The 72089-nt window shown below is 38.0% G+C and overlaps 1 protein-coding gene across 4 annotated transcripts; it reads right to left on the bottom strand.

Annotated features, from left to right (window-relative positions):
• Positions 1–36005: 36005 nt before the first annotated feature.
• MBIP (MAP3K12 binding inhibitory protein 1) lies at positions 36006–71041 on the bottom strand. 4 transcript variants are annotated; one of them, XM_082649318.1, is made up of 9 exons: positions 70858–71041; positions 67097–67216; positions 65141–65365; positions 64956–65052; positions 62429–62494; positions 62036–62188; positions 58370–58467; positions 52403–52441; positions 36006–36378 (listed from the first exon to the last, which is right to left on the bottom strand). In XM_082649318.1, exons 1-9 carry the CDS (start codon positions 70984–70986, stop codon positions 36271–36273), a joined length of 1035 nt encoding a protein of 344 aa, XP_082505444.1. In that variant the 5' UTR covers positions 70987–71041; the 3' UTR covers positions 36006–36270. The 4 variants fall into 4 exon arrangements, with proteins under 4 accessions (XP_082505444.1, XP_082505445.1, XP_082505446.1 ...); XM_082649319.1 differs by having other exon boundaries at positions 36006–36375; XM_082649320.1 differs by having other exon boundaries at positions 65141–65239.
• Positions 71042–72089: the final 1048 nt, after the last annotated feature.

Genomic DNA, 72089 nt, shown 5'->3' with positions numbered 1-72089 from the left:
TGGTGGCACAGTGGTTGGGAGTCTGCCTGCCGATGCAGGGGACGTGGGTTCGTGCCCCGGTCCGGGAGGATCCCACGTGCTGCGGAGCGGCTGGGCCCGTGAGCCATGGCCGCTGGGCCTGCCTGTCCGGAGCCCGTGCTCTGCGACGAGAGAGGCCACAGCAGTGAGAGGCCCGCGTACTGCCAAAACAAAAAACAAAAAAAAGAAACCCTGATAAAAGGTTGCAATTCTCTGTAATAGGTAGCACTTAGCTGATGATGTTGCTAGCTGAGTGGTTGTGAGTCTATTTTAGTATTCTCCTAAATGAAATGAATCCAGAAAATAAAAGTTAAATGAGTTTCACTTAGAAGTGAACTGAATTTAGTGATAGAGTTTAATTGATCTGCAGGCTTTGAATATTCAAGCAGCAAGATTTTGTGCTGTGTCAGTAACACTTTTGTCACACTATTTAATTCATTCTAGCTTCATACTCCTTGTTACTGTTTTCCCATTATTTCCTACAAATAACCATTATTGAATGAATGAATTGTACTCCATCATAGGTATTGCTTGAATTTTCAACTAAAATGCATCCTGAGCATTTATGAGCATCCTCTCTGCACAATATAAATTCGTTGTATTCTGCATTGAAAATTCCCCAGTGGTTTCATATATGTTTCCTCCCTAACTACAAGAACAGAAGTTATCACCTTCATTCTCTTTGGAAATCCTAGTGAAAATGTTATTAATATAACAAACTTAATATAACCCTTCATGTTTATGTTTATATAATACTACTTAATATCATTTTCAAGGCATTTTTCATATCTCTTGGTTCATTTGATCTTCATTGGTGTGTGTGTGTGTGTGTATTTTTTGTATTAAAAATATCTGCATTACACATATTTATATCACTTTTCCTTGCCAAATGAAAAAGAAATCCTAGAAGCAATTCATGATTTATGAAGTCTTTAGAAAAACATAAAATTAATCTTTTTGTAATAGCATTCTTATTTTTCTCCATGCTCAAAACTTCAAGATAGGAATATTAGGAGAATTCAGGCCAGAGAGGTTAAAGGATATGCCCAAAGCTATTGGGTCAACGGCATGAGATGAGAACTTTGGGAAAATCATTCTGCATTGGTAGAAATGGTCTGAGGTGGACATTTTTCTTCAGTAGCAAAGAAGCCAGGAGGAGCTAGAAAATCACTTTTTTAAGTACAAGAGATCATTCTACCAGCACCTGTTGAGCACCTCCCCAGTCAATCACTCTCTGTAAAAATAACCCAGGCCTACTCCCTACCCTTTAGCTGCCCCTCAAATCCATGGAGACTGTCCTTTGGGAAATCAGATCAAACCACATTTCACTGTGCCTGGTTCAGCCTGGAGGAAGGCAGGGGCTGGCAGAAAGCTGATGGTGGGAAGAAGTAAGGAACACTTTTCTATTAGAGTGAACCCTTATCAGTGAATGGAAATTAAAAGATACAAATAACTTTACATAAAATGGATTAGCACTCATTTCACTGTCTCACAATAATTTGTGTGTTTATCAGTGCCACTAAACTTTGAGCTCCTCATTGCCAGAGACCATTTTGTGACAGAGGCTGCTCGTTGAACACTAAAATTCATTCTCCCCTTCTTTCTTAGCATCAGAATCCTGACTGCTAAAGAACAAGATTCAACTGAGTAAATTCTAAGGGTCTTAATGGCTTTATTCAGTGATTCATGAATTGGGCAGTGTGCACTCTAGCACATGGAAAGGAGCTTGGAGGAGCTGTACAAAATGAAAGGCTTTTATAGGCAGAAGGGAACAGGAACAGGGAAGTCATAGGAGGCGGAGAGGATTGGTTATTGCAAGGTTGGCGCCTTACACGGAGCAAAGGGAAGTCTTGGAGCTGAGCCTGGTGACTTGTGCTGAGAGGTGAGCACTGATTCGTTGACCTGAGCCCTCCTTTTCTGGGAGAGCTGAGCAAAGAAACTTAGTTAAGTTTTGGTTTGCTGACGTGGGTCTTAGCACGCGTGACTTCGTCTTGGGCCTCATCTGGTTACTTGAACATGAATTTTTGGCTGAACGAGTGACACCAGAATAAAGTCTGCATCTCCCAGCCTCCATGCAGTTAGCTATGTGACTAGACTCTGGCAAAAGATGCGAGGAGGATTGTTAAGTGGGGGTTCTGGGAAGACTTCTTAAGGGGAAGGAGTCTTTGCTTCCGTTTTTCATCCTGCTGCCTGGGATACAGATGTAGTAGCTAATGTTTCAGCAACTATCTTGGACCATGAGATGACCTTGAGGGTGAAGACCAAAATAGGAGAGAAAGAAAGATTCTGGGTCCCTGATGATTTTTTGGAGTTCCCATTGTCTGGGCTGCCTAAATCCCACCTTATTTTACACAGGAGAATATATTGGAGTGCTGAGGCACATAGTCAAGTTTCTGTTATTAGCAGCTGAAATAAATCCTAACCAATACTCGTCATATTTCTGTATTCACAACAGAGAGTCTGGTGCCTAAATTGATAGGTGCTCAAGACATATGCACTTTAAATTGTATTTAATTACTTACACTTGCCTTATTCCAAAAACAAAGATGTGGTGCTAAATAAATGGCTGTAAAAGTTGGAAATTATACCAGTTTACCAAGGAATAGCATAACAGCCAAATCAGAAAGACAAATACAAGAAGGTAGAGTCAGTCCTCAAATAATAAAATCATAGAAGTTATCCAGAGAAATGTGAAGGCAGATGTCACTCCTTTGCCGGCAAGAAAAGCTGGCAACATAATTTGAAAATTATTTTAAAACACGGAGAATAGAATAAAAATTAGGAGTAAATAACTGGCTCTAAAGATGAGTTGATAATATATTAAAAGGCCAAAATCAAATTCAGAGTGATAGTGGAGATTTGATCCATATCAAAGTAGAGAAGGTTTGAATTGCATACCTGGTAAGGAGCATTTGAGACAGTAAAATGGACAAGCAAAATTATGATAAAAATAAGCTTGGTCAGAGAACCATGTGCTAAAGTGCTGGTAACTGATTTATTTAACGACCACTAATCTATCAATTCTTCTGTGCCAGGCACTGTTCTAGTCACTTTACGATTATTAGTTCATTAAATCTACACAACAATTTTATGAGATAGTTATTGACTTATACCCACGTTTCAGATGGGGAAACTGAAACCCAAAGAATTCATGTGTCTTGCCCAAGATCACACGGTAAATGGAGGAGCAAGATTTTACCCAGAGACCAACATTTTTTTGTTTGTTTTTGTTTTTACGGTATGCGGGCCTCTCACCGCTGCGGCCTCTCTCGCTGCGGAGCACAGGCTCCGGACGCGCAGGCTCAGCGGCCATGGCCCACGGGCCCAGCCGCTCCGCGGCACTCGGGATCCTCCCGGACCGGGGCACGAACCCACGTCCCCCGCATTGGCAGGCGGACCCTCAACCACTGCGCCACCAGGGAAGCCCCCAGAGACCAACATTTTAAAGATGAAAAGTGGTAGACATTATTACTAGTTCTTCTCAAGCATACTTTACTATACAGTGTACTGATGGGCAGGGCAGCTCCTCGATGCCTTTAAAGCTAGTTCACATTTTGAAATTGTGGAGAAAGGGAGTCTGGAAAGGACTCAGAGAAGGGTTAAAAGGAAAAGTCATAGGATGAAAAACTGGAGCCCTGAGGAAAAGCCAAAGGGGTTAAGTGCATTTAGAGGAGAGAAGATACCAATGAATTTCCCAACCTCCACTGCGGGAGTATGGTCAGATGAAAGAAAAAAAGAACTAATAGGTTGTGATAGCTTTAAAGGATGGTGTTGGAATCTCTGATCCTGATAGTTCTTAACATGGGGAGAGCCAATGTAAAATATAAAGATTAATTATGAAGATTTTATAAGACATTTGTATCACTTCTTCTCTATATATTCTTCCAAACTAATCCTGACAATTCACAGAAGTATCCATAATTCTGAATGCCTTCCCTGCCTTTCATTTTCCCTCGTCTGCCTGGAAATTCTCCCTCATCCTCCAAGATTCTGCTCCAGTGTCACTCCCCGCTGAAGCTCCCAAACCCTCACTCTGCCCCTTCCTGAGCTCAGTTGACAGGAGAGAGTTTCAAAATTCTTAGCTCTTGTTGACCCTTCTATTCGAGCTCTTTTTCCAATGAGTTTGCAATTATTTGTTCACAAGCACACATCCCTCAGACAGGCAATGAGCTTTGTAGGTCAAGAACCATCTCTTATTTGTCTTTGGAACCTTGACACCCTGCACAGTAGTGGGTACATGCTTGGCACTGATAAAAACTTGAATGAAAAAATAAATGACCGATTGACAAATTGTATTATTCACTGGTATTCGTGTGAGGATTTCCGTCATCTAGAGAGAGCCATATGGTTTCACCAAGTGCTTCTCAAAATTTGCCAGTGATGTGAAGACGCAGATTCTGCTGTCCAGGAACAATATCCGAAATAGAAGGCAAAGCAAGGGGGCCAAGAAAATAGTAGGTGGGGTGTTACTAATGTTTTTTCTTTAGAGAAGTCACCTGCTGACCTTGCCATCTATGGCCAGGAGGCATCATTGTTGATTCTTTGACCTTTGTCCTTCAAAAGGTAAACATCCCTAGCACAGAACTCAAAACTATAAGAAGACAAAAAGAAGGGAGAAATTTGACCCTGCCCTTCACAATTGCCTTGAGGATTTTTAGTCGTTCTGCTGTACCACCTTAGTACTTTGGCTACGACCTCTGTATACCCCAAGGTCAGGTCAGCTTTGCTCATAGCTTATGGATTAAACACTTCGAACCATCCTAGAGCCTGAGCTTTAGCTGCTCTCAAGGACATATAACCACACCTGCATATTCTTTTCTTTTGCTTCTTTTGCTTTTGCTTTACAGGGGATGGGGCTCCTTTTTAAACCTAAGGTTCAAAAGACAGTAGCTAGAATTTATGCTGAAGTGGAGTAACAGGCTTTGAAGCTGAGCGGTGTCCTAATACAGGTGAAAAGCATGTATTGATTACTTAAAGAAAGTTAAAATAAAAGCAATTTCTCTCCCCATTTCGGCACATTGCAGCTTTTGGCCTACCCACTCAGAGCTAAAAAAGCATTCTTTCCTGATAATCAGGCTTCAGCTGTCTGAATTTCAGGCCGAGCCTCTCCTCCTGAGCTCTGCTGAAGAGCTGCTTTAATTAACCATTATACCACAGATGTTATTGATTTTTTTTCAAATCTGGTTGAAACATCATTGTGCTGGATCATGGCCAAGACTAAGGCCTGAATCTGTGCGTGTGTGTGTGCGACTTTTACTCCTTCTGCATACCTTATTAGTCTCCGTGTCTGTTAAGTGCAATCCTTCGCATTAACTCAGAAAATATAGAATTGATTTTTAGCCTAGCAGCCGTGATCTAAGGGCTCCTAATTTGAAATCTGAAAACCTCAGATGCTGAGGAAGTCTTTCTGCTGTTACTCTATACTTCCTTGAAGTAAGCTTTTTATTCTTTCATTTGAATGAGAAATCTCCCCCTGCCTTTTACTCCTCTCTCTCTCTCTCTCTCTTTCACACACACAATTGGAGGTTTCAGAGGAACATGATCCATTCTTTGCATTTTGAACATGTTCATCATGAAAGGTCCCCAAAGGCTTATTCTTATCTGTCTAGAATGTGTGACCTGCAATGTGGACCACAGGAAAATTTGAAATTGATTGGTCTCCAGATTTTCCATATTTTGAGGGAAATGGGGAAGAACTTGAGCCACATTCACTTTGTGCAAATTGCAGGATATTAGAAACAATGGGGCATCTGCATTCCTTTTACAATCCGCCTTCCAGTAATGATAAAACTCAAGGACCAAACAATCACAGTGGGTTCCCAAATTCTGATAAGTTTTCTGTGAGTTTAGTGATACGTTCTTTAAACATAATTTGAAGCTTTTAAAATACTGTAATGGCATCTCTTGACCTTTAAAAAAAAATCACATGGAGCAAGAGGTGGTGAAAAATGTTTATTTACTCTGCATTAGTGGCTAAACTCCTGTTCCTTTCTAGAACCGGGAGTTCTTTTATACTTGGGAACTCACGCATGTCACCCCCATTCTTCCAACAAGAACCAGGCAGGCCCTCTTGAGCTGGAGAAACAATGGCCCGCAGTCGGTCCTATGCCTCAGTGAGAAACAACAATGCAGGCCTCTTGACAAATTCTGGCGTCAGGAGTGGAATCTTGCAGTTCAACATGTCTGCTGAACAGAAGTTGGAAAAAGAAAAGATCATCTTGTAAACAATTAATTAATGTTTGTCATGAATTATCATTTTTACTTCCTTCTCAAGAGGCTCAAAGGGAATCAAAAGGCATTTTTGCAGGTGGTGGCATTCGAAGTAAGGGCAATCAAAGGTTTGAGAGCCCAGGCACAGCACTCTGCGTCTCTAAGGGTGAATGGTGCTAGGATTAGAGCACAGCGGGGGGTTGAGGGCTTCAGGTGTGAAGCTTAATGTTTGTGATCAGCAAAAAAAGTCTTGAATTTATCTAAACTGCTCTTCTGCTAACAGTACTTCTAGCACATAAATGTTCTGAAACTGACAAGTGTTCTCACTGCTCTTCTAATGCAAACATGATCTGCATTTGAAAGATGCATCTCTTTTGCCTAATTTAGAATGTGCATCACAAAGAGCGTTAGATGATGACCCCACAAAGAGATAACACACACACACACACATTCCAGACGTGCACGCTGCACGCATATACACACATGCAAACCGCGTCTTTCTTGCCTGGATCTTCTATGGAGCTCCCAGCAAGGATCCTGCAGGACTGTTTTTCTCTAGATTACTAAACCAGAGGTCAAAAACTAGGAGACTCAATAGCCATCTGACCAGTGAGTCCCTCTGAATTCGCTACATGAGTAATTCCTTTTCATTTGGTTTGGATAACAGCCTAGAATGTATCATGCTGTATTTTAATTTGCAGTCCTTCTCCTGCCTCCCCCTACCCCTCTAGACATAGAAAGGTATCAACACATAAAAATTTAAAACATACACATATATACAACCAATGATATTAAAATTTACTGAAGAATTGTTAAGCGTTTGCAACCCCTAGAACCAAAGACCAAGGCAGGCATTGTTGATGGTGAGAAGGTTGCTAAAGTCCATACAAATGCATCTGATGGCTTAATGAATCCTCTCCATAATCTACTGCTGACCTCTAGATACTCATTTACTCACTACGTCATCGATACGCGTCACCTGCTAGAAGAGCTCTAAAAAGAAAGGCTAACTGAAAGTTTGGTAAGACAGGACAGGGTGAAAATCAGTCCTAGGCAAAATCTGGAAGGACTAAGATGAACCTAAGATTCTTGAGTTAATTTTAAATCTAACCTTCCAAAATTCTCCATTATCCCATGGAAACCACCCATTTTCTTTTATGCATTTGGAGCTTGTATTCCCTTTAGTACTCATTTAGCATCATCTAATAAACACAGGTTCTTGGGACATCAAGCCTCCTCTTTCCCGCTGGAGGCCGAGGGGCTGAGACGATAAAGGGAAATGAGGCTCACATTTGCCTTCTTTTACCTTGGCTCCCCTGGCCCTAACAAAGCTGAGCGCTGCTCTGAGCTTGGTGGTCACCAACCTTGACAGTGTCTAATGGAGTTTTCCCTTGAATACAAGTTTGGAACCCAAACCTGTGGGCTTAAACTTACGACCCCCAGAAACTAGCAAAGAGCTCGGGTAGAAAGGGTCAAATTGGAATATCACTGGATGAGGGGCATAAAAGGAGTTTCAGAAGGTTTAGAAGACAAAGGGACCCAGAAGGAAAGAAAACCAGCACAACCTCTGAGACAGAGTGGAGGTTAAGGAGCCCCTTTCCTGAACTTTCTGGGAACTCTGGTTTATGTTAACTTTGAAGAGTGGGTAAAATGGCTTACCAGGGAAAGTAAATTAATTTTTCATAATTATCAGAGTTCTTCAAACTCAGTATTTAGTTTGGTTCCCCACTCTTTGTAAAGATGTTAAAATCCCATTCAAAACCTAATGCCAACTGCTTTAGAATCACAGACGAAAACAGTGAAAAGAAAGTAGCAATGGTTGTGATTAAACTGAAAAGGAAGAGTTCCTGACACCCAGGACCCAGTACAGAAGGATATTTTAGACCAGTGTCAGGTACATTAGGGTTGCTTTTGGGTCCTAGGACCCTGGACCTTCGTCAGTCTGTGGCTCTTCCTGGTGGCTCTGCCTGGTGGCCTGCCCCATGTCCACACTGCCTTCTGAACCTACCTAATGTCCCCGCAGCACCTTGCTGAACCTTGTTCTCCACGTGGTGCTGTCTCCAGGACAGATCATTGGTCTGGGGGAAAGGAAGCCCGTGTTTGTTCCATGCCTGCCCCATACCAGGCTGGAAGCCATGTGCTGCCGTTTCTTCCCACTGCTTTGGGTGACTGAGATGTCACACGCTAGTGGGTGTGGAGGTGCGGCTGTGCTGAAAAGTCTCCAAAAGAGTAAAACATGGAAAGTCTGGGTGGCTTCTATTGGTATTGGTTCAACTGATCTCGCTCTAACTGGAAAATGTTTTACCGGAGGAGGAGTATTTGCAAAGTCAAGAGCATTTAGCTTCAAAATAAACAACATTGACTAATGCAACCGTTTAAAAAATGTACAAAAATGTATCAGCCTGATGTCTCTCCCTACCAGGAATGACATAGATTGAAAAATAGATGGCAGTGATTTTTTCATATTCTTTTTTTTCCAGTGTAAACAAATACATTCCCCCAAGTATTTAGCTGCAAGTTGCATTAACCCAAAGTGACCAAGAATAGTTTAAGGAGCGTTACTAGGAATATACCTACTTCCTCCATAGCAGAAAACAGTGTTTTTGAAATAAAGTCTTCCCTATAAATTACTAATAAACGCCCCCTCCCCCCAAAACCACCCAAGAATGAGTTGATAATGAACAAAGTAAAAATTGTCACCACCTGAACGGTTCTCCTGGGTGGACCTGTCTTTCCCAAATGGATTGATTGACCTTTCTAGGACTTCTGTCTGCGTGAGAGGTCCCACCCACCCTGTTACTATTTTAAGGAGATCTGTAAAAGTCTCCTTCTTTGGCTTCCCTCCCCCCACCCCCATTATGCCAGCACTGTGTGCTAGTGCTTGAAATTAATCAAGGGCCCCTTCTGGGAAAGGGATTCCTCTTCGAGAGAAACGGACCTGGAAACTTCTCTGCCTTCCCACGTCCCCTTCCAGGACCTGCTCCCCAAATCTCCCCAGACAAAGCCCCAGGACTCTCGGGGAAGCTGCTAGAAGCCGCAGACCTGCCTTTGCCAGACAGCTGCTGTTTGAACCCAGCTCTGACCGTAAAATCAAAAGTGGGTCCGAGGGAAGCGGTAAACACTGTGCAATGAGCCTTTTGAAGGCAGCTGATGCCTCATTTGGGGTGACATGTTGTGGCTGATGCGCGTGGATGATGTGGGGTTTTCGATAAGTGCCTCATCAGTATCCTCATCATGCTCGTGTTGCTCCGCCGCGGCGTGCGCCCTGACTTGATTGTAATTGCCCGAATCTGCTCCCGCTGCTCAGGCGCTCACAGTAATATGCAATAAAACAGCAAGAAGTGAATGTTAACCATCTGAGTTCTGACACGGCGGCTCTGCAGTTCAAGATCTCCATTAAGGACCAAGAAAAAAAAAAAAAAAGCCTGTAAGAAAAGAAGGAATGATTCCCAGTGTCTGCTTCCCTTTTCAAAGGGAAAGCCCAGAAATGAAGGCGCTGTTTAGCCTTCCTAAGGTCCTCCCAGGTAGAGACGAACAGGTAGTTTGCTGGTATTTATTTATTTATAATTTAATTTTGTTTCATCCCAGGTGTCCCGGCTTTTGCTCATTAGCTCTAACAGCAATGCTGCTGTTGCCTCTTCCCAGGTGTGGATGGTGGTCCAGTTTCGGCAGGGTAGGCGAGCCTCCAGTCTGTCCGTACCCTGGCTATGCAGCGGCTTGTTTCAGATACTGAATTTCTAAGATCCAATTTTTAGCAACTCAGAGAGGCAGCCACCTGAAGCAGGGCTTAAGCAAGTCACAGATGGCTGCCTGGCTTGGTTGTCAACTTCACTAACATGCAGAGTGACAGAAGTTGTCTCTTCTTTTTACCATCGCTACACACGTATGGAAGCCTCATTCAGTACTTTGAAATTAAACCTCATAGTATCCGGGACACCTGGAAACCGCCTTCCGGGGGCGAGATGGTTACCAGAACTGGGTACCATCTTCAGTTGTAAGGAAGCCTCTGGGTAAGGAGACCTCAGTCAAGTGTGCGTGGAGTGAGCGCTTTTCCTTTCTCAGGTGAAATATTCTGAACGGCGGGGGACGGGAGGGATTGTGGTTTATTTTTAAAGAATTTTCTTACGTTTGGACTTTGTACGAACGTATCATTTTCAGCCTGAATTTCAGTGTAGGTCTAGTGATAAATATGCACCCTTGAAAATCTAATTTCACGTTACAAACCTACTTTTCTTAGCGTTGCTCCCTTTTCTTCTACCCTGGAAGGAACCATAATTGCTTATCTTTTGGAGGTAGAAGCTACTGTCCAACCTATTGTCTTCCTGGTAGTATTTCTTAAAGCATCTCAAAGAAATACCATATTCTTTGCAGTTTCCTGTTAATTGAGTCCTTTAGGAGCCAGTGGCAATGGTAACTTCAGAATGAGGTTTTAATTACATATGGAAACCTTTACCATTGTTTTTCATTTTAAAGAAAGTAGGCTTTGCTGGAAAGCATTTATTCCTTTTTCTCCCTCCTCATTTCCAGTAGCAGTGTCTTTTCAGAACTTTACAAACGCTGTTTGTTTGGACTGTGGGTTTTCTCCTGGCTTTACAAAAAAAAAGAGAAAGCCTCACGTCTGAAACTAATGAATTCAGCCTGCACTCCCACTTGGAAGCCCCTATACAGATGGAGTTTCATTAACTGTTTGAATATCTGTATCAGTAACTGCTCAAGAGAAACAATTCCTGCCCACATGGATAATTAATAGAGCAGTTCGGGGGAGAAGACTATCTCTTACTGTAACTACCTGGCCCTTGCTTCGCAAACCTGTCAGGGTTCACTCTTCCTGCCTGTGCCAGTCCTTCCTGAAAGCAGCCAGAAGGCTTTTCTCCCTATGGGGTGACTGACCGCTTCCCCACAACTGCTGCAGCCCACGGGGTCTTGCCTATATTCCTGTAGGTTCAGCTTGGGTCTGCACAGATGAGAATGAAATTATCCTGTGCTTGGGACCCTCAGTAATGCTATAGGAGGAAGCCCTTCTCTCCAGCCCAAAGACATGCCCTAGCCTGGTGCTCGGCAGACCCTCTTTTTGATTATAATGACCTTATCCATCTTTTATTATGAGGCAAGATTTAACCCTGAGTTTGGACTCAAATTCCCATGAGGGGTCATTACACTTCAGCTTTTAAAATTCTCCCCCTCACCCCTGCAAATTCAGGTAGAAACTCTTTCCAGTTCTTGCCTGACTTAACCAGGTGTGCAATGTTAGCAAGGCTATGCTCTCTCACAGCTGTTGCTTTTTATCCAAGAAGTGGCTGAGGGCTTCCCTGGTGGCGCAGTGGTTGAGAGTCCGCCTGTCGATGCAGGCGACACGGGTTCGTGCCCCGGTCCGGGAAGATCCCACATGCCGCGGAGCGGCTAGGCCCGTGAGCCATGGCCGCTGAGCCTGCGCGTCCGGAGCCTGTGCTCCGCAACGGGAGAGGCCACAACAGTGAGAGGCCTGCGGTGCAGTGGCTGAATTTCAGAGGTGGGTGATTCCAGGATGGAGTTCTGGCTCATCCCATTAACTGGCATTCTATTGCAGTTTATAAAAGATGTTTCCTTAACAGGTGATATACACATGAAGGAGTAATAGGAGTTCTAATCTCTTAAAGGCAGACACATTAAATGAATATGATTTTAAAGCGGGATTTTTAAAAAGCTAAAAGAATAATGATAATTGTATCAGAGAAGCAAAAATGGATAAACTGAGTAAATGCCCAGTTCCCGGTGGAAGTGAGAGTACCCTAAATCAGGAGAATACTCTGTGAAAGGGAAAGTTAAACCAGGAAATGGTATCACGCGTTACCTGGACGCTAGCAAACTTCTACGTAGAAACTGATGTTTGTGTCATTTCTTTTCAAAAACCGATTTTAAAGAATTTGCAAATGAGCAAATTATAAGCAATTTTTAAAATATATTGCTGCAAAAGAGGTTTTTAGGGTTCTGTCCTTAACTAATATCAATCCGGTTAGTATGATAGCTTAGAGAACTAGTAAGTTGAAGTTACGTAGAACTTTCTAGATGTAGAATATGTATGAGCTTTTAAATGCATATTCCTTCATGTATCACATGTACACACACACACACGCTTACTATGTATGTGTGTGTTGACTTAAATTTAAAGTAAGGGTTTGCAAGAGAGTTTCCTCTCAAAAGTAGTTCTCTGCTATAGCAATTAAGAGAAAATGGTGAAAGGAGGAAAATGAATTCTGAAATGCAAAAGGCTTTTGTTAAATGGCAGGTTTTTGATAGTATGTCTTAGTGAACCTGACTGGACTCAGGCTGGTAAGTTCCGGCTGTGAATTCTGCACAAGTTGAAAGATGTGCAAAAACTGCAGCATCAACAGTTCATTTCAAAAAGGTTCCAGAAAAAAAAAACCCTGCAGTCACATTTCAGCATTAATAGATGGGGTTGCCATGGGCACCAGAGAGAAGCTGGGGATAAGGACTGCTGACTGAAGTTCCTTGTCGGGGATGGACAAAAGCGGGAGGCGAATATGTAGGGTTGGGCATCCGCAGCTGAAGGGGAGCGTCGTCATTCCATGGGGCCTCAGCAAATGTCGCGTACTGTTGGTCAGTGGAAGAGAATGGGTCTGTATAATTGTGACACGCCTGTTAAGTGAGAACTAACTGATACCCTGGAATTTATAGACAGAGAGACTGAAGTTTCTTGCCCAGGGAATGTGACTAGGGTTAGAGAAACAGTTGGTAACTTGATGCAGTTGCCCAGGTACTAGTCCTTGCTCCCGTGTGCTGTAGTTTAGGGAAGTGACTGGCCAGGTATCCTTCTGGATAACTGATTAGCTCAGGTCGGAATTAACCCCACGCTGCAAATACAGACAGAAGTTTGGTAAGCTTGTGTGGCCCTGGAACGAAACCAGCAGAAAGCGTCAGAAAAGGACTTAGTTCCTTCCAGTCAAATATAGAGTTTGTATTTATTCAGGGAGAAGTTTAGGGTAGTCCAAATAAGCCACCTCTCCTGATGGAGGTCCCAACCTCCTGCAGAAGCCTAGACAGACCCCAGAGGGCCAGAAATAAAATGTATCCTCAGCTGAGAACCACAATCCTGGAGTTGAAGAGTTCAACTTATTATATTCCATTCCATGAACATACAGAAGGAGCTTTATTGATTAATGGTAAATTCATAGTGTAGAGTCTGTTAGCATTAGCATTGTAAGGAGACCCTCTTAAAGAAAATGGAAACAGTAGCTGTTATGGTACAGGAGAGAAAATGAGCAGATACCCAAACATCGATGAATAACACATTCCCATCTTTCCTAAACTTGGGACAAAGAGGCTAGGCAGGGATCTGATTTTTATTCCCCTCTTTTAGCCAATAAGGAGAACTTTAAAAAAAAAAAAAAGAAAAGAAATCCATGGAATAAACTAGAAATGTGGCTCAAGACAGACAAAGGGAATGCAAAATTAAATTCTTGATGTGAAAAGGAAGGCACAATGAAGGCTCCTAGATGAGATACCTTTGGAGAAAATTTCAATTTCACTGTTTCTTTTCTTGCTTGCTTGCTTTATTTTTTTTTTTCACAGATATGCTCTGTGGAATGCCTGAAAGCCTTTGTATTATTTCTTATTTTCTTTCTCTTTTTACTATGTGGTATACATTCATTATTTATTTTTTATCTTCCTTCCGAAGTGGTTCCCATTTTTCTAGTTTTGTTTCTGACACCTAGCTGTGCCCAACAATACGTTCCATTGAATCCTTTCTTTCATCTGCTCCGTTTCTCTTATTTCCTCATCTCTCCTGTCCCTTCACTTTCCCTTTACTTCTTATTAACCCTTGACATTCCAGGTATATTGTGACTCTCATAATGATACACTTCTCTTTTTTTTTCCCAAGCCTAACCTATTTGTCTACATAAGCTCTAGTTTCTAGCCATGATTCTGTCTAACTAGGTCCATGAACTCAGTCTTAGCAGACAAGGAACTCATATTAATTTATTATATGTTATATAATTTTACCTACTTTTTGAGGTATTTATAAGATGCTTTTCTCCTTAGGAGAATAAAGTATATTTTAGTCTGGATGTAGAACAGCTCCACAAACAGCTTTATATTGCATTAATTTGCTAAGTCACTGACTTCCAAGGGTCTCTGACACTAGATTTTGACATGTCTTAGACATGACATGATGTCTTCTGTCAGTTTTTCATATCATTTTTCTTATGGAAGGGTGGTGAGTATTCCACTGAATGACATTCATGTCAGGAAAACGGATCTTCAGGAAGCTAAACTTATAAGAGATCAACTAAAATTTTAAATTGCCATATTATTTCAGTATCTTGAGCTCTTCCAGACACATGAACGCCCATGACATTTGGGTGCATTCATAATTTTTCACCACGAAAATCCCAAATTTATGAATGAGAGTTATCTCATTACAGTACTGTCCCTATTCATGAATATTTGCATTTTGCTATATTCTTCCACATGTTTATTTTTTGATGTTATATTCCCCAATAAAATACTCTGAAACATACGGGAAAAAATAATATTTTCGGAAAACAGGGATTATGTTTGCTTGTGAGTGTGGAAGATGTAGGCTTTTCTTTAAATACCATCATCTAATATAAAGTCAGAAAGGTATAAAATCCAAATGTGCTTATTTATTAGACATAAGTCTTCCTTTAAATATACTCAGAGAGGGATTTTTTTAAACTCACACTTTGATTAAATATTCTGAATTTACACCTCACAAGAGTCTCTGTAAGTTAAGGAACTTATTGGAAAATTGATTAATATGACAATATATTTTGCATAAATCAACAATGAAATTTTTACAAACTTAATCAACTTGGAATTTCTTTTTTCGTGGTCTTTTCTACTTTGGAAGTAAGGCTTAAGGAAAGTACTTTTACTTTTCTTCCTTTAGAAGGAAAAGTTCTTTTTTAATACAACATAGAAATAAATTTTCACTTTTTAAAACATTTTATAGAAGTCAAGCCTTGAGCAAATAGAAACTTTGAAAAACTTAGGGAAAGACTTTTTGGCTGTATCTCAATGATAAAGACGTGTTATTTTTGTGACAATACACTCGTACATTCCATGGAACTTACTCTAGGTCATTAAATAGAGCAAATTTAAAACAAATGAAACAAATCATCTCAAGGAAAAGACTATAATCAGAAATAACCTGAAATGTGAAATATTTAGGAAATCTTAGAAACTTTTTAAAGTAGTATTTTAAAAAAATTTTGTAAATACTATGCTTTCCAAATTCAGAAAATCCATGAACTCTAACAGGCTCCTGTACCATTAAAACTCATGGAACACAGAATTGCTCCTCACCACCCTATTCTAAAGTAGCCACAAAACTGAAAATAGAGTCATGCGTCCAAAATATTTGTTCACGTGACACAGATGTCTTTCAGTACAAGCAGTCATGTTCAATGGCAAAATGTGTATTTCAAAAAGGTTATTAGAAAGTTTGACAGGAAATGGTCTTTCTGTCTTAGGAAGAGGTTCTCTTTTCACTTTCGTATTCTCTTTCTGTATTTTCTTAGTTGTCACTTGCATCATAAACTTTCATTTTCATCAGTTGGACTTAGTAATATTTTTATTTCCACTGTGTTCTAGAAGGGATTTTTAGTAGAAGTGAATTGCAAAGCCAGTGAGCTTGGGGCATGGCTTTTCTTTTGTCTTTTATTTATCTATTATTAATTTTTATTGGGGTATAGTTGCTTTACAATGTTGTGTTAGTATCTGCTGTACGGCAAAGTGAATCAGCTATACGTATACATACATGGTTTTTCTTTTATTCATGAATTCGGAGGTATTGTTCTAGTAAAATATGCTTTCAGTATTGCTCGGGATATCATATTCTTTTAATAGGCAACAGTAATTTTCTCCAACTACATTATGCCTCTCTGTGTCAGTCTAACAATTATATGCTATCAGTTTTGTGTCATTTCCTTGGGGATTCCCTGTCTGTCATCCACCACTTTTGAGTGTTTCACTTCATTCAACATACTCTCTAATTGCCATATCAAAGGTTTCCTTGTACTCATTTTTAAGGATAATGCATTTGACCATAAAATCAAGCATTTAAGGATAATGCATTTGACCATAAAATCAAGCATTTATGTCAAACTTATAGCTTTAAATTTCACTTAGGGGAAAAGCCTCATATTTTAATGCAGGTTTTGAATGCAGATTTACTATAAAATAAGTGAATAATAATGCCGGGTTATTTTGGAAAGTGTTCTTTTATGCAATCGCTGCATTTAGTACAGTCACAAAATGGCAGCCCAACAGGTGGTCTTTTCAGAGTGTTAAGCCACAACAATCAGAACAAAAAGGACACCAGAATCTAATGTTCTTCAGAATTTAAAAAGCTGTTCACTTTCTTTTGTTAATTTTCAGATTTAGCCATGTTCATTATTGTTGAGTCCCAAATGCAGGACATTCTTTTTTGACATTTTGCCCTAAATAGACACTGACCGAGGCTGACTCTCCAACTAGCTGTTTTGTCACATGCAAGCGGAAACTAGTCGTGAACAATGAGTGGGCATTCTTGGTACTTAAATGGCTAAGGAAAGGACCAGTTTTGACATGCTGCAAATCTGGCAAAGTCTGGGTTAACAAAAGTGTGTTTGACAAAAGATGAAGTTTCTTTTCCTCTATTTTCCCCAAAAGTATTTAATTATGTTCTAACACATTTTCTTCTTCTTCGCCTGGAGGATTATATGCCCTAGTGACAGGCTTATTCACTCTCTGAGGTTATCGGGTAGAATTATGGACCGACCATGCCATTCAAAAGCTTTCTGTAGGAAGAAACTATTCTTTAACTATTAATTATTCACTTAAGGGAGAAGGGTTACAAAAATATATAATTTCATTGTAGCATTATTGTTACACTGTGATAGTAGCATTTTATAAGGTAAAGTTGTTTGAGAAACTTCTCAGAAAATTGACAAATGTGGCAATATATCTTTCTAAGCAAAAGAACGGGCTACGTTAAATACAAGAAGGAAAACATTTCAAAGGATTTGAGTTTATAAATGTTCAAGTAAAGAAGATAACTTCTATACTTAAATGCAAGACGTAAAGTACACTTTAGAGTAAGCTGTTGAATATCTTACCCTTCATTGTAAAATCTGTAGCCTTTTAAATTGAGGCTTTAAATATTAATATATATAAAACATGGCATTATTTACATTTCCATAAAGCTAAATAATCCTCTACTTAGAGAAAGAGGCTAGTGATAGGTGCTTGTGAGAAGAACGTATAGATCTTATGATACGAATAAGTTAATGTATATGTAATAAATTACCATTCATTTGCAATGAATAAAAGGGAGGTTAAAATAATTGAAACTGTTTTGTCTGGATAGTGTCATAGAAAGAAGCAATAAAAACATCTTACATTTTAGGGTTTTATTTAAAAAATACAACCTAGGGAATACTGTGGGCTGTTCCAGGTTCAGCCAGGTCACCCTTACCTTCTGCGTCAACCATACTATTCAAAGAACACTGATGTTCAGAAGGGTGAAACTGAAGCATTTGGACTTCTGCCTTGTCTGCACCATCATCTTTCATTACATCTGGTAGAGTTTTTTAAAACCTCTTTGCATTATTGTATCTTAATTCTTGGCACTCAGTACTGTGTGTATTATAAGTGGGACTTTCAGTTTTAGAGACACAGAGTCTTTTAAAAATGGAGTTTATTGTGATGCCCATAGCTTTTGTGAGACTGGCCTAAACAGCTCTCATTCTTCAAGGATTCCAAGGCTTTCTGGTTTAGAGAATTTCAGCCTAAAATTCTATCTGATTTTTAAGGTAGACCTAAGTTTTTCCATGTAAATGTGGACTGACCTCAGAGAAGATCTGGCAAGAAGAGAGCAGGTGGGTTAGGGCCAGGCCAGAAAATGGCTTACATCATGTCTTTGGCTTATATCACTCCCACCCACGTTCTGTTGGCCAGAATCGGTTGCATGATCCCTATCTAACTGCAAAGGAGTCTGAGAAGTGTAGTGTTCCTTTACGTCCAGAGAAAGAAAATGGTATCGGTGAATCTCTAGTAGATCTCAGCCACATTGATCTTTACCCCGGGTTACAGATCATTTGCTTTTTCTCCCAGTCACTCAGGTATCCAGATTTCCCAAGCTTGGCCTTCTTGTGCACACATCTGAAGTGTCTTGACCTCTCTGGTCTGCACTGTAGACTGAGTTGATCATTAGCACTTAGGAGAAAAACTAAAACGCCCTTCCAGTCCTTCCAAAGCATTTTTAACTGATCTGGATTTTAGGGAAACAGCTTTAATTAGCTTCTGGTGGCATAAAGAAAAAAAGTGTTTTGGTATTTACCTACTAAACTCTGGCCCTTAAACTTGTTTAGGTTTATCCAAATGTCAAATCTAAATACAGAAAAAACTATATATATATATACACATTTGCATAGTAAAGTTCTAGAAAAGAAAACTGAAAGGTTCTGAATAGACATTGTGGTATTTCAGTGGTACTAATTATAATTCAAAGCAAGACAATAAAGGTGTGAGGTTCAACATAGTATATTACTAAAGTGGAAAAAAATCTATTCATTGAAAAAAATTAGAATCAGTGCTGTCCATGAACTATTTGAGTGGACTATGGCACTCTGGGTTATCAAACGTATATCTATTTACTTATTTTTAACAGATGATTATAATTTTTTATCCTCTGACTCAAAGTGTGAGAAGTCTTCAGTGTGAAATTTATCATCAAGTAGCATTGAAGATGACTGTCCTTTTATTGTGCTCTTGGAGAGTGTGCAGTATATTGTGAAACTAGAACACTGTGCCGTTATTAATTTGGGTAGCTAGTCCAGCCACATGGACAGAAGCAATTCACTTGCACTTATGAAACTGATTGGTAGGGAGACTCTATTTTACTGCTGAGACCAAGTAGATTTTTCATGATATTGTTATGCTTAGTTGAACATCACACCTTTTATGTTCTCTGCATTTGGCCTTGAATAAACATCAGTACAATAATAATCTCAATGGTTCCCAAGTGGTCATGAGCAGTTGCCTATGTGCTTTGGACAGAATTATATAAATCAATTACATGGACATAAAAGCCAAACAAATGTGGGTGAATCAACAACAGAAATGAAATGGACGAACTCTTCAGTTTTGTTCATCATATATAACCCCTTTAGTAACCAAAGATGGGCAAATTACACTCATTGACCTTGAAAAATTAGATGATTTGTACATAATAGGTTTGAAACAATACTTTTCTACTCCCAGTTGTGATGAGTATTTTGTCCCGCACAGGCATAGTTTAATTGGAGGTCTACAAAGGGGATTGTTTGGATATGGTTTGCTCCTTTCTAGAGAGATTATTCCATAAAATTAGCATGTATTTGTTTTTCACTCTCGAACTCAAACTAAAAAATCCAATTGCTCAGTTATGCTTAGGTAAAAGTGAACGTTGACTATCCTAGGAGCAAAGTAAGTATGTGTTTAGTTTAAAGGAATCAGTACTGAACCTGGGGTCAGGGACTTACCTTGAGAGAAGCCAAAGGAAACAGTGTTTAAGCTTTCTAATGGGTGTTTGTCAAGAGAGTCTTAAACTAGGCATCACTGCCATGAAAAACCTATCAATGAAGAAAACATGCATGTTGGGATAAAGTTAAGGTAATATCTGAAACATCTAGTTTTTCTGAGACTGTCCTTCTCCCGTAAAAGGAAGACTCATTGAGATTACTTTTCCAGCCATGAGGCTGTCGGGGAGATCATTACTGGTAATCCCTGAGAGATGGGTTTTGGGTTCTGGTTCTGTTTCCTATAAGACACTTCAACATCACTGCATGTGGGTTGTCCCCTCCCCTGTCAGGGAAGCCTCCAATTTACAGGATCAGGGTTGAAAATCCCAGTGGCACCCTCTCAGAATGGCTTTGGAGAAAGCCATTGGCCATCAATTCTCCAAAATGAGAAAAGCCTATGCATGAATAAACAGGCTTATGTTACAGAAAGGGAGCATTATCTTGCCGTAGGAATGATTTGACGGCTTAATTAAAATGAAATGGGCTGTGTAAGTGGAGAGTTATAATATGATGGTTAATTTTATGTGTCAACTTGACGGGGCTAAAGGTATCTGGGAAAACGTTATTTCTGGGTGTGTCTGTAAGGATGTTTCTGGAGGAGATTACCATTTGAATCAGTGGACTGAGTAAAGAAGTTTGCCTTCACCAGTGCACGTGGGCATCATTTGATCTGATGAGGACCTGAATAGAACAAAAAGCTGTAGGAAGGGCAAATTTGTGCTCTGTTGAACGGGAACATTCATCTTCTCCTGCCCTTGGACATGAGACTCCTGGTTTTCAGTCCTTTGGGTTTGAACTGAAGCTATACCACCACATGTCCTAGGCCTCTAACTTGCAGATGGCAGATCACTGGACTTTGGTCTACATAATCATGTGAGCCAATCTCTCATATCTATCTGCCTGCCTCTTTGCTTGCCTATCTCTCTGTCTGTCCTATTGGCTCTGTTTCTCTGGAGAACGCTGACTAATACGTATACCTAAGAACCTCATCAGATGTTACCAGCCTGGACAAAAGATACCTTGAATCTCCTTTCTGTGCTGCAAAACTACTTAAAATGACTGCAGGAAAAATATTTTCTTTCCATCCCTATCTTTTGTCAATGTTTTTTATTTATTTCAGGCAACTTTTCTTTTTTTGAGGACGTAGTCTGTGCTAGGCCCTCTGCTAAAAGCTCTGCATCTCTCATGTCCTTCATACCTCCCTCCTTCCCACAGCGTCTTCTGAAGCGTGATGTGATATAAATCTAACATATTGAAGCCATAAATTTTTAGCTTGTTCTGACAGTATGTCTGGGCTATCTTTCTAATTTCCATTTGCTATCTTTTGGCGTATTTTTTTTTTTTTTTACCAGCACCTACACACATCTTGATTTCTTAATCACTCTGGGTTGTTGCTTACCATTGCTGTTTTCAAAGCTCTTCCTGCATCAGGATTAATCCAGAGGACTTAAGCTTGGCACTGGAGGAGTTAAAACACTTGAGGAGTAGTGTACATTCTTAATTAATACAGAAAGAAGAATCACTTATACTTTACTTAAAAAAAAAAAAAAATCCAATGCTGATCCAAATAACATTTTGGAGTAAATGGGTATGTAGTGAACAGTCTTCTATGGTTCCTCATTCACTGATTCTTCCTGCTGGTGTGAGGGCTGTTCAGAATAGCACTTCACTTTTTGGTTTATTTATTAAGATCCTGCACTCAACTATAAGAAATTAGCCTCCTAGAGGTGAATCACTTTCTACAGTGCAAAGAAGAAATCTGTTCCTATAGCAAAGAAGAAAACCCTGCACACATTCCTGAGGCAGACAATAAAGAAAAGATCAGGTAGGTTTATTGCATAGCCTATTCCCTGCGTAAAATAGGGCAGGTGGATGTTTAAGTAATGTGGACTGTAGTGTCTGAAAGAGTGATTTCCTTACTACCCATTAGACAAGGGGGACGCCTGAGATGGGAACATGATGGGTTTGGGGGTGAACTTTTAAACTCAAAGCTCTTTAATAATTGAAAACTGGAATAGCTCGAAGAAAAGTGTTTCTCCCCACGTAGGATATTCTGAAAGCTAATAGCATAACTGCACAGGAAAAGACATTGAGAGAGCTCTAGTCAAGCCCCGTGCCAGGTACGTTCAAATCCCCCTGCTGCGAGTCACGGTCCTCGCTTTAATTATCCGCAAAACACTCTGACAGTTGGAATGTTTCTCTTCCCTCCTGTCCTCATCCAGTGTACTTGTGGCTGCTTTACTGCATCGGAATTTTCAAAGACTCCCCCACTTCCATTTCCAGGGAGAGAACGCCAGTTAGACTTTGTCTCAACAAAAACAAACTCCTCGATAAAGGCCACCTCCAGGACACAGGTGTACTGATTTATGGTTGGCCTGCCTGCCTAAGTGATGCTGTCTGCAAGAGGCCAGATAGGGGTGAAGAGAATTACTAAATTTGGCCTTGCCTCTCTCCCCGCCCACTCCTTTTTTCATCTTTTTTCTTTGCTGCTTTACTAATAAGTAGAAAGGCACAAAAACATCCACCCATATTTAGAAAAGCTCACACATGGCTCACACTATGCCCCGTGGAAAGGGTGTACATATGTGTGTGTGTGTGTATATATATACTATATCAATATATACAAAGGATATATAAATATATAAATAATCACTTTGTTCAACTGAGCAGTTTTTAGCCTGTTCAGATATAGCCAGTGGAAAACTTGTTCAATAAGCATTAGTTTGGGGCCTGACTCCTAATCCCTACTTTTCATAACACCTCAACAATTCTTCAAGAAACACTGAGCAGTGACTGTGGTCACAAGAGTCCGTGGTCTGTTGGATATGCAGCCCTGTCCTCTTTACCTAAATGGACTCACTGCTCCCTGGAGAGCTGGCCTTCTCTTTGAGGCAGGTTACCCTGGGCCAGCATTTTCTCCTTGCACCCACCCCGTCGAAGTTCACCAAATCTGTGTTCCACTCCTTGGAGTTTTGGTAGCTGACTGGCCAGTTCATAAGGTGAGTGGGTCGTGATGCAACCATGCAGATTAACCAAGACCTCCACAAGGTAGTAGGGAGGCTGGTTTCACGAAGGAGACATTTCCTGTGCTCTTGGAATCTCAATATGTCTGTAACCATTGGTGGCCCCCTGGCCCTGGATTAGCCTGTGTCTTTGAAAAGGCATGAAGTGATTTTTTCAGAGTGACGGGATCTCCCTCCAAAGAGAGTCTGTATTCTAGAATTTTTGTCACAAGCCTGGATGAATGCTCCTTTTGGAGACGGGAGACCCACCATTCCTTGTAGCAAGGCATGTTACCTTGCCAGGTAGCCAAATACACTAAAGCAGCTGGCTTTCAGAGGATGTGGTGCTGATCAAACCTCTTTGGCCAATGACAAACAGTCTATATGAGAGGGGTTGTGTTAAATGATTTAATAAGTGGATTTCTTCTCTGTAGCATTTTATCTTTAATATTAGTACCTCAGCAAGAAGACCGTCTCTTGAATTCTGTAATTCAATAGAAACTATACTTATGATTGTACTTGTCATATTCCCCAAAATTCAAAGTTGATACTCTCCATTATTCCATATCTCTTCATTTGAGAAGAAAATTTGCCTTTCTTTCTCTTATGAAAAGGATAATTCCTCATATTTTATTTTTCCAATTAAATGTTTGCCTTTGCTTTAGCTGACCATTTTCCCCCTTTTATTCTGTTGTTATTCAAGGTTACCTCAGCCTTTCCCCAATCCATCTGCTGCCTAACTTAGCTGCATCATAAATGTATTTGCAGCTTTTTATAGAGAAAAAACATGGGCTTAGAGAGGGTGAGGGCCAGTTAGCCAACCCTGCCCCTTGCAGAGGGCCGTACTCACCTTTCTGAATCTCAGATCCATTATCTGCAAAGGAGGATAATGATAACAAGAACCTTTCAGCCGACTGTAAGGGTTAAACGAGATAATGCATGAGGTCTTCATCCTCTGTCTGGCTTGAGTAAATCCAATTGTTAGTTCATGTCAGGTCTTTCTTCCTTTTTCTCCATTTTAAACTCTTCTCCATTAGTCAGAATTCACAGACTCGAATACAATTGCAGATGTTTCCTATTTATATAATAACTTTAAAAACTACGTTTAGACAGACCGTAGTAAGATATTTAAAATAGACCTACTGTGGTTTCTTCAAAGGGGCCCTTTTCTGAAATTTTTACTTGAAGGCCCAGAGGTTTAAGGTTAAGACCCTGTTTATAATAATAACTTCTTAAGTGTAATGTAGGGAACAATAGTAATCTATTCCCCATGCTCTAGCCAGAAGCCAGAGTAATTTTTCTAAGGAGCAAGTCTGACAGGGCCATTCCCCTGCTCCTTCCATCGGCTCCTTAAGCTGATTTACTGGGCCCTTTGGACTTGGGTCCTTCTTCCCTCTCAAGGGTCTTTCTCCCACCCCCCCCATCCCCCCACCTGACACAGTGCTCTGCATACAGCAGCCGAACAACAGCTGTAAGTTGAATGAATAAGTATATGAAGGAATCAACAAAGAACAAGGTGGTCACATATTTTATAGCTTTTATTAAGCTATAGAATTCAACAGATGGCCGCCTAGCTGCAGAAAAAAAGTTCATTTATTAATTTAAAATATATATCTGTAATTGGTGGCTATCAAAGAAAGGCATAATTGGGAAATTCAATCACAGTGTTTGGATTTCTTTTTTAAGGTAATTTTCCCCCATGGGAATTTTCTATTTTGTCAGCTGTGTGTCTGGTGTATTTTTTGGAAGACAAACCTCTTTTCTCCAGTTTACAGCAGCCGGTTAGCTTTAAGTGGAAATCAATTATATTAACATACGTGCATATGTATTAAATTGTGCAAATAGCAAGGAGGGAGAGATAGCAGTGCCCGTGTTTTTCCAAGTGTTTTCATAAAAAAAAGCTTTCAACCCTTCAACACGGTGGAAAACAAATATGGTGAAAAATGAAATTCTTCGATCACAAATTAAATTTGCTTTTACGCTGGAACAGCTCACATGGAGATGACTTTCCAGAAGAGGGAGCAGACAATAAATGTGATATTTAAGTAATTATGTAGCTTGTTAGAAGAAACTGTTGGGAGGAAAGGAACAAAAATAGGGCAGCTGAGAGGAATCTGGAATGTGAGGGTAGAGGGAAGGCAGGATGTACTTGGGTGGGGACAGAATCCACTGTAGGGTTGCCAGATTTAGAAGACAACAAAAACAAAAGGGCACCCAGTTAAATGTGAATTTCAGATAAACACTGGGTAATTTTTTTTTAGTGTCCATGTGTTCCATGCAGTTTTTGTGGGATGTAGGTGGCCGTTTATTGCTTATCTGAAATGAAAATTTAAATGGTGCCCGGTGTTTTTTTCTGGCGCGTCGATGTCATCGAGAGTGATGTTTGAGCAAAGGAGGTGCAGGGCATGTGGGACAATCTGAAGAAGGCATTCCCGGCCGAGAGGTGGGCATATGGTGAGCACACTGGGGCATCAAGGCAGCCAGTGTGTCTGAGGCCGAGGAGTGGAGAGGACACCGTCACAGAAGGACGGGGGCAGGCGGGTTCTGCAGGGCCCTGTAGACTTCTGGAAGCATTTTGTTTTCTCTCTTGGGTGAACTAAGGATCCATTGTAGCGCTCTCAGCAAAGAAGTGATGTGAACTGACTCCCGACTTTAAGGGATCACTCTGGCTGCTGGGTTGAAAACAGAGACGAAGGAGCCAGGGCAGAGGGAGGGAGACGCACAGGGGATTTCGCAGTTACCCAGGGGACTGGCGTGATGGTGGCTCAGACTGGGGTGGTAGCGGAGAAGTGAACAGAAATGGTTGTATCTTGAATATATTTTGAAGAGACAACAGAATTTTCTGACAGATTAAATGCGGGGGATAAAAGAAAGGTAAGGGTTAAAGGTGGGTTTTGATCTGAGGGCCTAGAAAGAAGGGAGTGGCCATCTCTGAGATGGGAAAGATGTGACGGGAAGGGGTCAGAGGAAAAGATCAGGAGTCCAGTTTCGGAAGTGCTGAGTTTGCTGGGACTCAGGACGGCTCAGGGGTGATCCGAGTGCGCCATGGGGAGAGGAGTCTGTTCTGAGCAGGAGATGTCAGTTTTGTGCTTTTTGTAATCTCCACGTAAATCAGCATTCCCAAGGAGAAACGATTTCTCACCATCCTCTTAAGGAAATTGTTGCTCCTTCCTTCTAGTTTTACTTAGAAAATATCTGTCTTTGAACCCGTTGCTGTGTTTAGTTTCCTGTCACCTATCCTTCACTTTTGAAAAAAAGAAGTGTGACAGATTTAAAACATCTTCACTTTTAACCCTCCTGAAGTCCAGGAAAGTGGGAAGAGTCATTCTTCCTATACAATGATCCTTTTAGTGAGATGCTTCTCAAATTTGTCCTTGAGGATCCCATTCTAGGTAATCTGGTTCTTTTTTTAAATTTGACTTTTGGCTGTTTCTGAATCAAGATGTAAATAGGATTTAAATTCATACAAGTGTCTAGGCCAAGGCTTGCCACGTTCTGGGTTCATGTGGAATATGTCGCAGTTTCTAATAAGGGGAAGGTGATAGCAACATTTGAAACAGAAATATTTTGAATCTAATATATCTGAAGTTCCTAGATTTCAGGGACCTAAAAGCTGGGGCTACACTGGAAAGGATAAGGTCTAAAAGAAGACATTATATTTGAATTTATTCAGAAGAGAGATTCTGAATTATTTTTTTACTCTTTTAAAAGGTTTTAGAGGGTCAAATAATTTTAAGTTACATGAAACTTTGCTAAACTGATCCAAAAGCTTTGGGTTAGGAGAAGTAATTAGGTTTTAATCCTGATTCTGTAACTACTTAGCCATGAAGCCCTTGGGCAAAGCTTTTACCTTTCAACACATCCCAGTTCTCACATCTAAAAAAATGAGGAATCAATGCAGCAGGTTACCCCTTCCTAGAGTAAGAACGTGGTACAATTCAGATTACTGTATGAGAAGGTAACTTGAAAACATAAACCAAAGGGATTACTTCCCTATTGTCAGCAGTATTATTTAATACAAGAAGAATTCCTTCTACTCCGTCACTGACATAAAACATAAAATTTGACTTGTTGGCACAATATAAAACAGAGCCAGAGACATATTTTTATTTCTTGAGGGACGAAAATGTTCGTTCAGTAATGGTGTTTCATTGATGAAATGAACAAGAGTTTAAATATTGAGCGATGCCTAATTTCTATTATTTCCCACTTGAAGTTTCAGGTTTGTAATTATTTTTCTGAGACCAAGAAATTATGAGAAAGACTTAATGGGGAAATAGGCATCTCCCAACATTGACCTTCTTCCCCTGTTGCAAAACATAGTCACATGGAAACATTAAAAGCAAATTAGTTGATCAATTTATTTAACACAGGGATTTTAATTTCCCATTTACATCACTGTCTGTATATCCCTGAGCTTTACACAATACCTGTCCTCTATTTGGTTTGTTCATTTACTTATTTTTTCAGTTAAAAGTAGAGGACATTTGGCATGTAGGTGTTCAATAATTTAAACTGAACTATATTAGTCTAAGCCAGTCATGGAAATGTAATTCCTCTGGACAGTCATTGGTTTGGGAAGGCACATGGGATGCAGTTCTGGCCAATGAGATGTAAAAAGAGGAAGTCTCATAAAAAAAGAGACACTTGAGAAGAAGTATCACAAGACAGCTTCTTCTGCTGTCCTACTTACATTGTTTTATCTGGATGTGATGCCTGGAAGTGTGGCAGCCATCTTGCCACCGTGAAGGCTTATAGGTGACAGAGCAGAAAGATGGGAAGAACCTGGGTCTTTAATGAAACTAGTGGATTAACCTATCTTGGACTTCTCTTTATGTGTAATAACAAACTTCTCATTGTTTAAGCCAGTTGAGTAAGAGTTTTCTGTAATTTGCATACAAAAGCAGCATAATATTACAGATAAACAAATCCTAATGGTGAGCTTTTCTGGTTATTTTCATTCATACATTCTCTTGGTCATGTTAGTTATGCTTCCTGGCATTTCCAGATCCCCCTAGTTTTCTTGAAAAGAAGTAACTAGGGCTGTTGTCAATGCTGTGGATAAGGACATATACTGCTTCAGGCTTCTGAGGGCAGCAATTGCATCTGTTTTGCCTATCATTGTATACCCAGCCCCTTTATTGTGCTTGTTATTTAATATAAGTTGAGTGAATAAATGAATTTTCCATAATGCCTTTTTTACCATAGTGTTACATTAGGATGATAGCCTTAGGCAGCAGACTAAGGTTAACAGAATGCCTTTTCAATTCCATTCTTTTTTTTCCCCAATTTTGTTTATAAAGGCAAATAAAGGTCAGAGGCCATGACTTTTCAAGCATCAGTCACATTTTTTCCTCCACATTTGTTAACTGGCATGAGAGGTCATCTATGCTTGTCTATCTATTGAGACAGAAAAATGAGATCACAGTTCCAAGAACAAGGGGGAATAAAGGGTGGTGAATAGCAGCTATTTAATAGGCTGCCACGTGAAGGCTGAAGTTCTTTAGCAACAGTGAATTTTAAAGCATACTTCCCATGCTATTAAGCCTTAAATGTTTAAATCAACTGAGATGATACAGGAAAGAAACAGAATTTTCACAGTTAAAAATTGAGCATACATTTTATGCTTGGTTAAGCTTTCCTATCTAACGTTTGAAATATCTGGTTCTATCTGTATTAAATGACTGGTTAATTTGCATCCCTGTTTTAAAATTACATTCCAGAAAATCTCTAGGGTAGCTTGTTTTCCAAGGTTGGAAGCTATGTGTTTTGGAAATCTACCCACTCCAGAGGCTACCACCTGTACTTCAGGGTACCAGCCAAGAAGTAAAAAGAGTGGAAATAACTTAGATGTCCCTCGTTGGGAAATGAACATAGAAACTCTAGTTTATTCATATATTTGAAATACTAAGTAACAGTTAAAATAGGTAAAGTAGATATACATAAGTCAATATGGTTAAAACTCAAAAACAATGTTCAGTGAAAAGTAGCAAGCTTTAAGTAGGATACAATTAAAATAACATGTTAAAAACAAAACAGTACTAAAAAAAGTGCATGAAAATGATGCATACCAACTTCAGGATTGTGGTTCCCTCTGAGAGAGGGAGATTGATTGATTTTCACTGTATCTCCACTTGGCCTATTTCTTTAAAAGTAAAAACTTGAAGTAAGAATGGCAAATGTTAACACCTGTTAATGCGGGATGATGGGAAATGATTGTTTGATATATTATTGTCTGTACTTTTCTGTATGTTTGAAATAGTTCATACTTTTTTAAAAAGGGGCTAATTTCACAGTTCTGGAATGGCAAAGATCTATTATTAACTCCTGTATGATAGTCTAAACTTATATTAATATTCAAACTTTTAATTTTAATAACTTGGAAAATTTTTCTATTTCCTAGTGATTTATAGCAGTGTAGATTAAGGTCATCCCAGGAAGGCCATTTAGACAAGAAAATAGTACTTATAATAAAATAAATTTCTCAGACAGTTCTGTGCTTACCAAGACTACAAGTTATAAAAAATGAGTAAAGAATATTTGAAGCATTTTGTCCTACAACGATGGGTTGTTTTTGAAAGTGTACCAACTTTTTACGTAGAGAAAGCAACTTAAATGTTTACTTTTTTAAAAAGCATAAGCATGTGAATATTTTGCAACCCAAGGATTTTCTCACAATTTTATTCATTCCTCTTGACTAAAGTTTCCTAGAGAAACTGCATGGGTAAGTGACTTCATGTCTTTAAATTTCTTGAAACCATTAAAAAAAAAATCTTGGAAAGTGATTTTATCTTGCCTAAATACATGATAATTTTTTTACTTTGTTACTATTATAAAAATTAATATTGGCATATGAATTTTATAAAGCTCTTCATATTTTAAAAATATATCTTAATTCTCAATATACCAGGAAAAATACCATTACCATCTGTGTCCATTAATCTTAAAATTTAAAACTATATATTTTAAGTCATATTATGAATAATTTACAGAAGTATAAAGGGATAGCCTAATTTAAAACTTTAAAAGGAATTTTAACACAGTAAACACAATTTTTATTTCATTTTTTTTTTTGGCTTTGAAGTTATATATACTTGAAATGAGTAATGTCAGTTGAAGGTAACTAACGGCTCATTACCTGCCATGCATGAACCTGGAATATATCCATCTTGTTAATTATGACTCCAGATTTCAAATACGTTTCTATTAGGTTCTGGCTTATCATTACTCTGGTTCTTCTTGCATGTGCATTACCAAAATGCAATACTTTAAAAAACTTTGACATAATTTTTTGAAGAAGGATGGCAATGATTGGAAAACATTTTAATTTTTTGATTTAAAAGTACAAATTAGAATAAGTCCAGTAATTTTTTCATTTCTACATCATTTATTTACTTTCAGTCACATTTGTGTACATACCTGTCTTCAGCATATTTCACTTAGGAACTATGTCAAGTAAATTTTGGTGGCTAAACATCATAAAAGGTGAAAGAATACTGCCAAACTATCTACTTAGCAAAATTAGATGGTCCAGGTCCTTGTCGTAAAATATTGCAGCATGAAGCGCTTTCTGTTGAGTAAGTGGATGAGAATACCATATTTGCTTGTTGTCCTTAGAAATGTATGGTTCACTCATCCATTCGTGAGTTTGAGAAAACTCATTTAGAATATGCACCTGAAGACTCATGGTCTGAGGTTTTCCCTACATGGTCAGTTTCATCACATCATTAGGATCTAGACTGTCCTCTCTTTGCATTCACCTTCTGATTCTCTTAATAATTGTGAAAATTCCTCCGTTAATGTTCTCCTACTTGCCATTATGGTCAAAATGAAAAATTCTAAACTCTCAACTGTACTACTCATTGAAAGCCTTTTAAAAAAAAAGAAAGACTCAAAAGCTGGTGTCTTTCCAGAATTTTATACCTTCTCAAAAGATGATGTTAATACTGGGGGCAATGCGATATGAAAACTAAGGATGAAGTAATAGTGATCATTTATTGTAAAATAATTACATGGGTATAATTAGTAATGATTAAATAATTCCTGAGCTAATGAAATATCTCAAAAGATGTAGGAAAAATTGAATAAAATTAAGTCACTGAGATTCCATAATGTATCTTAGAGTTATAAAAGGGTCCAATGGACATGCATAGGGATTGAAAGATATAATGAATTTTATTATATTTTTAAAAAGTAGGTTTTCTCGGGCTTCCCTGGTGGCGCAGTGGTTAAGAGTGTGCCTGCCGATGCAGGGGACATGGGTTCATGCCCCGGTCCGGGAAGATCCCACATGCTGCGGAGCGGCTGGGCCCGTGAGCCATGGCCACTGAGCCTGTGCATCCGGAGCCTGTGCTCCGCAACGGGAGAGGCCCCAACAGTGAGAGGCCCGCGTACCGCAAAAAAAAAAAAAAAAAAAAAAGTAGACTTTCTCTTTATCCCTGGGAGAATATTAAGAAAAAGCAAAAGTCATGAAATCAATCCTTATAAATAGTTAGTTGCTCAAAACAAAACAAAAACTAAAATTTTGTCCAGTGGACCCAGATGGTGTCTCTAGGGTTAACAATCATAAAACGTTTTCAGTTAAAGTAACAGGTAAAAAGGTACTTCTTAAAGAACTAAAAACTTTATAAGGCGGCAGAGATCACAGGGGCAGAGTTCCCAGCCCATGATTTCTTTCCCCATAGGGCTGGGCAAGTGTGGCTATTTTTGTTCTTCTAGATCCTAACACTCAAGCCAAAGATAACTGGCCCAAGTGTGGACAGCTGACCCAAGTTGAGAATATGAGTTCCTCTTTTTCCAGATTTTGAATCATATGAAACAAACACGGGACACCGGAACCAAAGGGCTACGTCTAAGCTAACAGCACCATGGAGCCCAAAGTCTCGAGCAAAATCAAACTGCAAAGAGGCAGGAAAGAAGACATCTTTCAGAGAAGCCAAGCTACAGAGTGAAGCAGGTATGCAGAATCCAGACAACATGCCCCAGTGCGGGCAAGAGGGTAACCAATCCTGGCTGAACTTCCTGCAATTTGAATTATTCACGTTCTTTATTACAACACCCCTTTACTTAAGTCAGAATTGGTTTTCTGTTTCTTGGAAACAAGAAATCCCTAAAACGGAAATCAGTGCCAGGAATAGGATTGTAATAGGCTCTGTGTAGAACTAGCTGTGGAGTCAAGGCAGAGGGATGGGGTGAAGGCAGGGGTGAGAGAGAGAATTCCCAATTCCATAGAAAACGGGTGGCATAGAGGTAAGAGGTGGCAAAATACCTAAACAACTGCCCCAAATCTCTTGGGCCCAAGCCACATGTCACTAAAGCCACAGCTTCAGATTTAAGTAATCAAATGTTGAAATGGAGGAATGTGTTAATTCCCTTTGGACATAATTTAAAAAGTCAGTGGCAACGAGTTTTCTGTACCAGGTTGTCGGGCTAAAAGTAAATAGGAAAAAGCAGGAAATTACATATCTATGTTTCATAAAGGGAATTCTTTTCTGCTGAGATTGTTGAAGGTAAGATCCGGATATTATTCATGAATTTAGAAAAGCTCAGGGCTCAGGAGCCTAGCAGTTGAAAGGAGGATAGCTACACTAGTTGGGGAAGCTCAGCCCTTTTCCACAGGATGAACCCCCAGCCCCCAATTTCCAAACCCTAGTAAAACACGTCCCTAGATTGGAATGTAACCTGTGGAGGGGAGGGATTTTTAAGGGCAGACTAGGGAAGAAGTGCTTCCTGTCCTACAATCCAATCCTCTTTCAAGTCACTTTTCCTCCTTTATTCTCTTGAGAACAGAGCCATTAAGAATAATGGGGTCTAAGAAGAGCTGAATAACAAAAAGTCCTGAAGGAATGGTCATTAGGTGGCCTGGTGATTAAGAGAGCAAGCTTACTCGCGCCCCGGTCCACCCCAGAAATTCTTGGCATCACCTTTTAGTCAGTGATGCACTCAAGAAAGACAACGATTGAAAGCCCACTGAAATACTGGGTAGTTATCACCAGAAGAACGGGTCTTAAACAAGCAACTACACCAACTCACGCCAACGGCCTCTTCTGGAGGCTCCGACTCAAGCAGAAAAGGATGCTGGCACCAGACATTACTTACTGTAGACAGGAGGACTCTCTAATGTCCTTCAGAAGAGTAAGTCTGAAGGATAACAGAAAAAGGAAATCCTTCTAATGGCCAGATCCTAGGACTGTCAGACATGACTTAGGAACATATTCTACTGCTAACAGCCAAGAAACAGATTTGTGGTATTTATTTAGGGGCAGACTAGTGACCAGTATATGATCCTGTTTTCTAGGTTTCTTCCCCACCTCTAAGTCATCCTCCTTTTCTAATCGATAATTTTTGTTGAGGTTTTTCCTACTGTATTGCTGATGTGATCGTAGTACCATGTGCCAATAAACCCAGAGGTCATTCTGTCAGGATGGTGGTTACAAGCACTGGATAGAGACTGAAGGGCAGACATTTGTTGCTGTACCTATAATACTGGATGACATTAGGCAAGATTATCTTGAAGGATAAGTTTGTTCTGCCGAGAAGAAATATAGTGGTAAGACATTAGTGGAAACAACTTGTCCACATGCAGTTCTTGGGAATGATTTTAAAGTCCCATTTTTTTTTTTTTTACCAGGTGACCCCATTTTCAAGGATTCCACAAACATGGTACAAGACTGTGTGTACAGTGCATATTCCTATGAAGAGGTCCTGCCCCATCATCCTGGCCACAACTGACTGAGACCCCTGATGACATTGAGATTCAGTTTCTGAAGGACCTGAACTAAGATACAAAGACAGGTAAGCAGGCAAGGGTCAATGGAGTTGCGAGGCTCTATAGAGCTGGGCTCAGAGTGTGCACCATGGAAGTTCAAAGGCATGAACAAGCCAAGGTGATGGAGACAGGGCTAACATGTCACCCATGTGAGGAAGCAGAAATGAAGAGGCCTTCAGAGAAACCAGTTCACAGAGAGAGAATAAAGCAGATGCATAGATGCTTATGTGTAAGAGAAAAAGAATGAGGAAGACAGAGGGAAAGAGACACAGAGGGAGAGGGAGAGCAGAAAAAAAGGAGGGTAGGGGACAGAGACAGAAGCAGAGCCAGAGGCAGCTAGAGACACAGAGAAAGAGATGAACCAAACCACTGGTAACCTTCTGGATGCCACACTGTCAAGCTATACTTCCTGCAATTAAATTCCAGATTTCTGATGCTTTTTAACAATTCTGCTTTACAAGCTATTTTAGGTAGATTTCTGATTCTTGCAACCAATTATTGAGCTAAACATCTGCTCCTTGATTATACCTGCTTTAAAAAAAACTTTTTTTACTGCAGTATAGTGGATTTATAATATTGTGTTCCAGGTGTACAGAAGTGATTATTTTTGCAGATTATATTCCAATATAGATTATTACAAGATAATGGGTATAATTCCCTGTGCTATACAGTAAATCCTTGTTGCTTATCTATTTTACACATAGTTTCTGTTAATGCCATACCCCTAATTTGTCCCTCCTCACTTCCCCCTCACCTTTGATGACGGCAGGTTTGTTTTCTAGGTCTGTCTGTTTGTGTTTTGCATATTACATTCATTTGTAATTTTTTAGATTCCACATGTAAGTGATGTCATAAGTATTTGTCTTTCTCTGTTGGACTTCACTAAGCATGATATTCTCTAGGTCCACCCGTGTTGTTCCAAATGGCAGTTATTTCATTTTTATGGCCAGGTAATATTCCACTGTGTGTATCTACCACATCTTCTTAAGCCAATCATCTGTTGATGGGCACTTAGGTTGGTTCCATTTCTTGGCTATTGTAAATAGTGCTGCTATAAACATTAGGATGCATGAATCTTTTTAAATTAGTGTTTTTGTTTCCTCTGGATATATACCCAGGAGAGGAATTACTGGATCATATGGCAGTTCTATTTTTAGTTTTTTAAGGAACCTCCCCAGTGCTGCACCAATTTACATCCCAACCAACAGTGTATGAGGGTTCCCTTTTCTCCACACCCTCTCCATCATTTATTGTTTGTAGATTTTTTGATGCTGGCCATTCTGACTGGTGTAAAGTGATACCTCATTGTAGTTTTGATTTGCATTTCTCTGGTAGTTAGTTGAGAAATGATGTTGACTATCTTTTCATGTGCCTGTTACCCATCTCTGCCTTCAGAAAAATGTCTATTCAAGTCTTCTGCCCATTTTTTGATTGGATTGGGTTTTTTTGATAGAGTTCTATGAGCTGTTTAAATAGTCTGAATATTAACCCCTTGTCAGTCGCATCGTTTGCAAGTATCTTCTCCCATTCTGTATGTTGTCTTTTTGTTGATGGCTTTCTTTGCTACGCAAAACTTACAAGTTTAATTAGGTCCCATGTGTTTATTTTCGCTTTTATTTCTTCTGTATTGGGAGACTGATCCAAGAAAATATTGCTACAATTTATGTCAAAGACTGTTTCACCTATGTTCTCAGAGTTTTATGGTTTCATGTCTTATATTTAGGCCTTTTAACCATTTTGAGTTTACTTTTGTATATTGTGTGAGGGAATGTTCTAATTTCATTCTTTTCCATGTAGCTGTCCAGTTTTCCCAGCACCACTTGTTGAAGAGACTGTGTTTTCTCTGTTGTATATTCTTGCCTCCTATGTCATAGATTAATTGATCATAAGTGTGTGAGTAGTAGCTGCATCTTTTAAATGTTTAGTTTGCAACTATGGAAATATATGTGCTGCCTAATATAAAACTGGGGCACTCCAAAAAGGTGAGGCTCTCAAGGGAGAGGAACTATATAAGTTGTAACATCTTAACTACTTTCCAAAGACACACTTGGTTTTAGTCAATAGTAATAATAGCTAACATTTACTAAGCACTTCTTTTAGGCCAGTTTCAAAAGCTGTACATGTATGATTTCAACTACTGTTCATAACAAATGTAGGATATATTATCCTACATTTTACAGCTAAGGAAATAGATTAAGGTCACACAGTCTAAAGGGATAAAAGGTATGGTCTACTATTTAGATTAAATTGACACTTGGAAAAGAATATATGCATTCATTTAAAACTCACTTCAAATTTTTATTGAATGCCTATTATGTACAAAGTACTGGTTTAAACTAAAACTGGTTAGTATCAATGTTACAAATATAAAGTCTTCTTAAATATCACTATTCAAAATAAATCTTCCTTTCTGTGGTAAACACACACATACACATGAAGATGTACTTTCAAATTAAGTTTTTCAATTTCCAAAATACCTCCTTTAAAACAGAAGGGAATAAATTCCAACATTGCTATTTTCAATGCATTAACTATTTTAAAGTACACTGGAATATTTGAAGATTGCTTGCTGCAAAGTGGACTCACATGAAAATAAACCTTGCTTTCAGAGGGACGTCTACATTAATACACTGCAATTAATTAAATGGCTATGTAAGTAAGTTATACACACATATCTAAAAAAGTAAAATGACAACAGAGGAGTTTTTCATGGAAGGTGATGCGTCACCATAGATTCTGCTTCTCTTGATTTTCTGAGCAGAGCTTGCTTGAGGGCACTAATTTTCTCATCAAGTTCAGCCAGTGAATAGTTCTGCTGTAAACAATAACAAATTGCTGAAGTATCTTAATGCAGATAAAGTTCTAAATGTACTATAAATATATAAAAATCCAAAAGCATGGTAAATACCTTTTTCTCATGAGAATTTAAAAACTGAACTATATATTAATGTTGACTATACTATAAATTTAAAGGCATAAAATAACAAGGCTTAAATATTTCTTACTTTTGCTTTTCTAATGACTAAGCTCTCCTGGAACTTTTATACTTTTTGAAAGGATTGTAAAAGCATTTTTTCAACTGACTGACTATTCTCATAATCAATAGTAAAAAAAAAAGTATTTAGGACTAGTTTAACTGCTTAAAATAACTAGAAATTCTCTTTTGATAGATTAACTGCAATCAACTACCTCTCCTGGAAAAAATGGATACTCTCAAATAAATATACTCAAAATTTTACAATCAAAAAAATAAGGAGAGGGGGATCAAGATGGCAGATGAGGAGGATGTGGAGCTCACCTCCCCACACAAACACATCAAAAATACATCTACATGTGGAACAGTTCTCATGGAAAACTAACTGGAACCTGGCAGAAGAACTGTACAACCACAGCTGCAAGGAAGATCTCTACAAAACCAGGTACGACAGAAAATAAAACACATCAGGTCAGGACGGGTACCCCTGGGAGGAATATGTAAGGAAGAGAAGGTTTGCATGGGTGAACCCTGGCATTGGGGAGCAAGCAGGTTAGGCCACAATCCTGAATTCCAGTCCTGGGGTCCTGCACAGGGGTGAGAAGTGCCCTTGCCTGCTGGGAAGTCCACTGGGACAGAGAGAAGGGCTGGAGAAACCTAGACTCTACCCAGGAGGAGTACATGTGCTGGCTTCCCAATAATCAGGGTGGAGAGAGCCTTGCACTGGTGGATGCTGCCTCATTACACCTCCCAATCCGAAGGGGTGTACACCCCCGGCCCTGTTCACCCCACACCACAGACTGAGAGGTCTGGGCCAACTGAACACTGGGAAAAAGATGGTCTAGTGATGCAGGGACAGAACAGGGTGCCTAGAGTATGATCCGGGTGGGGCAGCAGCAGCCATTGTCAGAGCACTCAGGAACACAGTGGTTCATCTCCTAGCGAGAGTGCCCTGGAATGTCCAGTCCACACTGCAGCTTAGTGCTAGATTCTAAGAGAAGACTGCCACGGAGGCAGCCCAGATCTCAGGCAGCAGTGCAGCCACCTCAATTCCTGCAGTCACAACACTCCTCCATGCCATACCTTTGCACTAGATCCGGGACGAATACAGTAGAGGAAAACACGTAGCCTTGGGCTGCTTCTAAGCAGAACCACAAACACCTACACAGGCAGTGCATAGGTTCTCTCTGACTGCACTGGGCCTCACTTGCTTCAGCAATCACCTTCTTGGGGCAGGGCACACACTCAAGGTTAAAGAAGCCTGATCTAACCCAACCCTCTGGGCTTCTACAACAACTGTGAAATAGACTCCACCCTTGACAGGGCGGTGACAGCAACAGCAGAGAGAAAGCCCTGCCTCACACCCTGCACAGGCTTTAGATACTCCAACACCAACCACATCCCCTATTAAGGGGATAATGGCCAGCACACCCAGAGGAAAGACATGGCTGTCATCCATACTAAAACCATCCCTTGCACCAAAGACACTGGATACAGTTTACACAGAAATGTCCCCACATAGAAACAATCCTTCAAGAAGACCACAGTAGATAACTTTCTGCCTCTATGAATTTAGAAGAAAGTTAAGTAAAATATATAAAACAAATACTAACAGACATAAAAGGAGAAGTTGACTATAATGCTAGGAGACTTTAACAGCCCACTGACATCAAAGGACAGCTCATCCAGACCGGAAATCAGTAAGGCAACAGAGGTACTAAATGACACAATATACCAGTTGGACTTAATTGATTTGTACAGGATGCTACATCCAAAAAACCCAGAATACACATTCTTTTCAAGCACGCATGGAATGTTCTCTAGGATAGACCGACCATAAGGTCACAAAACAAGCCACAACAAATTTAAGAGGACAGAAATTATTTCAAGTATCTTTTTTACTGAAAATGGTATGAAACTAGAAATCAACCACAGAGACAAAAACAGGAAAAGGAGAATAAAAAACATGCACTAAAAAACCAGTGTATGAATGATGAAATCAAAGAAGAAATCAAAAAATACCATGACAAACAGAAATGAAAAACACAACTTTACAAGATCTATGGGATGCAACAAAAGCAGTTCTAAGAGGGAAGTTCATAGGGATATAGGCCTTCCTCAAGAAAGAAAAATCCTAAACAACCTAACCTACCAGCTAAAATAATTAGGAAAAGAACAAACAAAAATACAAAATATCAATAAAACCAAGAGGTGGTTTTTTTAAAAGACGAACAAAATCAACAAACCTCAAGCCAGGTTCCCCAAGAAAAAGAGGACCCAAACAAAATACGAAATGAAGAGCTATAACAACTGATACCAAATACTACGAACAGTTATATGCCAACAAATTGGACAAACTAGAAGAAATGGACAAGGTTCTAGAAACACAGCTGCCAAAACTGAGTCAAGAGGAAACAGATAATTTGAACAGACCAATCACTAAAAGTGAAACAGAATCTCTAATTAAAAAAAAAAACCCCACAAAACTCCCTGCAAACAGAAGTCCAGGACCAAACGGATTCACCGGGGAATTCTACCAAACATAGAAAGAAGAACTCATATCTATCCCTCTCAAAGAGGAGGGAAGTCTCCCAAATTCATTCTATGAGGCCACCATCACCCTGATACCAAAACCAGAAAAAGACACTATAAAATAAGAAAATTACTGGCCAATATTTCTAACAAATATAGATGCAAAAGCCTCAACAAAATATTAGCAAACCGAATCCAACAATACCTTCAAAGGATCATGCACCATGATCAAGTGGGATTCATACCACAGTCACAAGGATGGTTCAACATATGCAAATCAATGTGATACACCATATTAACAAAAGGAAAGACAACACATGATCATCTCAATAGATGCAGAAAAAGCATTTGAAAAAATTCAACATCTATTCATGATAAAACCTCACAAAGTGAAAATATCTCACCATAATAAAGGGCATTTATGACAAACCCACAGCCAACAGAATATTCAAGGGTGAAAAGCTCAAAGCCTTCCAGCTAAATTCAGGAACGAGCCACTGATGCCTACTCTTACCACTTCCATTTAACATACTATTAGAAGTCCTACCACAGCAATCAGACAAGAAAAAGAAATAAAAGGTATCCAGATTGGAAGTGAAGAATTAGAACTGTCACTATTTGCAGATGACATGGTACTCTACGTAGAGAACCCTGAAGTCTCCACACAAAAACTATTAGAACTGATAATGAATTCAGTAAGGCAGCAGGATATGAGATTAATATAAAGAAATCTATTGCATGTCTTTATACTAATAATGAAATATCAGAAAAAAATTTTGAAAGGCCCATATAAAACCATGTCGAAAACAAAAAACCAAAACAAAAAAAACCTAGGAATAACTTAACCAAGGAGGTGAAAGACCTATATGCTGATAAAATGGCCATACTTCCCAAGCAATCTACAGATTTAATGCAATCTCCATCAAAATACCTATGACACTTTTCACAGACCTAACACATAAACCTAAAAGTTACATGGAAACACAAAAGATCCAGAATTGCCAAAGCTCTCCTGAAGGAAAAGAACAAAGCTGGAGGTATAATACTTCCAGACTTCAAACTATACTAAAAAGCTACAATAACCAACACAGCTCTGTATTGGCAAAAAAACAGACAAATAGATCAATGGAACAGAACAGAGAACTCAGAAATAAACCAATGCACCTATGGTCAATTGATCTACAGACCAGGGAGGTAAGAATACACAATGGAAAAAAGACAGGTTTTTTTTGGTGGGGAAAATGACAGACTCCAGGAAGGCTAAAGCCAAGGACTACTTCCCAGTACTTCTGCTGCCAGTGTCCGTGTCCCTGTGGTGAGCAACAACTGCCCCCCACCCATGCAGGAGACCCTCCAAAACTAGCAGCCATGAGGCTGACACAGTCTTGGTGCTCTGAGCAGGTGTCAGGCCTGTGCCTCTAAGGTGGGAGAGCTGAGTTCAAGACATTGGTCCGTCAGAGACACCCTGGTCCCACATAATATAAATCAGCGAGAGCTCTCCCAGAGATCTCCATCTCAACACTAAGACCCAGCTCCACTCAACAACCAGCAAGCTCCAGTGCTGGACAACCCATGCCAAACAACTAGCAAGACAGGAAAACGACACCACCCATTAGCAGAGAGGCTGCCTAAAATCATAATAAGCTCACAGACACCCCAAAACACATCACCAGATGTACTTCTGCCCACCAGAAAGACAAGATCCAGCCTCATCCAACAGAACACAGGCACCAGTCCCCTCCACCAGGAAGCTTACACAACCCACTGAACCAAACTTACCGAAGGGGGATAGAGACCAAAAACAACGGAAACTACAAAAAGGAGACCCCCAAACACAGTAAATTGAGCAAAATGAGAAGACAGAGAAACACAGAGCAGATGAAGGAGCAAGGTAAAAACCCACCAAACCAAACAAACGAAGAGGAAATCTACCTGAAAAAGAATTCAGCATAATGATAGCAAAGATGATTCAAAATCTTGGAAACAGAATGGAGAAAATACAAGAAACATTTAACAAGGAACTAGAAGAACTAAAGAGCAAACAATGATGAACAGCAGAATAAATGAAATTTAAAATTCTCTAGAAGGAATCAATAGCAGGTTAACTGAGGCAAAACAGGTAAGTGACCTGGAAGATAAAAGAGTGGAAATAACTAGTGCAGAGCAGAATAAAGAAAAAAGAATGAAAAGAATTGAGGACAGTCTCAGAGACCTCTGGGACAACATTAAACACACCAACACTCGAATTATAGGGGTCCCAGAAGAAAAAGAGAAAAAGAAAGACACTGAGAAAATATTTGAAGAGATTATAGTTGTAAACTTCCCTAATATGGGAAAGGAAATAGCCAGTCAAGTCCAGGAAGCGCAGAGAGTCTCATACAGGATAAATCCAAGGAGAAAGATGCCAAGACACATATTAATCAAACTATCAAAAATTAACTACAAAGGAAAAATATTAAAAGCAGCAATGAAAAAATCAAGTAACATACAAGGGGATCCCCATAAGGTTAACAACTGATCTTTCAGGAGAAACTCTGCAAGCCAAAAGGGTGTGGCAGGACATATTTAAAGTGATGAAAGGGAAAAACCTACAACCAAGATTACTCTACCCAGCAAGCATCTCATTCAGATTTGAAGGGGAAATCGAAGGCTTTACAGACAAGCAAAAGTTAAGAGAATTCAGCACCACCAACCCATCTCTACAACAAATGCTAAAGGAACTTCTCTAGGCGGGAAAGACAAGAGAAGGAAAAGACCTACAATAATAAACTCAAAGCAATTAAGAAAATGGTCACAGGAACATACATATTGATAATAACCTTAAATGTAAATGAATTAAATACTCCAGCCAAAAGACATACACTGAGTAAATGGATACAAAAACAAGACCCGTACATATGCTGTCTACAGGAGACCCACTTCAGACCTAGGGACACATACAGACTGAAAGTGAGGGGATGGAAAAAGATATTCCATGCAAATGGAAAACAAACAGAGCTGGAGTAGCAATTCTCATATCAGACAAAATAGACTTTAAAATAAAGACTATTACAAGAGACAAAGAAGGGCACTACATAATGATCAAGGGATCGATCCAAGAAGAAGATATAACAATTGTACATATTTATGCACCCAACATAGGAGCACCTCAATACATAAGACAAATGCTAACAGCCAAAATGGGGAAATCGATGGTAACAAAATAATAGTAGGGGACTTTAACACCCAATTTTTACCAATGGACATCATCCAAAATAAAAATAAATAAGGAAACACAAGCTTTAAATGATACATTAAACAAGATGGACTTAATTGATATTTCTAGGACATTCCACCCAAAAACAACAGAATACACTTTCTTCTCAAGTGCTCATAGAACATTCTCCAGGATAGATCATATCTTGGGTCACAAATCAAGCCCTGGTAAATTTAAGAAAATTGAAATCATATCAACTATTGTTTCTGACCACCACGGTATAAAACTAGATATCAATTACAGGAAAAAATCTGTAAAAAATACAAACACATGGAGGCTAAACAATACACTACTAAATAACCAAGAAATCACTGAAGAAATCAAAGACAAAATCAAAAAATACCCAGAAACAAATGACAATGAAAACACGACACCCCAAAACCTATGGGATGCAGCAAAAGCAGTTCTAAGAGGGAAGTTTATAGCAATACAATCCTACCTCAAGAAACAAGAAACAACTCAAATAAACAACCTAACCTTACACCTAAAGCAACTAGAGAAAGAAGAACCAAAAAACCCCAAATTAGCAGAAGGAAAGAAATCATTGAGATCAGATCACAAATAAATGAAAAAGAAATGAAGGAAATGATAGCAAAGATCAATAAAACTAAAAGCTGGTTCTTTGAGAAGATAAACAAAATAGATAAACCATTAGCCAGGCTCATCAAGAAAAAAAGGGAGAAGACTCAAATCAATAGAATTAGAAATGAATAAGGAGAAGTAACAAATGACACTGCAGAAATACAAAAGATCATCAGAGATTACTACAAGCAACTATATGCCAATAAAATGGACAACCTGGAAGAAATGGACAAATTCTTAGAAGTTCACAACCTGCCAAGACTGAATCAGGAAGAAATAGAATATATGAACAGACCAATCACAACCACTGAAATTGAAACTGTGATTAAAAATCTTCCAACAAACAAAAGCCCAGGACCAGATGGCTTCACAGGTGAATTCTATCAAACATTTAGAGAAGAGCTAACACCTATCCTTCTCAAACTCTTCCAAAATATAGCAGAGGGAGGAACACTCCCAAATTCATTCTACGAGGCCACCATCACCTTGATACCAAAACCAGATAAGAATGTCACAAAGAAAGAAAACTACAGGCCAATATCACTGATGAACATAGATGCAAAAATCCTCAACAAAATACTAGCAAACAGAATCCAACAGCACATTAAAAGGATCATACACCATGATCAAGTGGGGTTTATTCCAGGAATGCAAGGATTCTTCAATGTACGCAAATCAATGTGATAAACCATATTAACAAATTGAAGGATAAAAACCATATGATCATCTCAATAGATGTAGAGAAAGCTTTTGACAAAATTCAACACCCATTTATGAGAAAAACCCTGCAGAAAGTAGGCATAGAGGGAACTTTTCTCAACATAATAAAGGCCATATATGACAAGCCCACAGCCAACATCATCCTCAATGGTGAAAAACTGAAAACATTTCCACTAAGATCACGAACAAGACAAGGTTGCCCACTCTCACCACTATTATTCAATATAGTTTTGGAAGTTTTAGCCACAGCAATCAGAGAAGAAAAGAAATAAAAGGAATCCAAATCGGAAAAGAAGTAAAGCTGTCACTGTTTGCAGATGACAAGTAAAGCTGTCACTGTTTGCAGATGACATGATACTATACATAGAGAGTCCTAAAGATGCTACCAGAAAACTACTAGAGCTAATCAAGGAATCTGGTAAAGTTGCAGGATACAATATTAATGCACAGAAATCTCTTGCATTCCTATACACTAATGATGAAAAATCTGAAAGTGAAATCAAGAAAACACTCCCATTTACCATTGCAACAAAAAGAATAAAATATCTAGGAATAAACCTACCTAAGGAGACAAAAGACCTGTATGCAGAAAATTATAAGACACTGATGAAAGAAATTAAAGATGATACAAATAGATGGAGAGATATACCATGTTCTTGGATTGGAAGAATCAACATTGTGAAAATGACTCTACTACCCAAAGCAATCTACAGATTCAATGCAATCCCTACCAAACTACCACTGGAATTTTTCACAGAACTAGAACAAAAAATTTCACAATTTGTATGGAAACACAAAAGACCCTGAATAGCCATAGCAATCTTGAGAACGAAAAATGGAGCTGGAGGAATCAGGCTCCCTGACTTCAGACTATACTACAAATCTACAGTAATCAAGAGAGTATGGTACTGGCACAAAAACAGAAAGATAGATCAATGGAACAGGATAGAAAGCCCAGAGATAAACCTCCCGCACATATGGTCACCTTATCTTTGATAAAGGAGGCAGGAATGTACAGTGGAGAAAGGACAGCCTCTTCAATAAGTGGTGCTGGGAAAACTGGACAGGTACATGTAAAAGTATGAGATTAGATCACTCCCTAACACCATACACAAAAATAAGCTCAAAATGGATTAAAGACCTAAATCTAAGGTCAGACACTATCAAACTCTTAGAGGAAAACATAGGCAGAACACTCTATGACATAAATCACAGCAAGATCCTTTTTGACCCACCTCCTCGAGAAATGGAAATAAAAACAAAAATAAACAAATGGCACCTAATGAAACTTAAAGCTTTTGCACAGCAAAGGAAACCATAAACAAGAGGAAAAGACAACTCTCAGAATGGGAGAAAATATTTGCAAATGAAGCAACTGACAAAGGATTAATCTCCAAAATTTACAAGCAGCTCATGCAGCTCAATATCAAAAGAACAAACAACCCAATCCAAAAATGGGCAGAAGACCTAAACAGACATTTCTCCAAAGAAGATATACAGATAGCCAACAAACACATGAAAGAATGCTCAACATCATTAATCATTAGGGAAATGCAAATGAAAACAACAATGAGGTATCACCTCACACCAGTCAGAATGGCCATCATCAAAAAATCTACAAACAATAAATGCTGGAGAGGGTGTGGAGAAAAGGGAACACTCTTGCACTGTTGGTGGGAAGTTTAACTGATACAGCTACTATGGAGAACAGTATGGAGGTTCCTTAGAAAACTAAAAATAGAACTACCCAGCAATCCCCCTACTGGGCATATACCCTGAGAAAACCATAATTCAAAAGGGGTCATGTACCACAATGTTTATGGGAGCTCTATTTACAATAGCCAGGACATGGAAGCAACCTAAGTGTTCATCGACAGATGAATGGATAAAGAAGATGTGGCACATATATACAATGGAATATTACTCAGCCATAAAAAGAAATGAAATTGAGTTATTTGTAGTGAGGTGGATGGACCTAGTCTGTCATACAAAGTGAAGTAAGTCAGACAAAAACAAATACCGTATGCTAACACATATATAAGGAATCTAAAGGAAAAAAAAATCATGATGAAGATCCTAGGGGCAGGACAGGAATAAAGATGCAGATGTAGAGAATGAACTAGAGGACACAGGGTGGGGAAGGTTAAGCTGATACGGAGTTAGAGAGTGGCATGGACTTATATACACTGCCAAATGTAAAATAGATAGCTAGTGGGAAGCAGTCACATAGCATAGGGAGATCAGCTCAGTGCTTTGTGACCAGAGAGGTGGGATAGGGAGGGGGGAAGGGAGACGCAAGAGGGAGGAGATATGGGGATATATGTATGTGTATAGCTGATTCACTTTGTTATAAAGCAGAAACTAACACACCATAGTAAAGCACTTATACTCCAATAAAGATGTTAAAATAAAAGAAAAAGAAAAAAGACAGTCTCTTCAGCATGTGGTGCGGGAAAGCTGCACAGCTATATGTATATCAAGTCACTCCCCCACACCATATAGAAAAGTAAACCGAAAATAGTTTAAAGACGTAAATATAGGACATGACACCAATAAAACTCCTGGAAGAAAAACACAGGCAAAACATTTTTCAGCCATAAATCACAGCAATTTCTTAGATCAGTCTCTCAAAGCAAAAGAAGTAATAGTAAAAATAAACAAGACCTAATCAAACTTAAAAGCTTTTGCACAGCAAAGGAAATCATCAACAAATTATAAGACAACCAACATATACTGCAGAGAGAAGACCAGCCCAGAGCATTTGGCTTTGAAGCCCAGCAGGGATGGCTTTTGGGAATCCCACAGGGTTGGGGAAATAAAGACTTCACTCTTAAAGGGCACAAAATTTCACACACTCTAGGATCCAGAGCAGAATCAGAAATTTGACAGGAGCCTGGGTCAGACCAACTTTCTGATCTTGCAGAGTCACCCAGAGAGACAGAAATTAGTTGTAGCTCACCCTGGTTACACAGCCACTGGCTGGTGGGCCAGCCATTTTTAGAAGCCTGTTCTAACATGTGGACAACACTGGTGCTAGCAAGTGGCATTGTGGAATCCTCCCTCTAGATTATTAGCCGCAGGACCCAGCCCCGTTCTAGCTCAGCAGCCTGTAGGCACCAGTGCTGGGATGCCTCAGGCCAAAGCAACTAAATGGGCCGGGACACAGCCCCACTCACCAGCAGACAGGCTGCCTTAAGACCTCCTCAGCTAATGGCTACCTCTGGACACAGCCCTGGCAACCAGAGGATCCAGGACCCAGCTCCACCCACAAGTGGGCAGGCACCAGTCCCAGAAACCCCTGGGCCCCGGCCCTGCCCTGGAAGCCTGCTTTAACCTCTGAACCAGTCTCACCCACCAAGGGACAGACACCAACCACAAGAAAACCACAGCTCCACAGCCTGCATACCCAGACTGCCTACCAGTAGGCCACACTTTAAACTGGGACCAGCTTGGCCCTGCCCAGTAGCAGGCCAACACAAGCTTCAGGATGTCCTGGATGCCACACTCAACTGTGTCAGGAACCGGCCCCACCCACCAGTGATGCAACACTAGCTCTGGGTCACCTTGGCCATAGAATTAAGACTCCAGGACCTGGCTCTGCCTGCCAGTAGGTCAGCACTAGCTGCAGGACCTGGATTCACCCACCATGTGCAGGCAACAGCCCTGGAGTGTCCTGGAACTTGACTCCAGCCACTAGTGGGGCAAAATTAGCTCCAGGGCTACCTGGGGTTCTGCAGTCAGCCACCGTGTGACCCAGTCCCACCAACCTGTGGTTGGCAGCCTCCACACAAGGCAGGGCCTGGCAGCCAACCAGACTAGGGGCCAACCAAGCCTACTAGACCACCCACATAGCCAGCCGCAACAGAAGGACCCATGCAGCTCTCATAGAGGGAACCCCTAGAGCACACGGCTCAGGTAACAAAAGGCCAATTCTCCATTGTTGGGAAACATAACCAACCACCAGATACATAAAAGTAAAAACAGCAACTCAGGCAAAATGAGACAACAAAGGAACATGTTCCAGACAAAAGAACAAGATAAAATACGAGAAGAAGAACTAAGTGAAGTGGAGACAGGAAATCTACCTGAGAAAGTGTTCAGGTAGTGATTGTAAATATGACCAAAGAGCTCAGGAGATGAATGGATGCACAGAGAGAGAAGTTAGAAGTTATTAACAAAGAGTTAGAAAACATAAAAAACAACCAGAGATGAAGAATACAGTATCTGAAATGAAAAATACACTAGAAGGAATCAACAGTAGACTAAATGAAAGAGAGGAATGGATCAGTGAGCTGGAATACAGAGTAGTGGAAATCACTGATGCTGAACAAACAAAAGAAAAATGAATGAAAAGAAATGAGGACAGCTCAGGAGACCTCTGGGACAACACTGAGCACACTAATGTTTGCATTATAGGGGTCCTAGAAGAAAAGAGAGAAAAGGGCCGAGAACATATCTGAAGACATAATAGCTGAAAACTTCCCTAATCTGGGAAAGGAAACATCCAAGTCTAGGAAGCACAGAGAATGCCACTCAGGATTAACCCAAAGAGGAACACACCAAAACACACTGTAATTAAAATGGCAAAAATTAAAGTTAAATGTAGCAAGGAAAAAGCAACAAGTTACATAAAAGGGAATTCCCTTACGGCTTTCAAGTGATTTTTCAGCAGAAAGTCTGTAGATCAGAAAGGAGTTGCATGATATATTTAAAGAGATAAAAGCGAAAAACCTACAACCAAGAATACTCTATGCAGCAACGCTCTTGTTCAGATTTGATAGAGAGATCAAAAGCTTTACAGACAAGCAAAAGCTAAGAGTTCAGCAGCACCAAATAAGCTTTATAAGATATGTTAAAGGAGTGTCTAGAAGCAAAAACAAAAGGCCACAAATAGAAATGTGAAAATTACAAAAGGAAAAGGCTCATCAATAAAGGGAAATATACAGTAAAGGTAGTAAATCATCCATGCACAAAGATAGTAAGAAGGTTAAAAGACAAAAGTAGTAAAATCATCTAACATCCACAATAAACAATTAAGGGATACACAAAAAAATCAGATGTAACAATATGACATCAAAAACAGTAATCATGAGGCAAAGAGAGGACAAAGGCAGGGTTGTTAAAATGCATTTGAAATAAGAGATCAACAACTTAAAACAATCATGTATATATATATGTGTGTGTGTGTGTATATATATATATAGTCTGCTATATAAAAACCTCATGGTAACCACAAACCAAAAATCTGTAATAGATATATACACAGAGAAGAAAGACAAATCCAAATATAACACTAAAGACAGTCATCAAGTCACAAGAAAAAAAAAGCAAACAAAAATTACCTACAAAAAACAACCCCAAAACAATTAACAAAATGTCAACAAGTACATATCAATAATTACTTTAAATATAAATGGACTAAATGCCACAATCAAATGACAATGGCTAAATGGATAAAAAGCAAGACCTCTATATATGCTGCCTACAAGAGACTCACTTCATATCTAAAGACTCACACAGACTGAAATTGAAAGGATGGGAAAAGGTAGTCCATGCACATGGAAATCAAAAGAAAGCTGGAGTAGCAATATTTATATCATACAAAATAGACTTTAAAATAAAGACTGTTCCAAGAGACAAAGAAGGACATTACATAATGATCAAGGGATCGATCCAAGAAAAAGATGTAACAATTGTAAATACATATGCACCCCAGCATAGGAGCACCTAAATACATAAAGCAAATATTAACAGACATAAAAGGAGAAATTGACAGTAACACGATAATAGTAGGGGACTTTAACACCCCACTTATATCAACAGACAAATCACCCAGATAGAAAATCAATAAGGAATCACTGGCCTTAAATGACACATTGGACCAGAAGAACCTATTCATATACAGAGAACATTCCTTCTGAAAGCAGCAGAACACACATTCTTTTTAAGTGCACATGAACAGTCTCCAGGATAGATCACAGCTAAGCTACAAAACAAGCCTTGGTAAATTTAAGAAAATTGAAATCATATCAAGTATCTTTTCCAACCACAACACTATGAGACTAGAAATCAACAACCAAACAAACAAAAAAATCACCTGCAAAAGACACAAACACATGGAGGCTACTAAAAAAACAATATGCTACTAAATAACCAATGGATCACTGAAGAAATCAAAGAGGAAATAAAAAAAAATACCTGCCGACAAATGATAACGAAAATACAACATTCCAAAATCTGTGGAATGCAGCAAAATCAGTTCTAAGAGGGAAATCTACAGCAATACAAGGTTATCTCAGGAAACAACAAAAACCTCAAATAAACAACCTAAACCTTACATCTATAACAACTAGAAAAAGAACAAACAAAACTCAAAGTTAGTAGAAGGAAATAAATCATAAAGATCAGAGTAGAAATAAAAAAAAATAGAAACAAACCAAAAAAATCAACAAAATAGGTAAACCTTTAGCTAGACTCATCAAGAGAAAAGAGGGCCCAATCAATAAAATCAGAAATGGAAAAGGAGAAGTTACAGCCAACACCACAGAAATACAAAGAATCATAAGAGACTACTATGAAAAACTATATGCCAAAATGGACAAATTCCTAGAAATGTACAATTTCCCAATACTGAACCCAGAAGAAATAGAAAATACCAATATCAACAGACCAATTACCAGTAATGAAATTGAATCAGTAATTTTAAAAATCCCCAACAACAAAAATCCAGGACAAGATGGCCTCAGAGGTGAATTTTACTAAACATTTAGAGAATTAACACCTATCCTTCTTAAACTACTCCAAATAACTGCAGAGCTTCCGAAGTCATTCTACAAGGCCATCATCACCCTGATACCAAAACCAGACAAAGATTCTACAAAAAAAGAAAATTACAGGCTAATATCACTGATGAACACAGATACAAAAATCCTGAACAAAATACTGGCAAACCAAATTCAACAATATATTAAAAGGATCATATACCATGATCAAGTGGGATTTATCCTAGAGATGCAAGGATTTGTCAATATCTGCAAATCAATCAATGTGATACACATTAACAAACTGAATAAAAACCATATGAACATCTTAATAGATGCAGAAAAACCTTTTGACAAAATTCAACATCTATTTATGATAAAAACTCTCCAGAAAGTGGGCATAAAGGGAACATACCTCAACATAATGAAGGTCATATATGACAAGACTGCAACTAACATCATACTCAATGGTGAAAAGCTGAAAGCATTTCCTCTAAGATAAAAGGATGTCCACTCTCACCACTTTTATTCAACATAGTATTGTAACTCCTAGTCACAGCAAAAAAAAAAAAGAAAAAAGAAAGAAAGAAAGAAAAGGAATCCAAAGTGGAAAGGAAGAAGTAAAATTGTCACTGTTTGCAGATGACATGACACTATACACAGAAAATCCTATGGGTGCCACCAAAAAACTACTAGAGCTAATCAATGAATTTGGTAAAGTTGCAGGATACAAAACTAATATATATAAATCTGCTGAATTCTACATATTAACAATGAATTATTAGAAAGAAATTAAGGAAACAATTCCATCAAAAAGAAGAAAATACCTAGGAATAAACCTACCTAAGGAGGTAAAAGACTTGTACTTAAGAAAACTATAAGACACTGATGAAAGGAACTGAAAACAACATAGATGGAAAGATATACCATGTTCATGGATTGAAAGAATTAATATTGTTAAAAAGACCATATTACAAGGCAATCTACAGATTCAGTGCAATCCCTATCAAAATACCAATGGCATTTTTCACAGAACTAAAACGAATAATCTTAAAATTTGTATGAAACCACAAAAGACTGAACAGCCAAACAACAGAGCTGGAGAAATCAGGCTCTATGACTTCAGACTGTACTACAAAGCTACAGTAATCAAAACAGTATAGTACTGGCGCAAAAAACAGACACGTAGATCAGTGGAACAGAATAGAAAGCCCAGAAATAAACCCACACACCTATGGTCAATTAATCTACAACAAAGGAGGCAAGATTATACAATGGAGAAAAGACAGCCTCTTTGATAAGTAGTGCTGGGAAAATTGGACAGATACATGTAAAAGAATGAAATTAGGACATTCTCTAACAGCATATACAAAAATAAACTCCAAATGTATTAAAGACCTAAATGTAAGACTGGAAACCATACAACTTTTAGAGGAAAACATAGGTGGAACATTCTGATATAATCATAGCAATAATTTTTTGGATCTGTCTCGTAAAACAAAGGAAATAAAAGCAAAAATAAACAAATAAGGCTCTATTAAACTTAAAAGCTTTTGCACAGGAAAGGAAACCATCAACTAAATAAAAAGACCTACTGAATGGGAGAAAATATTTGCAAATGATATGACTGATAAGGGATTAATATTCAAAATATATAAACGGCTCTCACAACTCAACAGCAAAAAACAAACATCCCAATCAAAAAATGGGGCAGAAGGGAAGGGATGAGATTTAAATTACTTGAGCATTTATTATTTTTCAGCATTTTGTAACTGATATTTTCTTCTACAATTAACATCTGGATAGATTTTAATACTTATTTGGCCCATCTGAGTCATTCCACACGCTTAAAATTACTTCTCTAATTCAACACATTAATTTATGTTGCTCTTTTTTTTTTTCAGTCCTTAAATCCACAAACAAGTCCACAACCACAGTAGAAACTTTTATTAATAAGAAAGGTATAAAACCAATCAAACTATTTCAGAAACAAAATAAAAATGTAGTAACTTACTTGAGGTGGTTGAACTTTTCTTCTTTTTCCAGAAAAGTTCTAGATTAAAAGTAAAAAAATAATAAGTAATCAATGCTTAGAAAATCTAAACAATTTTCCATTATAGAATAGTGAACAAAATAAGGAGAACCCTGGCAGAAATAAAGCCCACAAGCTCACCTAGCACTATCTGTAACTAATATCTGCCTTTTTCTACTTTGGAAGTTACCCTCCAGAGATGGTATTAAAAGTATATAATAGTAACATCACAGCAACATGCTTGTCCCCAACTACACACACTTTCCCATTAATTCCCAGCTTCTAATGAGGCTGAGTGATTGTGGAAAGAGGTGCTCTGTGGATTTCCTACTTAGTTTCCTTTCTTTAACATTTCTATCCCAGGATATTGAACAAGTGAAGCAGCAATAGACAGAGGGAAACAGAATTTAGAATACCAGGCAAAGGGGTGAAAACACACACATACACACACACCCTTGATTGACTATAAGGGACACTGTGGTTGTCTAAGTGAGCAGCTGTCTACTGTTCCTCTATGTGACTCAGAGGAATACTGATTCCACCCCACTGGTCTTGTCAGTGACCAAAATGGGCATGGGCCCAATTCTGGCCAATAATTAAGGAGAGTCAGCTGGGGATTAGGGGGAGAAATTCTGGAAGAAACTTCCTCACTTCTAAGAGAAAGCCCTCAAAGGAGGCAGTTCTTCTGGACACTGCTGTTATCTGGTTAGGACACCAGAAAGCACCGTAGCTATCTTGCCATCTGCCTGGGGAAAGAGCCAACACCAAGCAGAGCTGAGAGGGGAAAGAGCTCAGTTCTTTGACAATCATGATTTAGCCCAGTAAATCAATTTACCCTGAAGACTGCATTCTGCTGAACTTCACATTTTATAAGATTATTTCCATACTGTTAGAACCAGTTTGAGTATAAACTTCTATTACTTGAAGCTGATAACATTCTCACCAACACACTGCTGTGTGTTTTTTAAACCCTGACCTAATGAATTATATCTAGACTTTGTTCTTAGTTTCACAGAACCACAAGCTCTTGAATGGCAAATTAGTATATTAGTACATCTGACAAAGAAACTGTCAACATAGGTGGCAAAATTTTCTCTTGAACATTTGTGACCACTGTGATTTACAAGAGAAAGTAAAAATCCTGATTTTCCTTTGTGTCAAAAGCTATTTTCAAAGAATACTGAGGTATGCCTCTTATCAGTAGTTTATAATAAGTGGGAAATCAGTTAAGTGTTGGAATTATTAAATATGGGGAAGAAAGTGCCTATATAAACATGCTCCTTCCTGTGCCAAACTGAGCTGGATACCTGTGGTGGGGCCTATGGGCAGGTAAGGGCTTAATGTTTAATTTGGTCACTACTCAGTCGCCTACCTTCCCACAAGGTGGTTTTTTACACCCTGATGAAAATATACTTCCCCTTGTTTTCCTAACAGCTTAATCTGTAAAATATGGACAGTTTCCATGTCATTGAGCAATCAGATTATTAATATATCATGAAACCAAAGTGAAAAGTATCAGAACAAGGACATCAGTGGTTCAATGACTTAAAAACAGTACAATGCGGCCTTTGGGGGCTTATTTTAGGTCTGAGCAGAATATTTCAACACGCTGAACACTTAGAAACATATCTGTTGTGGATACACTGGACCAGCTTTAACATTTATTCTGTTTGGGTACAAGGAAATCTCAATGTAAAAGGCAGAAATTTTAACAAGTCTTGGTACCTGAGAGAAAATATTTGAGAGCACAACACACTAAACAGCTGGACAGAGATAATTAAAAATTGTCTCTACTCTCCCACTATTTTAAGTTAGCAGGTAATTTATAGCTACATTTATAATGGCTGTGTCCCAAAGAGAAGGTGATTAAACACATACATGAGGTTCAGAAAACCCATGCTCTAAGAAAACTCAGTGGTAAGGAGGCCTTTTTCATGACCAACCCCCTTCCTTACTTCTAATCAGTTTGAAAGGGTAACCAATTGCTAAGGGTTACAGATGGAGTGCCTTAAATGTTTCTTCCCTTCTAGTCCCACTGCCCTGATTCAGACCTTCATTTCTCCCTGGTATGGACAATGACATGTTTCCTAAACTACTTTCTTTGACTCCGAACTCTCTCCAACTCACAACTTCACAATGTCACCAGACAGAAACCCATTCTAGGTTTCTTTCGCAAAGACTTAACTGTGCCCCAATGACACTGGAATTACAAACAGGTTAATGTGACCTTCAAGGCCCTCCAAAATGTGTCTGCAATTTAATTTTCCAGCCAGACCCACTTGTTCACCTCACGCTACAGGCCCACCATGACCTTCACGTGTAAACGGCCTGCATGCATGAAGTTGACGTGGCCTTCAGGGCTCCTTCTTCCCACGCTTCCCTTTAGAACCGGGACTTAACCATTACAGACTAGAGTTAAGATTCCACCTAGTCAGTGCTTTCAAACAAAGTTAACATACTTTAAAAGTCCAATAATTAACTATCAGCCAGGTCCTATCCATTCATTCGCACATTTATTCCATGCCTACTACACTGTGTTCAAAGATGAACAAGACACAGTTCCTGCCCTTCAGAGGCTGAAAACATAGTGTGAAAAATAGACGTGTAAACATATAAGTCAGAAGTGCTATAAAATGAACAAAGTGCTGTGGAAATATACCTGTGAAGAACATTACACTTACTGTTTTCAAGGATCATAATTTAAAATCAGTAAGTAATTCTCTGGAAATACTCATAAAATTGTTATCTTTTAAATGGTATGTTAAGCAATGCCCTTAAAATTTTTAAAACATTACCACATTCAAATTTTCCCATGTTGAATGTGATGGGTAAAGATCTTAAAACGTGCAACAAATACTAACTTTGTTGTAATTCATGCTTTACATACATTAACTTTTTTTTGAATTTTATGTCTTTCATAAATGAAAAGAACTTTACATAATCTAGGTTTTTTTTAAGAACAAAATACAATTTATATCTTTTCTCTGTTAATGTTTCTCTTTTCATATGCTGTGCTTCAAGGTTACCCAAGATAATCTCTATCCAACTGTGTTTAGAATTCATCTACATGTGAACCTGGATTAGACATATTTCAGTTAAAAACTTTTCATAAATTCAATTTCTAACAAAAGTTCAATCCTTAGGAAATTTAATAGGCTCAATCTTCCCTTACTTTCTAACTTTAGAAGCTACATATCTAGTCTTTTCCGTAGACTTCTGAGGAATAGATACGTAAAACTATGCAATTGCCATTCGTGTACTCCCAGCAAGAGGAAGGTAAGAGCGGTGAATAATGTGCTATGTCGTCTGCAGGGTGTGTGTTCATCTCCTCTCACGCGCAAGGACAATCCTAGAGCTGGCTCCATTCTGAGCGAGAAGCACAGCTCCTAGAGATGGCACATTCATCTGTTATGGAAGGGTGGGTATGAAATCTTTGCCTTTGGGTCTGAATATGTACCATACATATTCATAGGCCTTAAGGACAGAGTCAATCTGAATGTTTAAACCATTGTCAGTGTTTTGTGCTTGTTGCTCAGTATTAATTTGTGTATGTCATTTCCGATACTAATCCAGAAGTGATCCTTCTAATCAAATATAGATTGTTTAATATATTTGGAACTATTCTTTTAAAGCACTAGTTTTGTTACAGATATGCCAACCCAACACATCCATGCCAATCCTGTTTACATTTATCACACTTCCTGCCCCTGAAGTTAGTTTCAGACCTTAGGCCTCTGAAAGTCTCAGTGTTCTTACCAATTCTATGTTCTCACCTCTACACTGTCTCTCCCAACTATCTCAAGTTTAAGTCCTACATTTTGAAAAGCTTACCCGATATTTCTATCTGCATAGCCTGCTATGACTCTAAGTTCACATTTCACCCAAAAATCTCTCTCTCCAGATTTTATTTCTACCAATGATGGTATCATTTTTCCAACCAGAAACTGGACTCATTCTTGCTCCCTGTCTCTTTCCATATTCAATCAATTATCAATATTTGCCAACCTTTCTTTCCTACTGTCTATGGCACTAATCCTTTCTATTCTCACTCTCATGTCCTTGTTTCAGGATCTCAGTTCACATCTAAACTAGTATAATACTGTCTCCTTATTTTCAGTCTCTCCCTTTTCATATATTTCCCAGAACAGTAATAGATAAATCTTCTAGATATCACTTGCACAAGTCCCTTCCCTGCTCAAATGATTTCAATAGCATTTAAACTTTAAACTTCTGGGGACAGCATTTAAGGTCCTCTACAATCTACTTCTACCTCCTTAATCAAACATTCTAAACATTCTATCCTGTGTAAAAAGGATCCCCCAAAATAAGATTATGATTTAAAGGGCTTGTTCTTTTGTTAACTAAATTTAGTAATAGGTGTATGTTAAGCTTTTAAAATCAGAATCAGAGAGAAAAGATAAATGATGGGGCAAGATCTCACTTGAGGCATCTAATACTACGATACTCTCTTGTAAGATCAGTTCTACTGTTAACAAGAATTATATTAACAAGGTATGAAATTGAACGAGAAAAAATAACCTGCCTAGGGATTTCTTAATGAAGGCAGCTTGAATGGGAAAAACTTATGGTATATTGTTGTAGGAAAAGGCATACAATCTCTATGAAGTTTTCTAGGAAGATACTATGAATAATTCTAAAAGTGGAAAGACCTTTGTAATTATGTAAAACAACCAACAAGTCTTCTAAAATTAAAGATATATTGTAATTGTATGACTTATCCATGTTTATACAGCTACTTCATAGATGGTTTCTAAAATTAAATATATGCCAATATTTACTGAGGTTTTATCATGTGCTAGACAGCAGCCTAGGTGCTTGACTGGTATTATCTCATTTAATCCTTGCTTCAGCCCTCAGTACTTTAATAGACATCATTTTATATTTGAGGGAAGTAAATCACTAAACGTCTCTAAATTATTGAGCTTTAAGATTCACTACTTACTTTGGTTATTCAACTTGCCTTCTTCATCTGGAAATATTCCTACCTTTGTACCTTACTCTAATACCAATTTGAAACTGGAAAGATTGCTGTTATTCCTAAAATAATTCTAAGCGCACTTTCACCAGTGACTTATAATGATCCATGCTAACTGAGCTATCTTACATAATATTTCAGAAACAGGAGTTTCAGTAAATTTTATTAAAAATTTAGTAAATTTAAAAATTTTGTTCACTTTTACTTTAGTTCTTTCTAATATGGCCTTGCTTTAAAACAAACAAACAAACACTAAGCCCCAGAAAAGGCAGTTGTTATGTACAATCACCCCAGAAGACTGAGGAAATTAACACAAGGAGCTCAGAATGGCTGGTCTGAAACATGCTGATATGACAAAGAAGATGCTTATCAGCACAAATTGTTTTCTACTGTCCTTGGTAAAAGGGATAAGAATGAATAAATAAATGCTAGAATTGAGAAATTAAACAAATATAGACTAGTCTTTCAGAAAGTCTAGTGGTTAGGGTAAAGAAAAAGGTAGGGTGGCAGATTGAGGTGTGTGTTTTTTTCGTATGGGGGAGAAATGTAAACGTGTATGAGCTGAGGGAAGGAGTCTGTAGAGAGTGAGAGATTAGAGAGACAGAAGGGACAACAGAGAACAAGGTTTCAGAGGGAGTCTTTGTTTTACAAGATAGAAAGTTCAGAGTGACAGGACTCACCACTATTCAGGCTGATTTATTATGCCACAAAAATGGCTTAAGTTTGAGGATTTGGGTAATGTACCATAAAAGTAACCCTTTAAAAAAAATTGAGTCTATAATACAATATTCAAAATCACAATCTTTAAAGAACGAGGTAACTCTTTACTCAGAACTACGTTCATTCATCACTGAACTATTAAAACAGTGTTTTGCACACAGCAGATCGATGAGTGAATTATGTGATAATGAATCCTAAAATAACATTTATTTCTTACAGACACTTATACTTACTACAGATTGAAAATATTCAGGAGAAATGCCTTCCAATTCAAGGATTCTGTCCTCAAGTTTTTTAATTCTCTGATAAATGTCTCTTGGCACCGGACCACCTAAATACATTTAAAAAAATTCTGAGATACTATGGATAATTCTTTCTTCTTACAATTTTTATTCTTAAAATACCATTCAAAGACACTTATGCAAAAGAATGGGAATTATTTAAACTTAAGAAAATAAGTTAACAAGAGTAAGACAGAATGAAATCTTTAGCAAACATTTTCATAATATACTCTATGGGATATATTATTATACTACACTTCTCCCCAAGCCCCATTTATGCTTCCTATGTTGCTAGGCATTTTGTTTTATGTTAAATTCATTTTACAAGACATTGAATAGTTCCTGTATAGAACAACTTGTATCTCTGACAGACTCTGACAGTTGTTTAGGAGGAGGAAAATGCATAGTGACAACTGACAATTCAATTCAGTGGCTGTAATATGTCGTATCATTTTCTTCAATTTATACTTCTCCTTACATGCCATATTTTCTCCTTTAACCCAGAAGACCATTTAAAAGGAGCTTTACCATAATTTTTTTTAACATCTTTATTGGAGTATAACTGCTTTAAAATGTTGTGTTAGTTTCTGCTGTATAACAAAATGAATCACCTATACGTATACATATATCCCCATATCTCCTCCCTCTTGCGTCTCCCTCCCACCCTCCCTATCCCACCCCTCCAGGTGGACACAAAGCACCGAGCTCATCTCCCTGCGCTCTGTGGCTGCTTCCCACTAGCTATCCATTTCACATTTGGTAGTGTATATAAGTCCATGCCACTCTCTCACTTCGTCCCAGCTTACCCTTCCCCCTCTCCGTGTCCTCAAGTCCATTCTCTATGTCTGCGTCTTTATTCCTGTCCTGCCCCTAGGTTCATCAGAACCATTTTTTTTTTTTAGATTCCGTATATATGTGTTAGCATACAGTATTTGTATTTCTCTTTCTGACTTACTTCACTCTGTATGACAGACTCTAGGTCCATCTACCTCACTACAAATAACTCAATTTCATTTCTTTTTATGGCTAATATTCCATTGTATATATGTGCCACATTTTCTTTATCCATTCATCTGTCGATGAACACTTAGGTTGCTTCCATGTCCTGGCTATTGTAAATAGTGCTGCCATGAACATTGTGGTACATGTCTCTTTTTGAATTATGGTTTTCTCAGGGTTTATGCCCAGTAGTGGGATTGCTGGGTCATATGGTAGAAAGGATGCTCAACATCACTAATCTTTAGAGAAATGCAAATCAAAACTGCAATGAGGTATCACCTCACACCAGTCAGAATGGCCATCATCAAAAAATCTACAAACAATAAATGCTGGAGAGGGTGTGGAGAAAAGGGAACCCTCTTGCACTGTTGGTGGGAATGTAAATTGATACAGCCACTATGGAGAACAGTACGGAGGTTCCTTTAAAATACCATAATTCTTAACTAACAAACTTTCTAGGCAGGGGTATGGTAAAATTAAGGTTACTCAAATTTCAAGATTATGATTATATCCCAAATCCTTCCATTTCTTAGCACCTCCAATGTAAACATTCTGGTCTAGACCACCATCACCTCTCCCTGGATTATCACAACCTCCAAACTGGTCTTCTTGTTTCTGCCTTGCACACATAAAGTCTGTTCGCAACACAGCTGCCAGCAACCCTTCTAAAATGCAATTCATATAGTGTTAGTTCTCTGCTCAAAACCTTCCAACACCTTCACATTTCACTCAGATTAAAAACCAAAGCCTTTACAATAGTCTACAAGATCCTATACAATTTGGACATTCTCCCCACATTCATACCATTTCAGCCCTTTTTCTGTTATTCAACTAGGCCAAGTACTCTTACAACTTTAGCACTTGTGATTCTCTCTACCTCTGTATTCACAAGGCTTGCACTTGCCAACTTCAGGTCTTGGCTCAAAAGTTACCATATCGGTAAGGCCTTCTCTGACCACACTTTAAAAAATACCAGTACTACCACTTCCCCCTACCTAGCACTCCCTCCCTATCTTTTTTCCCTTATTTTTCTCCAAACCATTACTACCCCAACATTCTGTGTATTTTGCTTATTTATGGCCTGTTTCTCCACTCTAATGTAAGCTCTTAGAGGGCAGAACTTTATGTTTTGTTCATTGGGTATGGCTGTGCAGGTTGTACACTACACAAACCTAGGAAGCATCAGTGCATAGACTGAACAGGTGCTCAATATTTACTGAATGAACAAATACATGATTAAACAATCGTTACGCAATTAAAGAATATGGATAAATTTTCATATCAAAAGTATCAACTTGTTAAATATAAAAACTCTAGAAATATGGGGGGATTTTTTTGAGAATTTTTAAAGTTTAGGATCTTGGTTGTTCTTGCTTTCGAATAAAGTAAAATGAATAACTTACTCACCTGACTTTGCTCTTGCTGCTCCCTTTACCTAGAACATCCTCTGCCTCACCTCCCTACCTTTCAAGAACCATTTCAAGCTTCCCTGGGTCAACAAAGCACTGCCTGAATCTCTTCACATGGAGGCTCCTTGTGCCCCACCATACCCTTCCCTCACAGCCCCTTTAACATCCCCCTTTGCTATTAATCTTTCTCCCAAACAGATTATAAAGTCCTTGACGCCAGAAACTGTGACTACATCTCAGTGTCCCTCCTGTCTAAAACAGTGCTTGGTGTATAGTAGGCATTCAACAGATACTTTTCAAAATTAACTACTTGACACTATTAGATTTAATAAACCAGTCAATCCTGTTATACAGTTTGTACTGTAAATGCATCTAGTTCTGAGAAAGGGAGTTAATTTTAATGCTAATCTCTTACTATCCTCAAAGATTTACTCATTCTCTTATCATCTTCTCCCTTCATCCACAAATACACCAGATGGACTGGACTCAGAAATTCCCTGAACCATATTTTATGCCTCTGTGCTTTTTGCAGATATTTAGAAGATAAAATCAACAGGATCTGGTGACTAAATCGGGAGGGAGACTGAGGCTTTGCAGCCAGTTAAGATCTAAGTTTGATTTCTAGTTGCCACTTACCACCTTGGGCATGCTGCTCTGAAAACTTCAGTTCCTTTATCTGACAATGATTACAGCACCAACATCTCACAAGGGTGCTGTTAAATAGTGAGTTGATATATGTATAATACTTTCAGAGTGACTGGCACTTAGGATTTAGTCAGTCACTTAATAAATGTTAGTCCCCAATGGCACTTATTTATTTATATGCTTATCCTCACTGGAAGATCTTAAAGAGCTAGGGTTACACTTATTAATACTTTTTACCAGCACAGTGGGGGATACGAGTGAGAGATGGTCATGGTTATGAAGTTAATGGCAGGAAAAAAACTACATTAGTTTTCAGCTATGACTTTAATAAACTGAGAGAGTCAGGATATTGTTGAGAAGTGTAAGAGGAGGAAGAAGGGCGTAAACACATGAACTGTAAATTCCTTGAAAGCAGGGACTAGGCTTTCTTCATTTTTGTACCAATCAGAACAATGTTTTTCGTACATGACAGCTGCTCAATGAAAACCTGGCGACTAAGTGAATCGGAATTTCTTTAACCACTTGCAAAGATACATTACAGGACACTGCCCAGCACTCTGCTTACCTGTCTGCAATCGCAAGTGAGCCTCAATGTTTTGTAGTCGTTCTTCTACAGCCTGATTACCACAATCGCGGAGCAGGCTGTTAGGTTTATGACCTGACCCTTGAATTCCTTCAGGTCTAGTCTGTGGTCCATATGTATTCACAACTCTAGAAACTAAATTAAGAAACTTTTGAGCCTATTAAATTTACATTTCAAAAATCAGAAAGTCTCTCTCCTTAACAGTATTTGATGTTCTTTTCATAACCACAAACCCAAGTACAAAGAAAGGCAAGAGTTTTTGATTTGTTTTAAAATAAATAAAATTTAGATAGGAAAGTGATTTCTATTCCATTTTGCTTATAATCTAGAATAAGTTTCTGACAGTGATGAAGATATTATATAATGGATACTTACCTTTTACATGACTTTTAAACCCAGGGTAAGGAGTAAAAACGGCATCGGTTCTCGCACAACTATTTTCTAAGGAGAATTCAGACGAGTATAAGTTTAAATATATTCTTAACTTCAAATGTATGATATTTTGATAACCCTTCAGTAATACATATTAACATATTACTCATAATCAGAGAATATCATTTTAAATAACAGTAATTAAATTACTATCATGCACAGGATAAAATTTAGTTATCTTTACTCTCTAAAACTTATATCTAATGTTACCTATTTCCAGATTTATATATAGAAAAGTCCTCAACATTTGGTGGCATAATTTAATTTTTAATGAATACCAATATCCCTAAAAACCATCTGGGCCTTTGGAGAAAATAATTTATATATTATAGAGAGTTAAAATTTCTAAGCTAAAGAGACATAGAAATAAACAAAACTCAGTATTTTTACTAAAATATCTTTTTAAAAAATACAGCATTTTTGATATTACTGATCATATTAGTGAACATGTAATATAAAGTATTATGCCTTTAACACATTTTTATTTCAGAACGCCACACAAAAAAGACCTTGAAACCTACAACACATACTTTTATACTTTTCCTAGATTTCCAGTGCTCATCTAAAAAAAATCCCTAATCACAAAAGCTATCTCTTTCCAGACTGCCCCTTTCAAAAAACGCAATTTTAAAAATAATACCATGTGAAATTTTGTTCCAAATTTTTTCTAAGCTGAAAAGTATAGTTTCTTTCAAGTTATATATCAACAAATAAATCATAAACCAAGGGAGAAAGTTGGAATGATATTAACATAATATATAAACAATTCAAATATTATAAAATAATCTTTAAAATGACATTAAGTAAAACCATGCATTGCAGTAAATTTCCTAAAAGACTCCCCTTAATTATTTTGTAATAAAAATGGATGGTAAAAGATAATGAAGGAAAATTCTTTTTTTCCCTAGGGAATTTGATTTTTTAAAAAACCCATTGTTTATATTTTGGTCAATTGAGAGGTATTAAAAGGAACTCACTAACACGTTACAATACATCTGATTTTTTTCAGTCTGTTTCCTTAAGATAGTTCTGCTGACACATCAAACTGTGAATAAAATTCCAAACCCACCTATCTTTTATATATAGATACTAGAGTCATTTTCTTTTTCTTTTCTTTTTGAAACACCTGAAAATGTTTAAATGGCCATCACCTCTCCATTCTCTTTCTACCATTTCATGGGGCTAAGGGTTAAAAAAAGAAGCTATCATCCATTCCAGAACTATATTCCAAATATATAGATTAACTGACCCATTAGAGAAAAATTCAGCATGGTGTGAAGATAGTGAATGTATAAGTGCTAGTCACTCTCCACAGCAATTCTTCCCAACACTGTTTGGAGCCAGCAAGGGATTGAATGGGCTAAGGAATCCTGCTGAGCATTTCAATTCTTGTCAATTTCTATCCCCTGGTGGTTTATAATAATAGAGTTAGCAGGGAGAACAGAGGAATAACATTAGTGATACATGTGCTTGCTCCTTCAACAAACGCTTTCTCATGGGTAGCTTGCAGTTGGATTGTAGTACCTGAGATTTTGCCACTGCTGAACCTGTTCTGAAAAGCTAACAGTAAAATATACCAAATCTAGAGATACGTATGTATAATGTTAATAGTAGAAAAGGCTGCATTTAGGACCCACCTTGAGCCTGTATTATTTCATTATTAAGAGAATCAGTGTACCAATGTGATACGAGTCAATTCTAGGTTCATCTGAAAATTGTGTTCATAATAATTAGCCACAAGATATTAGAGGCAACAAGAAAAATGTTCATTCCAATTAGGAACTCTTCTCCATAATTTTTTCTGAGAACTACTTGTTCTGATTATTACTATGATGCCTGACTATGATCTATGCTAGTGCTTTGCAATTTTGTATTCTGCAGCATACCTGCAGATCTGTAAATATACTATAAAATCATGTGGAGAGGAAAGGAGAATCTGATGAAAAACAGCAAATGTATGCACTATGAGAGAAAGGAAAAAAGCATAAGACACCATAGTCTTGTTGACAAATTGGTTTTATCATGACATAAAACATTTCAAACAGCTAAGGAGTAGTGAGAAAACTGCTCCCTCTTGAGGAGTATTAACTTTACTAAGTTCACTTCATGTATTAGTATCATAATTTCATAAATACCTTTAGAGACTTGAAATTTATATAGCTTAGACCTTCTTACTAATGAGACTGAGACACCCTACCACCCACACTTTATCTTCATTTCCTGAAGGAACTTTAAAACAATCTTTACACCTGTGGTAAACATTTGCCTTTTTACGTTAGCATTTATTTGATTTTTGGATAACCAAGATGAAAACCATTTTGTATTATTAAACAGAAGGAAATACTGCTGTCTTAGTTTCCAAATAAACCTGTGAAATAATTAAAAACTGTGTTCTTAATGTTATTCATTTTAAAAAACAAATGAAAGATCATTAAAATCCTACAAAAATTAACTTCTTCTAGGTAGTTACCTTGATTACAATCAATAACATTGCAAAATTCCCTGACGTTGTTTTCATTGATTTCAGCTTGCTTTCTTTCAATAAATGCAGATATTCGTCTGTCAATCTACAAACAATAAGCATGTGTGTCTTAATTCAAACACAGTAAGATTAAAAAAAATACTCCACCCACCCCCCAAAACCCAACTTCTTACTTCTGCTTTTCCAGCCTTTATTTGAACTACTTCTGGATCAAAATGGATCTGTGTCTTTTTCACATCTCCCAAATCACAATCTTTGTGCTTTTCTTCCTCCTGTAGGTCGCCAATGGGAAATTTGGCATTTACTTCATTCTTGTTCCCTGTTTCTGTTTTTCCTATTTCTTCAACAACAGTTGTATTCTCCTCTTTAATCAGAGGCTGAAGTTTTGCTAAAAAAGGCTGAGAACACAATTCCATCTGCTGAGGTTCAAACTGATCAAAATTAATCACATATTTACCATATTTATATAAATTTCTGCTAAGTAGAGGCAATATTCAATATCAATTAACTAAATTTAAAAGGTTGGCACATCATACATAGATCTGAGCACATGTAAGTGTTTGTGCTGTCCTCTGCTATTGTGACCAATATCATTTGCTATAAATCTGTTTAAAAAAAAAAAGGAAAGGAAAGAAGAAAAAGAAAACCTGAGGAAATTTAAAATTTTCTTTGAGGGAATCATTCTGTCACTCATCTTTTATTTTGTGCCAAATCAAAGCCTCAGCCTCTGGCACCAATGCCACTTAATTAACATGTCATTCAAATGCCTCCTCAGAATACTAAGGCTTAGTATTTTTCCTCCTTAACACGAGAGCCAGTGCTCTCACTCAGCAAAGCCCTGTATTATCACTATATCACTGGAGATTCTCCACTTGAAACTGCAGTTGGCCGAAGTAAATGAGAGAGCATAGACATGAAATATATAGGTGTTATGCTGAGTGAACACTCAAGCTTCTCCTGACATGGCAAGATATCTTCTTGGGTCATGAAATTAAATTTTTAAAAAGAAAACGAACAAGAGCCATAGCTGAAAAGAGGTAGATGCCTATCACCATACTAGAGGGGGAAAAAACCCTGTTGTATAATGTAAATTATACTACCCATTCCCCCCGCCCAGACCCATCCACAATTAGGCCTCAATTGAGTCCTATAGCTCATTGCTTCCGCCCTTTAAAACTAGGGTTAACTATTACTTTTAACATGAAACAGAGTTAAAATTTCCCATAAAGTCACTGAATAGAGGACTGAAAATTAAATGTCTACTCCATTAATCAAAACACACCAACACTTGTCAGTGTTCCAATTATTTCATACCTACAATTTTGCTTCCATTATTTGCTATACCAAATACTCTTCTGAATCCTTGTAACATCTTAATAGAAGTAAACTTTTCGACACTTCATATTTTATACTTTGATTAGAGATAAACTGCAAACTTGCATCAATTGTAACTGCAAAGATGTTCAATTGGAAACTAGCAAGGTCATAATACTGTTCAGTTATTGAACTGAAATACTAAAAAATATAACAATACTATTATAAATTAACAATTCAGTGTTGACTTAATATAAAGGATGAATGATTTCAAACTCAAGAAAAAGACGATAAAATAGTGACTGGCTACTTACTAATATGAGACATTAATGTCACAGAAATTACTTTCTTTTTAAAAACTATGCTGAAACTGTTTAATTGCAATAGACACTCCAGGATGTGTCATGCTGGGATAATGCCACTTCTTGAACCACTGAAAGCACTCCATGAGCCTCCAAACTCACCCAAGGCATGGAATCATTATCATAGCATGACACACACCTGCCGTGTCTTATTGCTTAATTATAACCTACCATAGATGCAACTGTATTGAATTTTCAGTGCAAGTCTAGAATTGAATAGAACTGCATTTTCAATCTTCACATCCACATCAGCCTATTGGGCTATATTCCTGTAATTGTCCTGATCACTATGTAAATTAACAGATTTGGATCCAATCTGGCCAAAGTAACCTTTTATTAATACCACTATTAATACAGTGTTAAGATAGAGCTAACAAATACTACAGCTTACAATTTAACTACAATTAATTTCTAGTCTCAATATCGAGTTAACATTTTTAACACGAAATTTACCTGTAAATATAAAACGTGTTGTTCAAGTGCACTAAAGAGCAAAGCAGGCTGGAATGCCGAGAGGCTCTGGAGCTTGTTCCAATCGATTGTAATTTTCACCACATCATCTCTGATGTTAAGCTTCAAAGGGGCAAACCAGCAACATCACAAAAAATTACAAGATTAAGCTGTACACATGGGATTGTCCAAAAATAAGATTTCTATAGAATAACACACCATTTAGCTCAAAGTTCTCAAGTTTTCAATCATACATAAAAATGCTCTACACCTAGTTACCACTTTAAAAAGCCAAAAAACGTGAAATTTTCATAAAAAAATAGAATGACATCTCACTCTAATTCTATTCTTGGGTCTGTGTAACGGGACCATCTTTTTCGATAATTCATTATCTAAAAAACTTTGGATAGGGGTGAAAATAGTCTTGTCCTACTCAGAATCCTACTGCTTCTAGCTCAGAGCATTAAACAGAGGGGGCAGGTACCTTTATGAAAGTTCTGATATATACATTTCTTTTTGTTAAATATGCACATAAATACATAACAAACATATCATTCCTCTGATGTCTTCTGAATCACATTTTTATTGTTTTCAATTTTAACGAATTTTAAAAATAATTTAAAAATCAATTCATACATTTATATTCATACATATTATAAAGTCTAGTGATACATGGCAATGTGTTTATCTACTTCAAATAAAAATTAAACTATTATTTAGCTGCGGAAATCTGAAATTGAAAAACAAATAGTTTTCCACAGTAGTGAAATAAATGGCCAGAGACTGGATGGAAAGGCCAGACTTACTGCTAAACAGTATTTTCTAGTAAAGTATGAGGGCTCATTGTATGAAAATTTCTTATAAATTGGCTATCCGTGACCTATTACAATAATAGTATATATAGAAAACTACCAAGAACCTGAATATAAAATTAATATCAAAATGAGTGAAGATTTTAGAGGGAAAGCCTCCATCTCTAGTCTTTTGAGTGAATAAAAGTGAATCACCGTAAACTTTTCTAGGGACATGTGTTTATAAGGATATACTACATCGCAGAATCAAGTTAACTATTATTTTTTCAAAAATCATTTATTTAAAATTAGTCATGTTTTCTACAAAATAAAGACAACTGTTACATTAGTTCAAATACAGATCTTATAAATTGTGATTGTAATAAAACAAAAATATAAACCAATGTACATAGAACCGAAAAGATCCAAAGTTCCCAAAAAAGGCACTATATGAATGAACGCTACATGACAGAAGTTTACCACCCTTTGACCAGAAATATTTAAAGTCCATATTAGACAAGTGTAAAGAAATAAGTTTTGTGTAGGCTGCACTGGCAAAAATTAGTTTACATTATTTTAACTAAGGCTTTATATTAAGATAACCACATTAATCTTAATTTACATTATTTAATGCCTATAAAGATTTCCTTAGACAACAACTTATGCATGGAAGTAAACTATTACTATACTTTTACAGTTCTCAAGGGATCTATAGTTTACTATAACAAATTTATGAATACAGTTTGGGGATAATGCAGGCAAATCCTCAACCAAAGCAAAGCATCAAATTTTCTAGAGAAAATAATAACTTATAGAAATTAAATTTAATGTTTGGATCATATTCTCATTTCAATTCAGCAAAATTATGTAAGCTTTCAAGTGCAGTTAAAGATATTTGGTCTTTTAAGAAAATCACATAATAATGTCACAAATTAACTTTAAAACTATCCCAATACATCCAACTATTATTCAACAAATTCCCTGTTAGTAATATGAATTCTATGCATTTTTACACTGTAGAACTTGTAAACCATTCAGTCAAAAATGTATTAGTCTGCCATTAATATGGCCTATTTAAAATATGTATTTCAGTAAAAACTTTATTAAATTAATATGAAAATCCAAGCTAACAATAAATATTTCTTCAGCTTGGTAAAATGGACCAACCAGAGGTAAGCAATAAAGTTAAAATTAGAAAATTGGAAATCTGAGATAAAAAATACTTTTTAAACATTCAACTTTGTTTCCTATTTAGGAGAGCTAATAACACGATACTATACAGAATAAAGTAGGCATTTTACAACATACATTTTAAAAAATTCCTTAAACTGGTTTTGAAAGGAAATAGTGATTTCCACCAAGGGCAATTTTATAAGTATAGTACTCGGGCTTTAATTCTTTAAACAATACATCTCGAAATACAGAGAGTATTACCAAGTTGGCTAGCATTTAATTGATGAGATGATCTTATTTTCTGACACTTGTATAAATGGTCCTTTCACTCTGTCATGAAAACTCACCAAATATTCACTCTAAACATTTTTGACAGGTGACATAAGTAAATTTTAATCACATCTCTACTTTTACCTACAGAATATCTGAATGTTTAAAATTTTTTAATGAGTTTTAAAAATTCAGTATACAAACTATTTCAAAAGAAATGTTTTATTTCTTAATGTTATTTTTAAAAAGTATCTCATCAGTGGGGGGAAAAAAACTTGCGTAAACTATAGGTGAGTATAAACTTTTTTCATCCTGATATTAGGATATTAAAAAAAAAACCTTAAAGTTCCAATGTCCACGCCATAGAAAGTTCTCAAACTTTTAAACCATTTACAGGTCTTGAGTCTTGAGACTGAAATAATGTGTCCCCAAGTCTTAAAAAAAAAGTTTAAGTCCTTGACAAACAAGTGAGTTTAAAACTTTTAGCCGACTCTATTAATAATCGTTCTATTAAACCAAACTGAATGTTTAACTTAGAGTAATGCTCTTTTTAAGTTAGAACAAATATTAGGATTTTAAAAAATATTTAAATAACGTTTTAAGAGACTGATTCTCCATTCACCCAAGGCTTTTAAAAATAATTTTCACAAATCAAACGCTCTATTTTCATAAAGGAAGTTACCATTATCTTCAACATAAATGCCTAATTCCGCCTTAAGATTAAAAACATCTGTTTTTTAAAAGCAGACAAACATATTTTCAAGTTGTTTCTCATTTAAAATTTGCTTTGCACTTTACATCATGAAACGAAATAGTGACTTGAGTGTAAGGAGTACCTTTATTTAAACCCGATTTTATTATGACATTTCTACAAAAGCTATTTATCAGCCAGTTAAACTAGTTAATAGCTAAATTACTAAACAACAGTTGTGATACAAGCAGTATCGACCATGGATAACTCAGCCAACTTCACGCTATGAGTAGTTTAGATTAATTCCTTTTCTCTTCCTCCCCGTTTTAAAGGGGAAGAGATGCAAGCAACGGCCAGAAGGAAAAAAGAAATAAACAAAAGCAAGTGACTCATAAGAGGAAATCACCCAAAAAAGGCGGAGAGACAGCTTTTCCAGAAATCGCAGGCCGTACTAACCTATCAATTTCTATAATGAATGAACTGGAAGTAAAAGGAGCCTGAGCGCCAGACGCCTCCCAAACCCTCAGAGAAGCTTCTCCGCATCCATTCTCTCCAAGCCTGTTCATCTCCGAGCCGGGTTTTCACTTACACTAGCCTCACTCACTCTTGGGGAGAAGAGTTGCAAGGAAATCTAGCCTGCAACCGGCCGTGAACTAACCCGCGCGGCCATCCTCACTCAGACCACAGACGGCTGGGCCCGAGCTCCTCCCCCGGCCTCGGCTACTCGCGCCGGGTCCCACACCCCGCAGGCCTCCGCTGCCCCCTGCCTCCGCTCGAGGAAAAAAGGGGGGAGGGGCTAGACGGTTCCCAGACCCCTTCTCCCACAGACCACCACTCACTTGTCCAGCCAGGGTATGCAAGGAGCGAAAGACTTCGCAGACCACCTCTTGGGAGAGGTTGGGGCTGCAGCTCCGCTCTAGGCTCCTGTCACCGATGGTCGGGCGACTAAGCTCAGCGGCAGTAGCCATAACACTTTCGTAGGCCGCCCCCGCCAGCACCGAAAAGCCCTCACAACCCACCCCACCCTCCCCTGCTTTGGTCGCTGCGCGATGATGTAAAAGCACTGCGTCTCTTTTAGAGCGGGGCTTTGAGCACCCGCCCCCTCTATGTGACTGACAAGCACGTGCACCAATCAGGTGCAGCTACAAGGTTCCGCAGAGGACCCTGAGCGGATGACTGCGAACCTGCGTGAGGCTAGCTACAGTATTTCAGATAATGATTGGAGTCGTAATCTAATGAGGGTTAGCTTCTTGAACCCTCATTAGTTAGTTAACATCGCTAATTTAACATAAATTAGTTATCATAACTAATTTTTCATGCGAGGAAGAGGATATAAAACAAGAAAAAACTTTTATGCCTCATTTACCATCAAGGGAATGATATTAATTACTTTAAATCTGCAAAATAATTCTGTCAAGTTTAAAAACTCGTAAATCAGTTGCTATTCCCTGCGTACTACGGTAGAGACGCTCATCCTAAAACTGTTTCAAAGAAGGGAAACACTGTCAATATGATTCTAACAGGAATTTAACTAAGTAAGCAATCGCATGCAACACAATCTTTGAAATTAGAGATCAATCCGAATTGAAATTTGACAAAGTATTACTTATCAGATAACTTTGGTAAAAGATATTTGAAAGACTTTGTAGTATTACAGAGTCTAACATTAAAAATTTTGTTGTGCAATTGAAAAGTTTAGAAAGTTTTTAGTGTTCAACTTTATTCCAAAACACTTGAAAAAAATAAATATCATCAGTTTAGAGATGAGGGATTTAAAATTCTTAATTCCAGTCGTCTAATGCTCTTACAGTAAAAGAAGCAGAGGTGGAAACTTGCACAATGTGTATTCAGTTTTAGAGTACGCTGAATGAAAGGGGGAGGAATAAGGCATCAAGGAACTGGGATTAAGGGCAGTAGGGATAAAAGAACGCCTTTGACCTGCCTCTAAGGAGCCTGTTAATTAGGCTTTCATTTCCAAAGATCACCAGGCGACAGGATCTTGAGTAATCTTGTCTGCTCCCTTGTTCACAGCAGGACATACAGTTTATAATCCAGCCTATGTCTAGAGATG

Source organism: Grampus griseus, assembly GCF_964374135.1.
Source record: "Grampus griseus genome assembly, chromosome: 2".
Classification (NCBI taxonomy): Eukaryota; Metazoa; Chordata; class Mammalia; order Artiodactyla; family Delphinidae; genus Grampus; species Grampus griseus.
The sequence above is the reverse complement of the archived record's forward strand: the minus strand, read 5'-3'. Positions and strand labels throughout refer to the sequence as shown.

Bases quoted from the DNA above. Each gene is read 5' to 3' on its own strand.
- MBIP (XM_082649318.1), bottom strand. From the start codon at position 70,986: ATGGCTACTGCCGCTGAGCTTAGTCGCCCGACCATCGGTGACAGGAGC. The intron at 62,189-62,428 runs GTAAGTATCCAT...TTCTTAATTTAG, and splicing joins GTTTAAAAGTCATGTAAAAG to TTTCTAGAGTTGTGAATACA. The intron at 52,442-58,369 runs GTAAGTATAAGT...CTTTTAATCTAG, and splicing joins CTGAATATTTTCAATCTGTA to AACTTTTCTGGAAAAAGAAG.